The sequence below is a fragment of the Dermacentor albipictus genome, chromosome 1 (genome assembly GCF_038994185.2).
Source record: "Dermacentor albipictus isolate Rhodes 1998 colony chromosome 1, USDA_Dalb.pri_finalv2, whole genome shotgun sequence".
Taxonomy (NCBI): domain Eukaryota; kingdom Metazoa; phylum Arthropoda; class Arachnida; order Ixodida; family Ixodidae; genus Dermacentor; species Dermacentor albipictus.
The window spans coordinates 57,473,022-57,537,287 of record NC_091821.1 but is presented as its reverse complement, the minus strand read 5'-3'; the positions used below and the strand labels follow the sequence as shown (position 1 = coordinate 57,537,287).

At 44.9% G+C, this 64,266-nt stretch overlaps 1 protein-coding gene across 2 annotated transcripts; it reads right to left on the bottom strand.

The window, feature by feature from the left end:
• Positions 1-18,485: 18,485 nt before the first annotated feature.
• Positions 18,486-61,401, bottom strand: LOC135899364 (pancreatic lipase-related protein 2-like). Of its 2 annotated transcripts, none has more exons than XM_065428618.1 (7): positions 61,257-61,401; positions 42,484-42,566; positions 35,687-35,815; positions 30,189-30,488; positions 25,333-25,585; positions 21,485-21,679; positions 18,486-18,878 (listed from the first exon to the last, which is right to left on the bottom strand). In XM_065428618.1, the coding sequence occupies exons 1-7, from the start codon at positions 61,264-61,266 to the stop codon at positions 18,577-18,579; spliced, it is 1,272 nt and encodes a 423-aa protein (XP_065284690.1). In that variant the 5' UTR covers positions 61,267-61,401; the 3' UTR covers positions 18,486-18,576. The 2 variants fall into 2 exon arrangements, with proteins under 2 accessions (XP_065284690.1, XP_065284692.1); XM_065428620.1 differs by lacking the exon at positions 61,257-61,401 and adding an exon at positions 42,756-42,898.
• Positions 61,402-64,266: the final 2,865 nt, after the last annotated feature.

Sequence of the window (64,266 nt, the reverse complement as noted above, 5' to 3'; positions counted from 1 at the left end):
CCCGATATATTTACGACATAAAAAAATAAAGAAAATAATAAAGCATGTAGTTTTTGATAGTGAAGGAACTGGAGCGACATGTCTGAGAACCTGCGTGTCACTAAATGGCTGTTTCCGATACGTTCGGATTAAACTGGCCTGTCTGGAGCATGTTGTGTCTGATGAAACTTTTTTCATGACACCGCTAATGCAGCTGCCCGTCATCAGCCGAGCAGCAGCTTGTATTATTTTTTTTTCAAATTGTTTCATTTTTTTTTGCTGCGTGTAAGAGACATATCTCCGCTCTCCTTGCATTTGAAAAACGTTAGTCCCATTCATGTAGTAGTTTTGAAATGTGCTGCCGTGTACTCCTTGGAAAATTATTAATTGTAATTTTAATTTTAATTTTAATCAACTCGTGAAAAACTATGCATGTTACAAGCTTAGAAACGGGTATATGTAAACGAAAGCAAAGGGGAAAGAATAGGTGCTTGCTTTTCAATTTAAAAGCCGAACTATTAAGAGACACAGCGAGCGAACTGCACCCACTGATCAATAACCAAAATAAATCCCGCGTGATTGTGAGTTGTAGGAGCTTGGAGGGAGTAGCAAAATGGCGTTTCCGATATGTAGTGATAATACACACACAAAAGCGCGCTCACGCGGGTACCATGGTAAGAAAACTCTTTTGGGCATTATACCGAATGAGCTAATCTAAGCTGCATTGTGGATTGATCAATTTTGGTGGTACCACTTTCACTGAGATCTGAGCGACGGAATGCTGTTGCGTCACGTCATTTAGTAGTGTTCTGAAATTTTACCAAAAGTAGTTAGGCATCCATTGGCATTTTTTAGCGACTATTTTCATTTTCCATCCTACTTTCATGTCGTTCGCCATTGTTTCACACGGAGTGGCGGCACCGCAATCGGGAAGATGGGCCACTTGGAAGAACGGATGCTAAAAAGTGAGTGAAATCTGGGAAACAATAACCCTTGTAAAATACGGCCCCGTAGGTGCTACTACTGCGGGCAGCATTAAGGAAAGTTAATCGACAACTACGCAGGAAGGAACAATCATCAAAAGAGTTCTCACGAAATTCGCAAGGTGAAGGTGGACTCATGAAAAGGGAAGTTACCGTCCACCTGTATGATCGACAAGAAGTGGAAATTCAGAGGCTCAATTTGTGTTGGTCACAAATCATATGAAGCCAACAGAGAATTAAACCAAGAACTGCGTAGGGTAAAATACCTTGTTTTAATTGAAATATATAAATGATGAAGAGAAAGTAAGTGGAAGATAGGACCATTTACCGCAGATGGGAACGAAACGCACATCTTTGTACTACGCATGCGATGCCCTTACGAATTGAGCTACAGCGGCGGCGCCTTTTCCCATTTACTTCCTCGGGTCACTTGTGTATGTGTACTAGATCTAGCCCTGCGAGTGTTAGCCAGCGCCATCCATAATTTACAAGTAAGTTACCCTATAATTTTTTTGGTCTGTTTGGCTTCATATGATTGTGACTAGCAAAAATGGAAGCCCTTCACTTGCCCTTCTTGTCGTTAATTACATAGTGAGGGCTTCAACTTGGGCAGCTTTGATACCTTAAGGTAGCATATGAGGGCTTATTGTTCCGTTGCCTTTTACGCGCAAGCGTACATTCCCCGTCTGTGAAATAGGCGAGAATATATGTGTCGCCGCGAGGAAGAAGGTGCCTGGTGGTGGTGGAGAGAATCGCGCGTCGGGAAAGTACAGAGGAGCGCGCCGAGTGCGTGGCAAAGCAACGCCACGTAGAGGAAAGTCTAGGTGGCGTTGAGCCAAGCGGGCAAGGAGAAAGGAGGTGAAACGTCGCGGAGGAGGACGGTAGGCGGAGGCGCTCTGGGTTGACCTCCCCCGGCAGTTGCTACGTGTTCTGTGGTGTGCACCGTGGACGTACCGGTTTCGTCTCGTGATCGAGAGGTCGAGCGCCGAGCGAGAAGGGCGGAGCAGCGACGCAAGTGGCGGCAGGTCGAGCTCGAGTCGACCGACCCCGAAGTGGTCGCCAAGCGCCGGGCGCGAGCTGAACAAGTCCGACATCAGGCGCAGGTTTGGCGTGCCAAGGACTCTCCAGAAGAGGAAGACGGAGTAAGAGAAAATGAATAATGCGACTGACACATTACCAAATTGCTTGAAGTAATAAAGGCTGTGCATTTCCTTACAGATCCTTACCATCTTTCCTAATGGCACTTTACACTTTATAATAATCTTAAAGCGGTCGCAAAACATACAAAACAAGAAATGAGCCTTGAAAAATCCGCCACGCTTACACACAATCAAATCTTTTGTAAACCATTCTGCGCGCAGTGCACAACAAAGGGAATTGCACCCATACGCTTGAGTGTAACCCATATTCACGAAGTGAAACGTCACTACAGCACTTTTCCAAGTTCACATACTGCGTGTCATCCGACTGCGCTAGAGAGTTACTGTGGTCAGTAGCAACCTTTATTTCCTTTGCTTTTCCTCTATTTATCTAGGTATTTAAAATAGACAACCAATTATTATCACCACTACTACTGCGCCAGCGGTGGAAAGATCCTTTGAATCTGTGGCAATTTTCATGAGTGCTGGTGAGTCCAACTTTTTTATATCGAACCGTGGTATTTTCCAGTGATCCACCTGTTTCGATTGCGCCTTAAGGGAACCTTTTAAACGGAAAGCACGCTGCCAAAGTAAAGTGAACGACCACATTCGGCGCAATCATGCCCGTTGAAAGTACAGAACTACGCGAAGGTCGAACAAGGAGGCTAACTTGACAAGTATTTTATTGAATAACGCATGGTTAACGTTCTTAATTATAAAGAAAACTTCATTAATAACTTTCCACGGCAGGCCGCATTACCAGTCAGCACAATATATCATTTCCGGCTCCGCAATATCATCCACTGAATCTTATAAATATCTTGGCGTAACATTTTCAAGCAGTCTCTCCTGGTCAACCCACGTAACATAGCTAACTCCGCGAATCGCAATTTGGGCTTTCTTAATAGGCACTTAAGAGTCGCTCCCCCATCAGTGAAACTAATAGCTTATATTGTATTTGTTCTCCCAAAGTTAGAATACGCATGTGCTGTCTGGCACTCTCATCAATCTAACCTATCTAATATTCTCGAGTCAGTCCAAAATCGTGCAGCTCATTTTATTTACTCTGTGTATTCTTACCATTCCAGCATTTCCGAGCTTAAGGCTCGTGGTCACCTTACCAACCTTGAATTGCGACGTCACATATCTAGACTTTGCCTTTACCATACATTTTATAATGCTCCCTTCGAAGTTCCAGCTATCTTGCCAGTTCATCGCTTGTCCAACCACACAAACCATCCCGCAGCGGTTTACCGTCCCCCAGCACAAACTACCACTCATCTTCACTTCTTTTTTTTTGTGACGACAGCACGGGACAGGAACCATCTACCTGCAATTGCCGTGCACCACTCCGGTCCACATCAATTCAAGGCGGCACTGGAATCACACTTTCACTGTAATTAAAACCCATCCCTCATGCAATACCACAACTGGGGTCTTTGAGGTATAATAAATGAATAAATGAATAAATAATTTAATTGTGCACTTGCCACTCACCCTTCTTATCGCATCATGTAATGTGTATTTTTTTTTTTTTTTGCTGCTGACCGTATGCTGGGCTATCGCCACAAGTTGGGCTACCGCGCCTCCTATTTGTTCCGTGCGAGCGTGTGGACGGGAAAAGCATTGCCCTCCGGAAAGATCATACAAATTTATACTTAACTTTAAAAAGATGGAAAGGCAAAGCGTTCCAGATATTATTACGCCTATCCACGTTACAATTAACCGCTTTAATCTACAGAATTCCTAATTAAACTTTTTTTCAGAAAGGTAAGAACTTTCATGCCCAGCGCCTTCAGCGTACACATAAAATAAATTATTAATAATTGACACTTTCCGTCTTTGTCAGACAGAGGTAGCTGGCAAAGTAGTGTGGCTTGAAATGTGTGCGCCGGCTGATTCTCGCTGTTGCTTCATGGCATCCTCACTTGATGCGCCAGGACATAGTAAAGAACAGCGGAACGGTGATCTCTGACCACAGAATGTAGTGCTAGCTTTAATTTCATTGCAGCGCCGCGCACAAATGAATAAGGCGTTACAAAATTACTCAGAATGGTGCAAGAAAAGAAACTGGGAATGCTTTTTCATTACATATAATTTAACTAGTCATGACGCAGCTTTCGACCAAAAAAGCACTTTGCGAAGGTTTCCTTTGTTCGGCATGCGCAACTTAGGTTGATGAGTGAGATGTGAATAAGAAGCAAAATAACGAGCTGAAAAACAAAGACAACAGAAGCAAGGTCAGTTGTCAACGCAGAGATGCGAGCATGCATGCGTCGTGCTTTGGACCATTCCCTCTTTCATCTTTTCTATGTACTTGAAATGAACGAATGTGACGCTGACATAGCTTCGCCGCAAGTATACAAGGAGTTTCGGCAATTTCTCAGGTTGATCGTCCTCCATGCCACGTCACGTGTACCGAGAAATTTGGGACAGTGCCCATTTCAATTGAAGCTGTTGTATAAAGCATGCGCAGGCCGTTGTTTTCAAGGTTGGTTGTCAATTCACGAGTATAAATATTTCACAAGACAAAGAGGGACGGTGGTACGTTACGAGCTGTCGGTTCGTAGACGGTCGCAAGCGACTTGTCAATGTCGTTTTATTTATGTGTCGCACGGCATACGTTCGTTCTCTCATTTCTCTTGTTTCAACGTCATCTAAGAAGATAACTGGGTAAACTGGGCAAGTTGTTATTGGTTCATGGATATAATACTAATAGTCTACTGTTATTATTAACCGTATGCTGCAGCGTTATAACGGCATACCGCAACAAAAAGAAAAGTCATTGTTGAAGTTTGAGCCTCCTAAAGCCACGCCAATATCAAGCAGCAGTATTGAACTATTTCGAACTTGCGTTGGGGATTCAATGCGAGGCAGCATTTAAGGCCCTAGTGTCGTGTTTGCCGCAATGGTAGCTTTAAGAAAATGAGCAGTTTTACGGTCTAATTTACGAGCTTCTGCTTCCAAATCCGGACAGGAGCGGCGTCAAGTAGGCGAAGAGGAAAACAGTAAAATACCGGGAAAGCCACATGAACAGCCGACTATCTAAAAAGACTGATACATTAAGGCGAAAGCCTATGTAAATATATTCACTTGGGATGGATTCAGCAAGTGCGCGCCAGCATACGGTTCTAGAAATGATCGTTGCTTCGTCAAAAAAGTCGACGTTTGGTGAGGGCTTAGATCCCCTAATGATAAAAAGAAAAAAAAATTTAACACGAACATAACTACAATTTTAAAATAAATATATTGTGAGCTATAATACTGCGTGAACGTCAGAGAAGCGATAAGAAAATATAGCACGATGATCGCATGCTTTAAGAAACAGATGGAGTGATGGACCGAGTTTGTGCCTAGGCTTGACCTTGTAGGCTGGAGCAGCGATTGCTTCACCCTTCAAGATAACCAAATGCCTAATGAAGTTGAAAGTGAGAGGGTTGTCAATAATGCAAAAAGAAAACATGAAATAAATGAAACGAGGAAACCATTGAGGGCACCTATTACTTTTCAGACAGCGCAGCCTTTCATTGGAATGCCAATATATTCAGGTGGCGCACAGTAGTACGATAGACTCCTACCGTCCTTGCCTGCCACTCCGTGTGGAGCGGTGGGCAAGGACGACATCGAGGCACCCTAAAGGTGCGCAATATTCAAGAGCACGCTTGTCGTACTCGCGCCACTCTGTCGAGGCTGCCGGCTGGTGCGCCTAAGCTAAGCGCTTGGCAAGGCCGAACCGGTTGCCCGATTGTTTCTCAAAGAAGAGAAAGCGCCGTGTGTCTACTCGCTCCGATTTCATATGGCTTTAAATACCCGGATGAAGCGCGTTCTGTTCTTTTTTCAACTAAAAACGGGATAGCTTTTTCAGCAATAACGGGATATCTTCAGAAAAACTGAAGCGCGTGTAACAAATCCATACGTTTCCTTTTTTAAAGGTTACAAAGAGTAAATAATTGAGGTTAATTAGATCCCTTAGTTGATAATAACTATATACTTCTTGTCTTATATATATTAGCTATATATTCTTGTCTCACCAATAGAGAAAAGTGAACAGAGAAATTATAATCTGTCGGAGCCACTGCTGGAGGCTGCAGTACATTGAGTAAGAGGATACGCCTCTACATTCAGTCTTCTGTGCATTAAGGCATACATGTCAAAAAAGCAATGTCTTTCTCGATGTCTTAACACAGACGAACCGCGAATCACCCACCCACGCAGCGAACACATGCTGTCACTTGAAGCATGCCGCATCAGAATAACGATGACCATCGCTACCGCATGTATCGTAGGAGGTGCCTTACTGTTCATGTTTGAAATAAGGGTGACCCTAAAAAGGAATTATGTGGGAATCCTGAAGCTATTAAAGATATCATTATGAAAATTCAGCCTGGCATACAGACAAAGAAAGGCTCATGTCCACGCTAGTGCAGTTGCCCTTTCTTCGTTTTCGTCTCTAAGCCCCGATAAATTTTCGACGCCTACCAATCTCAATTCACTCAGGTTACCCAAGCTTTCAAGATTTCTTTATTCTTCCTGTGTTGAAGGAAATTCTCTTGTGTTCAATTCTTTCTTTTTCCTTTGGCTTTAACGTTGCAGTGTCGAGTCGACGTATGTACTTTGGTTGAAAACTGCTCTCTTGAGTGATCCGGCACGTCAGCGGCATTGGCGTTGCGCGCACGCACGCACGCACGCACGCACACACACACGCACACACACACACACACACACACACGTGCACGCACACACACGTGCACGCACACACACGTGCACGCACGCACACACGCACACATGCACACACACACACACACACGTGCACGCACGCACGCACACACGCACACACGCACACGCACACGTGCACGCACACACGCACACACACACACACAAACACGTGCACGCACGCACGCACGCACACACGCACACATGCACACACACACACACACACACATGCACACGCGCACACGCATACACACACACGCACACACACACACACACGCACACGCACACACACACACACACACACACAAACACACGTACACAGCCAGCGCGAAGGAAAGACGTGAAGACGTCCCACATTTGCCTGCTTGATTTTCCAGGCTTGCCCAGAGTAAACCGTCACAGTAGAATAGAAGACAAGAGCAGAGTTACCACTGCTCGAGTGTGTGCAGCCAGACCGTGCGGTTGTCAGCTGATCCTGCTGAACCTTGCTGGATGACGTGGAGCTTGTCGTCACCAGGCCCTGAAATAAAAGAACGCTGGCATCGACAAAACACCATTTCGCAACAGAGGCAGGGTGTAGGGAAGACGCCTAACATTTTCCTGCTTGATTTTCCAGGCTTGAGACTTTACGTTGTAGTGAAACTTATTTGTTAGCTTGCTGCCTCTGTTGCGAAACCACTGTTATCTTTGACTGCTTTTCATGATGTCAACGGAAGTGTCAAATTTAACGCGTGAACTGCGAGAGGAGATAAGGCAGCTTAAGTATAGTCTTGAGTTTATCAGCAAAGAGTTCGAAACACTTAAGGAGGACTGAGCTTAAGTGAAAGCGGAAAATGTAGCTCTCAAAGCATCGCAGCAGGCTTTTATGCAGGAAGTCGAAGCACTGAACAAACAATTGCATGAAACATCGCCCAAAGTCGCTGTTCCAGACCAATAATCTCGTAACAAAAACATCGAAATTAAGGGAATTCCGTATGAGAAAGCTGAAAACCTAGTTGATGTGCTAGGCAAAGTAGGCGATGCACTGGGTGAACCGATTAAGAAGGAAGACATTGAGATTTGCCATCGAGTCGCTTCACGAAGGGCGGACACGGAAAAGAGCGTTGTGGTTGTTTTCAACCACCGTGCAAAGCGTGAAAAAGTGCTTGAGAAAGCACGGAATGCTAGAACTAATTCAGTGATCTAGGATTTGACAAGCGGCAAGCAATATTTGCAAATGAGCATCTTTGTCCACAGCTAAAGAAGCTTCTTGGCATGGCCATTGCTAAGAAACGAGAACTAAACTGGCGTTTTGTTTGGGTGCAGGGCGGTAAAATCATTGCACGGAAAACGGAAACATCCAATGTGATTCTTCTTTAACTTCTTTAACTTTTGACTCAAAGTCTATCTCTCCCAGTCAATGCCCATCTTTCCTTGGGATTTCTCTTGACTGCAACTTTAAATATAAACATCACATTTCTCACACAAGAAGGAAAATAGCATATGGTATTCGCGTTCTAATTAAAACTCGTCCCTACTTTAGACATGGCACATTAATCTCGCTATACCACTCATTCATTCACTCTCATTAACTACGGCATAATATGCTGGGATAACACTTATAACACTCACTTGGCATCCGTCCTGGTAATCCAGAACAAATCCATAAGAATTATTACAAGCAGTTCACGCTTTGCAAATGGAAAATCCCTACTACATGAAAACAACATCCTAGCCATTTCAGAACTCACCAAATATTATCTAGAGATTTTATTCTACAAATATATGACTAAGGAACTACCATCGATCTGTTTCTGACCTTGTGACCTGATAGCTCATAGTCACATTAGATTTGCTGGCAATAATAATTTCCGTCTACCTAAAGTGCCTACTACCTATGGTAAACAGACTGCGGACTTTTCTTTAATATCGCTTTGGAATACTGTGCCACCTATAATCAAAAATGAAAAAAAAATATATTAATTAAATAGAGAACAAAAAGCATTCTTAATAAATACTTACTATGGTCCGTATTTTCTTTTCTAATTTTATTCTGTTTTTTTATACTGTCTTGCTGTTAACAAGTGTTCTTATTATTGATATGCTACAAACATGTTTTGATACTACTCTTAGCTTTCATCTGTATTACTGTTGGTTTAAACATTGTATATCATCATAAATGTCTTTAACAGGAGGTCCCGATGCAGCCTTCGAATATGGAACCTCTTTATGTATACTACGTACATGTAATTTTCTGTATTTTTACCAATAAATAAATCATGAAATTATGAAATTATGAAATTTGAATTGGTTGCGAGGCACATCTGCAAAAGATGTGCGAGTAGACACGTGTACACGAAGATTTCCTTGATCAGTTTTTTATCTTATTTGCGCCACGGGAATCGTTTCAGCAAGAGATGTCATAAAGCCGAATTCGTGCGATTACCTTTCATTTCTTCACTGTGACGCACAGTCGGTAAGGCACAAACATGACCAGTTGATCGCGCTTATCGGTTAGTTCCCGTTTCAATTTGACAATGTAATGATTACGGAAACATCGCATAGATCAGACTAACAAGTGTTTCGAATGCCTGCTTTCCAGTCCTTCTATTTGAAGCGTTCTGATAGGTGTGGCGGGGGTGTATTACAGCTTGTATCTGAGCAAATTTCATGTAGCATGCGTCCAGCTTAATCTGCATTGACAACAGGGGCGCTATTCTGGACATTCCGCCATTTTCTTTGATGCGTGACGTAGGCGCGACGCAAACAAAATGGCGCTGGTGGCCCAGTTTTGCTTACGTAACGTGACGCCAACTTGACGTTTCGCCTGAGAAACTGAAATGAAGGCACTGAATGTAGCGTTATCAGTAAAGCAAAACAGTTTTCCTCCGCAGTAAAAACAAAGCAGCTATCTCAAAGCATATGATTATTCGGTCGAAAACGCTTCTCGCTTCCGTCGTCTGCTGCGTACAAGACATCGTCTGCTTCAATAGCTAGGATGCGTGTCCCCGGAAAATGGAATGAGTCATCGCATGTTGGCGCCAACTCGCTTGTTTTCGTGCTTGAGACAACATACACGACCTACCAGTGGTGATGCGCGCACATTCTAGGCCACGTTATCGCTATCTTGTAAAACGCAAGTGACTCAACCCGACTCGGCTGGCTGAAAAACGGCTGAATTTCACCGATAGCGTTGCGCACGCCAGAGATATCCACTAGCGCGACGCATGCGCCGGCACTGCCATCTCCTGTTCATTTCGCTGGTTCTCGCACCGCGGGAGGAAACTTCAAGGCGCCGCCTTGCGTACATTTCTTTGTATAAATTGGAAAGAGCCCGTTGTCATAACTTTTGATTGTGCAAAAAGGCATTAATCTTGATTACAATACAAATGCAGCAGTGAAAAGTGGACAACATTGCCGAAATTTTGCGATGTTCAACCAATATTATTTCGTATAAACGCGTTCTTTTAAAAAACGATGACCCCAAACACAAATGCCAACACCACCCGAGAGCGATGCAAATACTATGAGCACGCGTTACGAACAAAAGATTTTCGTGGCGCAAAACGACGGGGAAAATGTGGCGATACACATTCCTCTCGGCTGCCATTGCATATGGCTGCTCATTAGCATAATTCGCGCGGCTCGTCGCAGCAAAAATTATGGCGGAAAATCTCAGCAATGGCGGCCCAGCGCAACGTCACGCATCGTCAAAATGACGATTACGAAACAGCCCTTCCTGTGACGCTCCTCGCGAGATATTCCTTCAGCCAATCAGCAAGCTGGCATGGCGCATATCTTGAATCGCCACCACATATTTGCGCAATTGCACATGCATTGCCCTGGTTGTGCATGCTACCGCTCACATTCTTTTTGAAGCGCTAACATCGCAATATAGCTGCAAAGGACCAAAAAAATGTATTAGTCCATAAAATTTGCAGCTCCACGTCACGTTTCGTCATCTTGATGAAAACGCAAAATTGAATTTTGCAATACTTCCGCTTCCCGGCACAAATTTTAAAGCACGTGACCTCTCGACAGCCAATCAGAGAGTAAACATGGCGGATAATGGCGGCCGTGCAGCCGCCATGCGTGTCCAGAATAGCACCCCAGATTACGAAATGTTCAGTATAGAATCACGCAACTGTGTTTTCATTGTTGTGTATCGTCCTCCTAGCGGCGAAGTTGAGAGTTTTTTTGCGTTTCTTGAAAGATTGTTGTGCTTCGTCAGCACAAATCACTTGCAACTTGTCATTGGCGGGGATTTCATTATTAGCCTTTTAGTAAATACACCGAAGTCGGGAAGATTGCAGATTATTCTTCATTCTTTCTGCTGCGGAAACGTAATTGCGGCACCCATGAATTTGTACCAACTCTGAAAGCTTGCTTGATTTGTTTATCACAAATAGCTCGGACGGCTATGTACAGTCTGGTGTAATTAAAAAAAAAAACATAGGAGATCACTCGTCCGTTTACATGATATATAAGCTGAATCGCGCATTTAGGAAGTCTCATCGTTCTTAGCCATTTCAGATTCAAGCACTTAATCAGAAAACTCTAGAAAACTTTCGCACGGAAACCAAAAAAAAAAAAAAATAAACTTCGGCCCTGTACTTGACTGCACAGACGCAGATGAAGCGAGTAATATATTTATGCATGCAGTTTTAAATGCTTATGAAGGTTGTTTCCCGTACAACAAATAATAAAAAAATCGAAAAGAATTAGGAAACCATGGCTTACTGATGAATGCCTCAGAATGATCTGCAAAAAAAAAATCTTTGTATGCAAAGTTTCTGAGGACTCGGGATCCCGCTGACTTCACTTCATTTAAAATGCAGAAACTGTTTAAGTAAATTTCTGAGAAATGCCAAGAACAGACATTTCGAAAACGTTTTTAATAGAGTGGGAACAAGGAGCGATGTCGTTTGGCGTGAAGTAAATAATCTTCTATACTGGAATCTCATAATGAGCCGGAATTAGAGCTGACAATTGATAATAAAGCAATTACTGGTGAAGAAGTAACTGATAAATGTAACAACCACTTTACGTCTGTAACCTTAAGGACGCATGATTTAAATGCAACTTCCTTTCTGAGAAGTTTCAATACTTACACAGCCTTTTCTGAACCTGCAACACCAGAATTATACTCTACATTTATGTCCTTAAAAAACGACACATCGTGCGATATGAATGGATTTTAAATTAAACCCATTAAATTTGCGCTTGACCTTTTGTTGCATGTGCTTATTCATACTTTTAACCTTTGCTTATTAAACTGCGTCTTCCCCGATGAAATGCAGCATGTGAATGTGTTTGTTATATCTAAGTCCGGAAACAAAACCGAGTTAACAAATTATAGGCCAATACCTATATTTCCTGTAGTTTCGAAGGGTCTCGAAAAGATAATTTGCAAGAGAATTACGTCATATTGTGATAAACAAAGCATGCTATCAGATATACAGTTTAGTTTCCGGTATCGAATGTCTAGAGAACTTGCCTTGCTAGCGCAAAAATAATTACTTTTAAATAACTTTGAGAACAAAATGTTAACTGTAGGTGTATTCGTTGATTTTCCAAGGCTTTCGATTCGTATAATTATAAAACCCTGTTTGCAAAACTAAACCATTATGACTTTCGCGGGATTCCCCTTAGACTTTTGAGATCATATCTTGAACACAGAAAGCAGGTGTCTCTATTGGATCAAAATTTTCATCAGCAAGGGAATTAAGATAAGGCGTTCCACAAGAAAGTGTACTTGGACCTATTTTATTTATAATTTATATTAATGACATAACCAATAATAGCGAACATGCACAGTTCATAGTCAATGCGGGTGATACTAACCTTTTTTTCAGATCACTTGACATTGCGCATCTTACAAATATGACAATCAAGACTTTACACCGGTTACAAAAGTGGAGTAACCTAAACTCATGAGCAATTAACGCGAATAAAATTAAAGCTGTATTGTTTACGCCACCACAAAAACAGTAAACTGCAATACTGTTCTTTATCTTGGCACAGAAAAGATAGAATTAGTTGAAAATGTAAAAAAAAAAACGTTAGGAGTATTTTTTAACAAACACTTAATTTGGGATGCACACGTTGAGCGTATTGTGTCCACTTTGGCGAAAACATGTGGAATAATCTGCCGATTACGACACATGCTGCCCTCTAAGGTAAAACTGACCTTATATAACAGTATCTTCCTTTAACATGTTAGCTATTGTAATCTAGTGTGGGGTACGACATCGCAAGCAAACATGCGAAGCTTAAAAATATTGCAAAGGAAAACTGTCCGACATATTTTATTTGTACCGTTTGATGCAAATACACTCGAGGTATTTCGCGCTCTTGATACGCTTCCTATTGAATATTTTTATGATTATAACACAGTCCTAAAAATTTTGGTTTAACAACAAGGCTTTCATAAATTTGTGCAACTTAGTCAAGTCAAAGGAAGTGTTATATGAATTCAGAAAACAGAGCCAGTGGGTGTTACCTTCCCAAGAAATAATTACGGTTTCAGGCGGTTGCAGTACCAGGTGCCGATAATATTAAACGTGATATATGCTTCCCATACCGAACTAAACGCTAATACAAGAAAGGCAATTAAATTTATTTTAATTAAAAAAGGTGAAATTTTCTAAATCACAAGGTTTGAAAATTTTACCATGTTACGAATCTTTCGCTTTTCCACCGTTCCGCATTTCTTTTTATGTTCCGCTGAACATTCTCGTTACATTCACAGTAAAATTGTTGGTATTACTTATAACCTGTTCTTTTACAGGCGCTGCTTATCATTTGTGTATGATCTTTCTTTTATTTTCTTTTTTTTCTGGATATATATGTATGTCTGCATGTATAGATGTATAGATGTTGGGCAGGTGTAGATACGTATGTGCACAGATGCGAATATATATAGAAGTTATATATGTTCTGACGTGAATATGGATGCGTGAATAATATAAGTTCGTTTTGTACATATGCAACACATACATTGTTTGGGATATCATCGGCCTTAGTGAGATTAAAGAACTGGTGAGGCTTATACATTGCTCAATAACGGCCACTACCTCTGCTATAGATGTCTGCCAGATAAAACGCAATACGGGGTAGGATTCCTAATCCGTAATAACATAGCGGGCAACATTGACAAATTCTACAATATTGTTGAGAGGGTAGCTGTAATCGTAATCATACTTAATAAGAGGTGTAGATTAGAGGTAGTACAAGCCTACGCTGCAACATACAGTCACGATGATGAAGAAGTAGGTCAGTTTTATGAAGATGTTGAATTAGCAATGAGAAAAGTGCAAACTAAGCATACTGTAGTAATGGGCGACTTACATGCAAAAGTGGGGAGAAAGCAGGCTGGTGAACAAGCAATTGGCAACTACGGCGTCGATTCTAGGAATGGTAAAGGAGAGATGTTGGTAGAATAAGCAGAAAGGAATAAGCTTCCAATAATGAACACCTTTTTCAGGAAGCGTAGCAACAGAAAGTGGACCTGGAATAGCCCTAATGGTGAAACAGCAAATGAAATTGACATCATACTTTCTGGTGATCCCAGCATAGTGCAGGATGTAGAAGGGATAGGTAGGGTAAAGTGCTGTGATCATAGGTTAGTGAGGCTAGGATTAAACTCAATTTGAAAAGAGAAAGGGCAAAATCGGTGAAGAAGAAACAGGTCAACCTAGAAGCAGTAAGGGTAAAAGCAAACATATTCAGGCTCGTGCTTGCAAACAAATATGCAGCCTTAGAACAGAGAGATGAAGATAACATAGACGTAATTAATGAAACCGTTAGTAGGCTGGCTTCAGAGGCAGCAATTGAAGTGGGAGGCAAGGCACCAAGGCAACAAGTAGGCAAGCTCTCCCAAGTAACAAAGGACCTAATAAAGAAATGGCAGAGAATGAAAGTGTCCAACTCAAGAGATAGGATAGAATTCGCGGAACTGTCAAAACTGATAAACAAGCTGAAAATAAGTGATATTCGAAACTTTAACGTGAGAAAGACTGAAGAAGCCGCAAAAAATGGACGCAGCCAGTAATCAGTGAGAAAAAAAAAACTTGGCATAGGACAAACCAAGATGTATGCACTGAAAGATCAGCAGAGTAATATCATCAGCAATCTCGAAGATGTAGTAAAGGAAGCGGAAGTATTCTACACTGACCTTTACAATGCCCAGAGGAGTCAGGATACCTCCATTAAAAACAGTAATGAACGGGATACAGAAACTCCTCCTATAACTAGCGATTAGGTCAGAAGGGCCTTGCAAGACATGAAATGAGGAACAGCGGCAGGAGAAGTTGGTATAACAGTCTATTTAATCAAAGATGGAGGAGACATAATACTTGGAAGACTGGTTGCTCTTTATACGAAGCGTCTATCAACTGGAAGGGTCCCAGAAAACTTGAAAAATGCCAAACATTATACTAATCCACAAAAAGGGCGACGTTAAAGAATTGAAAAATTATAGGCCCATTAGGTTACTCCAAGTATTATATAAAAAATGTACCAAAATAATCTCCAATAGAATAAGGGCAACACGGGACTTTAGTCAACCAAGGGTACAGGCCGGCTTTAGGAAGGAATACTCTGCAATGGATCACATCCATGTCATTAATCAGGTTATCGAGAAATCCGCAGAATACAACAAGCCTCTCTATATGGCTTTCATAGATTACGAAAAGGCATTTGATTCTGTACAGATACCAGCACTCATAGATGCATTATGTAATCAAAGAGTACAGACCGCTAACGTAAATACCTTGTAAAATATCTACAGAGGCCCTACAGCTATTTTAGTTCTACACAAGAAAAGCAGGAAGACTCCTATGAAGTAAAGGGTCAGACAGTCAGACACAATCTCTCCAATGCTATTCACTGCGTGTTTGGAAGAAGTGTTCAAGCTATTAAACTGGGAAGGCTTAAGAGTAAGGATCAACGGCGAATATCTCAGAAACCTTCGGTTTGCCGATGACATTGCTCTATTCAGCAACAATGCAGGCGAATTACAACAAATGATTGGGGACCTTAACAGAAAGAGTGTGAGAGTGGTGTTGAAGATTAATATGCAGAAGACAAAGAAAATGATGAATAGCCGGGCAAGGGAACAAGAGTTCAAGATAACCAGTCAGCCTCGAGTCTGTGAAGTAGTACAATTACCTAGGTCAATTAATCACTGGGAACCATGATCATGAGGAGGAAATTCATAGAAGAATAAAAATCGGTTGGATCGCGTACGGCAGATATTGTCAGGTCCTGACTGGAAGCTTACCATTATCACCGAAAAGGAAGGTGCACAATCAGTGCATTTTACCAGTGCTGACATATGGGGCAGAGACTTGGAGATTGACAAAGAAGCTTGAGAACAAGTTAAGGACCGCGCAAGGAGCGATGGAACGAAGATTGCTAGGCATAACGTTAAGAGACAGAAATAGAGCGGTTTTGGATCAGAGAGCAAACGGGTATCGACGATATTCTAATTGACATCAAGAGAAAAAAATGGAGCTGGGCAGCTCATGCAATGCGCCGGCTAGATAACCGTTGGATCATTAGGGTTACAGAATGGGTACCAAGAGAAGGGAAACGCAGTCGATGACGGCAGAAGACTAGGTGGAGCAATGAAATTAGGAATATTGCGGGCTCTAGTTGGGATAGGTTGGCGCAGGACAGGCGTAAATGGAGATCGCAGGGATAGGCCTTCGTCCTGCAGAGGACATAAAACAGGATGATGATAATGATGATGAACACATTCTATTTGTGAATATTCCGCATTTTTTGGTTGTCGAGAAAAGGGGAGAGGAAACTCGCCAAGCTGGGGTTGTGAAGCTTTTTGTTCCTGCCCGTGCATTTTCTTTTGCTGTAAAAAGGAAGGAAAATGCGAAATAAAATTGAAAGCTGAAAGTCTGTTAAATAAAACCACCTTGAGCCTTAATTATTGACTGAATTTGTCTTCGATACTACATATACGCTCGGATCAGATAGTATTGATGCTAGGCAGTGTTTCCACAATAGCAGGCTTTAGCAAGTTTTTATCATTGTGTGGCTGTTTGCTAGTCTTTCTCTCGCTGACGCCCGCCAAACATAGCACCGTACAGGTTTAAATACTCGGGACTAGGTCGCCATGTTGAGGTTGACGTGGTCGCTGAAATTCGCAACCAGATGTTCTTGGGTGCCGCAGGCACTTTTGGCTCAAGAAAACTCATAGCTTAGGCAAGGCACCTAATAGAATCATGCACAGGAAGCATTATTTTATATTATGCCGCCGGAGGCTCATCGTCAGAGGCCATAATCGGCTTTTCAGGGTTTTCACTCATCATGCCCTCCACGTGCTGCAGAAATAGTGAGCGCCGAGTAGCGACCACCGAGTTTTCAAGAGAGGACACGCGAACAAGCCAGATGAAGACTATTGTGGTCGGACAAGATAATCCCCAAAGGGTGTAAACGTATTTTAGAGTTCACTCTTAGACAAAGGTACACCCTTTGGGGTGTATATCTGCCAGACAACAATAATTGTCATCTGCCTTGCCTGTGTTTCCTTTCTTGAAAACGCTGCGCTCATTACTTTCTTGTCGATAAGGCTCTGTCATGCTGACAACACGCATGCCGTTCGTGACTTGTAAGTACCTGGCTCGCAGTGTTAATGAAAGGAAATGCGGGCAAGACAGATGACTAATATTGTTCTGTCGCAAATATACACTCCAAAGGGTGCAACTGTTTTTAGAGTCTAAACTGCAAACAACAGAGAGCTTAAGAATTGGGGCCCCAAGTGCTCTGTGGCCCCAAGAAGATACCGGGCCACAACTGAGCATGGGCAGAAAGCAAGGCGGCCTTGGGTCTTTGCGTTAGGTTAAACCCAAAGACGCTAAACTCGGAATATAACGTAGGTTCACAAGCCGCCTTGGCTGGCTCGCGCGGGCGACGAGCAGTCGCCTGATAGTCATGAGAGACGTACGAGCCGCAGCCATCCAGAGCTCGGATTGCATAGTCAAGTTACGGCGCCAAGCATGACTGGCCACAAAGCTTCGAATGGGTGGTCGCATTTCAATCCAACCTAAATCGGCACGCAACAGTTGCAGAGCAGACTTGCCATGTTCCGGGTGATTTTCGCATATTTAGACGCAAGAGACGCATAGCCCAACGCAAGGAGACGATAGCTGACGTCGGGTTGGCGTCCTGCGACCTAAAATATTAATTATTTTGTTGTTTTTTTCGCTTTCAAGCGTCTTCTGTTTTCACCACTGCAGCGTCCCTAGTGCGCAATCCATCGCTACTCTTGTCCCAGTTGTAAATCTCTGATGCTCCCTTGAATCCAAGAGCAGCCAACGCAACGCGGTATGGGGCCCAAGAGTCTTGGGGCGCTAAGATTCAAACTCTCTAATCACGCTGCGAGAGCTGGCCTCCCGCGCCCTTGTCAGTGATTCGGTGGCACTGGATCAACAATCGGGTCCATTTTGTGAATCCAGCTTAACTCACAAGCAGTAGCAAAATCACCGTTTTTCTTAGGGGAACTAGCTCAAGCACGTGACTTCGAATTCACAATCTACACACCATCGTTACATGTTAAGTTTCCGTGTGTGTTTACGCGGTCAGCTAATGGTAGTGAGGCGAGGTGCTTCAAGTGTACGGACGACGTTTGAATGCTGCTTGAAGCAGCAAACACGTCGCTGACCTTTTGCCCAGCTTGTTGATGTCGGAGAAAACCGAGATCTTGCGCGTTTATTCACTGAGAGAACCGAACAGTCTTCGGAGACGTCGCACAAGATTGCGAGTCTTCAATTTCTGGCCGGTCGCCTGTTGCGGTCGCGCCTTGGTGTGTCGTCCCGGGCCGGGTTCGTGGGCACGTGCCTCTCGCGGCAGTAAGGCGCCGCATTATTGGTCTCCAAAGTCTGGACGCCTCGGCCAGGAGCCCGGTCTGCGAAGTAGCCCATCTCCCCGCGGTCGCCTCTGCGTGTGCAGCGGTCCGCCAGCAGAGCGTCCAGGCCCCCGGCGCAGGGTTCCGATACGAAGCGGCATCGTTGGCTGCGTAGGGACTCCAGGAAGAAGTCCTTGGACAGCTTGTGGTCGCAGTACAGCTCTGCAATAAATGAAGTCGACACAGAAGTAGTTGCTTTTCATTTAAGTGCAAAGATATGTCATCTTTCGCAGAATATCAGAGACCAAATCGCTTTTGGCCTGAACGGAAATAAACCCATGAGGTGGTGCTACGGTCGCTGGCACTCGGTTGGGCTATTAGTGTATGGCTGCTAAGCACCTATGAATTTCTACGAGAAAAAATAATTAATAACAATAATATGCCACAGGCGGTAACAGCGCCGCAATGTGGCCGCAAGCGTTTCCATCTGAGAACATGTACAGTATCTTTTTTTTTATCTGCACCAAAATTTTAAATATTGCCTGTGGCATATAACACAATTCTAACACTTGCTCTACATTACTCGATGAGGCGGCCATTACTTCTCCGAGAAATCAAAATCATTAATTGAATAATTAACATTATTATGTTAACTAAATGTTGAATTAAAGATTTTACGGCGCATATTAATCTACGAATTGTAGCTAGTGAGTTGGCAAGTGTTATTCACTTGGAATGAATTCCCAGGGCTGCACCAGTTTCGAGATATTAATGTTGACTGTGCGACGAAATGCATTGTCGTTTTAGTTACTTTTGTAAAGACAACCCTGTTTTATGCATTGAAGCACGACGATGGTGTGATGATGATAACATGTCCAGAGTAGCATGACAAAAATGTAATCACGACGATGCAGTGACCAGGACGGCATCATCATCACGAGCACACGCGTAGTCTCCCAAGCTACTAGACAACTTGGGCTGCTGCATAGGCGCCGACTACGGGGAGGCTCCGGGGCCCGAGCCCCCTCCGAAGTTTTCCAGGAGAAGGGGGGGGGGGGCAGCCCCCCCCCCCGGCGATGTCGAAGCCTACCCTTCCCCCTTTAAGTTTTCATTACGAAAATGTTCTGTTACCGACATCATTTGAGGTTTCTTTTGAGTCTAATTGCGGCAAAAAGCTCATTGCATCATTGTTGGCGCGGACATGCACGGCTGTTAATTCAGGTTTTCGCTTTATTTCTGCAAATCCTGGCGATAGGAGGACAAGCGCATTAAAGCACCAGCGGTGGCTACCTCGTCCGTATTTTTATGCGTTGCATATCGCAATCACTCAGTTCAGCCCTTGGGTGCGGCCGGGCAGTCACCATTGAGGGTATGAGCCATTATGCGTTGCATATTGCAATCACTCAGTTCAGCCCTTGGGCGCGGCCGGGCAGCCACAATTGAGGGTATGAGCCATTTTTCATTGCTGCGCGTCTCATATGTGAGTCTATTCTCTTTTAAGTTTGCTATGTTTGTTATTAAGTTGCTTCTATTTGTATGCGTTGCATATTGCAATCACTCATTTCAGCCCTTGGACGGGGCCGAGCAGCCACCATTGACCTTTAGCGCAACCACGTGACGTGACGTCACGACAGCCGGAGGAAAAGGTGGGCCCCAACTCGCGCAATATGCAACGCATTCTTGGCTTAACCAAGCTAAGCCTGGCCATTTTTTTTTCACTTCAATTCTTTTTTTAGTTTCCACTGTGAACAAGCACCATGCACAGACATAATGTATGTAAACGTACAAGGTGTCCCAGCTAACTTTAGCCTCAGTTGAAAAATATGAGAATACCACACGCGTGCCACACCTACCCACCAGTCTACACGGACTGACCCTGCGTGAGGTCATCGGACCTTTTGTCTTTATTGAACCTTAGGCCACGCGTCGCGTTCCATCGCGTACGAACTTGCATTTTTAGTATCGGCAGCGTTGGATTGTGCTACGCTGATGTGTATTGTTCCTTTTTTTCTGTTCTTATTGCAAATACACTTCTTTGTGTTTCTTGGCATGAGTTGTATGCCTCTCTCCTGTGTCATTTCCTCGACGCACACCACGTCGGCCAGTGTGACAAACATCCACTGACTTTTACACGGCGAATAGAGCGGCGCTCACTGCCACTATTCTGTCGATCAGATTTTGTATCCTCCTGGATTGAACAGGATTGACATGGACCCTGGCTGAAGCCGGACTTGTACTTTGACGTACACCGTGCTTTGGCGGACAGCAGCGAGGGCTCTAATTTACATTTGCAAACTATCGACTTTTAGATATCCTTTCTTCCAAGAAGAATTTTCTTTCGCCAGCGTCCTCATTACACTACGCCAGTTTTTCCTGGTATGTGTTAAATATCCCTTCACTTCATCTGCTTAATCTTCTTAATGCAAGTCATGGCTGGTAATACTGCCACCAGCCGAGATGTTCGTGAATGACGTATTATTTTTCTTTCGCGCGGAGCGCACTAACTAGGAAGGAGAACCAAGAGCAAGCAGGACTTTTACCCATTAGCTTTATACTCCTCACAGCATGCGGGTGGTTCCTTCGAGCAAGGCGACAAATTTTCGCGCTTTTAGAAATCACTAGAGTGTCAAGATTATTAAGTGGACTTTATGATTACCTGAGGTACTGGAAATAGGCAACCAGAAAATTTTACACCTTTAATAGAATCCTTAAAGGAGGCGTCCTGCTTTTTTTGTGTTTTTTAGGAGACGCCGTACACGTTGCCTCAAAAGTTGTGCGGTTATCTATAGAGTACATGCACATAACACTCTCCATTACTCCCCACTGACCAAGCTTTGGACATCCGGGCTGCTTCTGGCCACCGTTTGGGTAGAAGTCCACGTGACCAAAGGGCTTCAGGATACCAAACTCGCCCTTGATAACTTTTCCACCGGCGCTAGTGTGGATGGCGTCCACAAACTGGGCGTCACGGCTGGAGAGGAACACGTCGGTGTCTTCAAACAGCGGAGCAGCGGCGTCCAGAGCTGCGAAGGCGTTACACGAAGCAAGCTTATCCATCTAGTAGCCCCTGGCGGCGGCGGTAACAATGCTTTATCTACTACTAAAGGACATGAATAGCTTGCTGAAAGATACGGAAGTGCACTCGGACTAATAAAAAAAGAAATAGTTGGCATACGATGAAAACTAGAGAGCAAGCGTGAATAGGCGCCATGAGGGAGCAGGGACAAACTGAGAGCGAAAAATACTTTCATTTCATTTATCTCCAAGCACCATATAGGCGTTGTTAATAGTTTTGGTAATCTAGCGTCTTGCTTATAATACACAGTAATCATTGTTGCTTGAGATGCGTCTTCATTTACATCGCCCTTGTGTGAGATAAGACCATGATGTGCAAGAAAGAAACAACGAACAACTACGTGATAGGCAATATTATTTTAACTAAAGACGCGGCAGTAAAGAACGTGTGTAGCGCTGCTATTGAGAACACAAAGGGCTACGAAATCATTACAATCGATGCTACAGCTTTATAATTCGCTGTTTAAGGACTTACCCTAACTTCTGCGCCATCTGGTCAACAGCAATAAAAGAGAGAAAGCTAACACTCATGAAAACCATGGAGGCTTGCCTGGTGGAACGCCTAGTGTTCTACTCCATGTGAATGAAATGATAAATGAAATACACATATAGGACATGCTAAACTTAACACACACATAACACCAGTTTAATATGTAACCGCCTTTCAGAAACAAATTTGGAGAGAAAGAAGTCTGAAAGTTACAATCTTAGTTGCTTTTTTGTAAAGCCAAGTTAATTAGGCGCTTTAAGATGGTTGAACTAGTTGAGCATCAAAAAGAAACTTTTTTAATGCATAGAAATGTGCCAAAATGTGGGTGTCATGCCAACAGTGATAACTACGAATTGAAAGGTACAAAACACGAACGGTTTGGCAGATATTTAGCAGTATAACTGAGTTGTACAATGAATAACATATATTTCTATATCTCTAGGCCGAAGCAGGTCTGCTACAAAAAAAAAAACGAACACACACACACATTTCTTTCAGTTTTTTTTCCAGCAGTTGCTGGTATTGTCATTCTTTACGGCATGTTTCGATCCAAACTGGTTGATTGTGACGATTTGTGCATAAAGAAACAGTATACAAAGTATCAAAAAAATGTTTGAGTGTGCGCGTAACAAGAGAATGTCGAAAATTAACTTTTGAGAAAAACAGTGTTGAAGTTTCCAATCCAAACCAATGTTCAACTACGAAAACAAGACCCGATATCTCTAAAGTTCACCAGGGTCATAGCATGAGTCCTGCTTAGAAGCTACAAGCTGCAGCTCGCCTTTATATTTCATCTGTTGTGTGTGTCACCTGTAGACTGTGTGTTGAAAGGGGCTGGTTGGTTCATCTTTGGAATAAAAAAAAAACAGAAACAGCGTGACACAGGCCGAGTGAGTAAAGGGCACAGGGCAGCGCTCTGTCCTATGCTCTTCACTCGCTCGGCCTGTGTCGCGCTGTTTAAATTTTTTATACCTGTAGACTAATGCGCCAAATTACTTTAATGTTGCTGGTTTAACAAAGAACTTGCGCGGTAATTTTATTTTTGCCAAAACGTTACCGTTAGTAAATCAGTACCGGAAGTACTTAAAATTTGTCTTAGACACGCTAAATTAACAAGCCCGAGCTCCAAATGACCAACAAACAAGCTGACGACTGGCAAAATGAAGCGTGTGAAATTGTGAGCTAACTCGAACAGCAGACGTCCTGCAGACCACTAGAGAAAATTTCAACAAATTCAAAAAAAAACAATTATGCCCGTAAGGCATTCTCATAACGGTCTCATATCTCTTAAGCCCAAACTGAATACAATAATACCGGAACGTAGCAACATTTTGGGTGAATTCGGGAACTTTTTGGAATGTAATGTTTTTGATTTCGGTTTGAAATGCATGAAAAATGGCGGCAAAAATGGTTATAACTTTTGAAACATATTTCTTCTGCTAAATAATCTCGAATAGACAGGATTTTTGGAAATGTAAGAAATAAAATAAAAGAAAAGCCAATTTAAAAAAATACGCGTTTTGAAAGGTGGTGACATACCTTAAGATGAATCTTCGCACCCATCAAGGCGTATACACGCCCAAACTTTATCGAACTTGTTCAGACTTGCCAAGTGTACATCCACAACAATCGCTACAAGGTACCCCTGCTAACATTAGCCAAGCTCTTGAAAGTTATGGGGTTTTACGTGCCAAAACGACTTTCTGATTATGAGGCACGCCGTAGTGGAAGACTCCGGAAATTTCGACCACCTGGGGTTCTTTAACGTGCACCTAAATCTAAGTACACGAGTGTTTTCGCATTTCGCCCCCATTGAAATGCGGCCGCCGTTGCCGGGATTCGATCTCGCGACGTAGTGCTCAGCAGCCTGACACCATAGCCACTAAGCAACCACGGCCGGTCAGCCAAGCTCTTCGTAATGAAATATAGCATATACGAGGACGCATCCAAGGGTATTCTGCCAGCAGTGACGTACCAGGAGGATTTTTCTTCTGCATAATTGAACTATCGATAATTAGACGAGATTAATTAACAAGCTTCTAATTACTGAATTGAGGGCGAATTTTGAGAGAAGAGGAATAATTGCGTTTTAAAACGCCCTGTTCAGTTGTTCTCAGTTTGCTATTTCTCGCATAATTATTTTTTCCCTTTATTAAGAAAACCCGCAAAATACGAAAGCAGCCGCATGATTACGCGATCGCGCGCCGCGACCCCAGCGGTCCCAGGCGTTACTCGTAAGAATGAGCTCTGCTCGATGCCTTAGCCTTCCTCCTCGATGCGGCTGTGCACTGCATTGGCTTCACGCGGAAAAGGCCGCTCGCAGTTCGCGCTGACCAATGCCAATTCGGATGCCTCGCCCCTTTCACGTGGCATCCGAGCCAGGCCTTAAGCCGGATTAGTTCTTTAACACATGCGTTAAACATGCGTTTCGATTTTTTTATGAAAGTAATTCCGCTCAATGGCTCGAATTTTGTTATCTGCAACAGGCGATTTTTAGAGATACCGTAAAATTTATAAATGACCTCCCCGTATTCTATTATGTACATGGGCGCTTTCGTGCAATGTGTGTGTTTATATTGCTACGACAGGTTTCGGTAAGGCGTGACCTTTCAAATAAAGCTCGAACTATATATACCGTATACTCAAAGGAGTACCTCGAGGACAGAATCTATTTTCGAAAATTCCACATGGACACGTGAGCGACCGACGGTTTTCGTGGCTGTGGCCAGATAGCGAAAAACGGACCTCCTGCATTCGTTTGCTTGCCTCTTTCATGGGCAGATGAGTTCTTTTTTTTATAACAAAAAAGAACGCTCAGAACGAATATCTGCCTATCTTCTAACAGCAGCTTAAGCGCCACTTCGCTCGTTCGTTTATCCACGGAAATTGACAGCAAATATTTCACTGAAAGTGTAAGTCTTTCAGACAAAAGAACTGGGATAAAGGAAGAAGAAAGAACGTTTCTCAAGACATCGTCATTTCACGTTGCGTCCTACGAGATCCCGAAAATTCCCTCAATACGGCAAAATTTCCACTGAAATAGCAGCTCCGGCGCGCACACCCGTTCCTTGTGCGTACACGTGTGTGTGCGCTTCAACGGTTAGGGCTCACCGGTGATCCTCCCTAAGCGCACGCCGGTCTGGTTGAGGAAGTGGCGACCAAGGAACCCAGTAGCCTGGCCGCCCAGGCTGTGGCCTATCACGTGCACGTCCTCGGGACTCAAGGTGCCGCGGTAGACGGACAACAGCTGCTGGAGCAAGAGCGAACCCTCGCGGCCGACGAGCGCTGTGTTTCCAGCCGACCGGATGTAGTTGGCCTGCTGTGAGCCGCCCCGCCAGTCCACCACGATCACGTTGCAGTCCTCCTGCGCACGTGGTTACAGTGTGGTGTCTGGCAAGAGTGCAATTTTCTGCCACTATTTAGCTGCTTATTGAGGATCGTAAGAACAGCTCCAAAGTGAAATGAGTTAGAGCCCGCACGCGGTTGACAATCCCGCACGAGAGAGACGAACGGAAAGATGATATAAAGAGAAAAAGAAGACTTGGCCACCAGGTAATGCGTGTGCTAGGAATAATGCCGAGCAGACAAGGGGCCTCACGAAAGCTAGACAACGTAAAAGAAAAATGATAATAGGAACACATTAAAGACCTTTATAGCGAAAATGACTTTGTTACAGCGTCTTTTTGTCGCATTATGGAGTGGTAAATCATGCTAATGCAATGGAGAGTGGCCGCCCGTACAGAGACAATATTGACTGCACTAGTGCCAGGGAGGGCTATCTATGGGCTTTTTTCGTAGTCGGAAACACCATTAGGCAATATCAGCATTGCGATAATAAAATATCCTATTCGTGTCTGATTGCTGCCGGGACGGACGCTGCGAAATGACTTTATTTTCTCACACAATTTCACTGGCTCAGAGGAGTACATTTGACTTTCCAAAGAATACACTGCAGTTACGAGTTGCACTTCGGCTACACTGACGCGAGACAACTCTCATCTGGTCGACACGTCACATTACTTTCATTATACAGGTCAAAAACGGGCCGTCGCCGCTGTACCCGGCTGTTGTATCTTGAGTCAAGAGCAGAATGTGAAGCGGTTTATTCAGTAATTTTATAATAATTTCAAGATACCTTACAGGACCCAAAAATGCATGGAGCGAGGGAACGGAAGAGGACATTATTTTAAGCAAATTTCAAAATATACAGGGCAATAAAATAGAAAGAGAAAGAATTGTACATGGCTAGGATTAAAAAAAAAAACGAGAAACAGACTTTAGTGCAAAGTACACAATATTATTATTGAAGAAGTATGTAAATGCAGCACAAATAACAGATACACAACTACAGAAAGAAAATGCAGCTGTTTCTAAAAGAAATGTGAATTATTGTGAAGGAACGAAAAAGCGATAAAGCTACGCAATTGCACAACCCCCCTCCCCCCGACAACAACAACAATAACAAAGAAACAAACGGACGTTTAATTGAAGGTTTATGTTCTTCCGTGTATGCGCTTCATGCTGTGGTGATTATGTAAGCGACGCGGAATGCTTGCGGCTGCTTAGAGAAGTAATGGAGATGGCCTGGTGCTGCGACGTTATTTATGAAGTAAGCATAAAAGGGCGATGCAACGGCGAATCTCTAATGGCTGGAGAGAAGTATCAAGTGTGATCTGTGTTATGCTCGAATGGGGCTGTACTGAATTTTAGAAGGTGCATTAAGTAGTTCTGATATGGGGACAATGTAAGTGATGCATGTTGAAGCTGCGGCTTGTTAGGATTGGGGGCTCAAACCCATCGCTCGTAATCAGTTGTCAAGATTGGAGTCGGGCATAAGGCTGTACGTCGTCCAACTTATCCACGCTGAGGACGTTGTTGAAGGGAAGGACTGCTTCTCATCGAGAACGAGGAATATGGGTTTATTTACAGTATCTAGATGCAGTTCATCAGTCTAGCATGACTGCGAGAGAAAAGTACATCAGTCTAACATGACTGCTTGAAAAAGAACACTGAGCAGCCGCACAACAGCGGTGTATAAACACTCGGTCCTCAATCGATCCCAAAGTGAGGGAAACGTTCGACTAGGCACCGTAGACAAGTTCACTGGGCACCGTAGGCGAGACGACCAGGCACCGTAGGCGAGACGACCAGGCACCATAGGCGTATTTTATTCCCCGAGCTGACCCCCGCAGCGCACCCGCCGGCTGCCCGTTATCTTGCGTCTTGATCGGCGCGTGGGAAGGGGTCTCCGTAGACGTTCCCGCGGCAACTCCCCCGCTCATAGCAGATCAGATCCGCGGTGGCGGGTACAGGCACAAAGCCTGCTCCGTCAAACTCGGCTCCAGCGACGAAGAGTCGAGGACGCGCGTATTGTCCACACACAGTCAACTTAGTGACGCCGTGGCTAGAGGTTTGTGGTGGCGTTCCAAGAAAACTTTGCCGCCGCTGTCGCAAACGGCTGGCGTTGACACCTCCGCAAGCCATTCTTAACAGCTGAAACTTGTATGTCAGCGGGCCGTTCTTAACAGGCTGTACTTTTGTTTGACTGGCCCATTTTCTCGTATTGCTAGGGGAATTCCGCAAATTATGTTCACGTACCCTAGTATCCTGGAAGCTTTGGCACAAATGGCGTTAATATACGCTGCCTATGAACGATTATGCGTGAGGTGAAGACTTAAATGTACGATAACACCTCAGACACTAGTGTGCTATCTATGGGGAATGACATGGCAGAATTGGCACGCTTACGGCCCCCCTCCCCCCCCCCCCCTGAAGAAGGTAACCTTACATTTAGTCGCGTTAGGTCCATTTTCCCTTTACTACACCAATTTAGATGAGTTTAAGGTTATCAGAAGAGTATAATTTTGGGGCAGTTGGGGAGTAATATTTGACTACGGTGAAGCGTGATAGCCTTACTTTGTCCCGTCTATGGCGCTTCACCACACTGAGAAAGCTTAAGGCCATTTTAGAAAGCGACATGGTCATCGATGGAATCAATTTAACTCAAAATGATGTTGTCGTCAGGAAAGATTCGTAGGTGACCATATATGTCGGAGGGCAAGTTGTTAATGAGTATTAGAAACAATAAACGGTCAAGAACACTGCCTTCAGGTGCACACCTCATGTTATGTCACACAGGGATGTATTAAAAAATTATTATTTGTATTATGTATTAAATTCAAAAAAGTATATTAAAATCGCTAACTCTTGTAAAATGCTGGCGAAAAAAAAAGAGAAAGAAAGCGACGAAGTCATGGCAGCGTAAGAGAATCTAGGCAAAGAGCAGATTTCGAAATCAAACGGGAATGTGCAACGCGGTCAGAAGCACTGATAAAGTATAAATATAGATGCAGTCTGCTCGCAAGATAGGATCTTTGTTGAAATGCAAGTAAGTCATGCATTCTTGCAGTTGAGTGCATCAAGAAATCCCAGTATCAAGAAGTAGAGAGGCAAGTGCTCGGTGAAGCAACTGGCAGGATACAACCGGCGTAGCGAAGGAGAAGCAGCGGAGTGGTGTTACAGAGTCTCGTCGAAGGAGGAGCGGCGGTGGGCGCGCTGGATTGCGCAATGCCCCCGCCCACCACAAAGCGCTATATGGAGGTGGCTGTAATAAAGTGAAAGCTGTGGTTCTCCTCGGTAAGTGTATGTCTGCGTGTTTGTACTATAGCGATAGGCATGGTCAATCCGTTGTGAGTTAATTCTATAACGATAGCTGTATGGTGTGTGAAAGTATACGCGGTGTCGCAGCTCACTTTAGAAAGAGTTTAAAGATATGCGAATGCCACGTAGCTGGACAGAACCGAGGTAGTGCTGTTTGCCGTCGCTTTGAGATGCTTAAATTATTTTTTCATTCTGCTTAATTAGATAATTATTCCAAATTATTTGATTAAGTTCTCGAAAATTATAATTCGATGAAAACTCTCAACGAGAAAACTGTAGAGCAACATGAAAAACTCCCGATAACGTTTTCTGTTGCTCAATACGTGCGACATAAAAGTGTTTTTTTCGAGCGTGAAAGAAGCCCGCGAATACATGCGAAGTGCCTCGAGTGGCCAGTCGCGTGGCAATTTTGCTTGCATTTTCGGGTTTCTTTCACGCTCGGAAAAGCACAAATTTTATGTAGCACGTATTGAGCAACAGAAAGTGGCATCAGGAGTTTTTCATTTCATTCTACAATTTTCTTATTGATACTTTTCATCTAATTATAATATTTGAGTAGTTAATATATACTTAGGACTAATTATCTAATTAGGCGGAATGAATAAAACAATTTGAGTATCTCCAAGCCACGGCAAACAACATTACCTTGGAAGCTGCGTGGTATTCGCATATTCTTAAACTCTGGCTAAAATGAGGTCGGCTACCATACATAATAAGCTCTGCTTTTTAGGCGGCCCACTATTTCGTAGAAGTCGGTCTTTGACGACCGCGAGGTAGAAGAGGTCATGCGGGTGAAAATAGGTAATCATGAAATGATAGTATCCCATAATGCTACCGCATTACATTCCGTCGAATGAAGCATGAGGACGCGCGAGCTCTTTCTTTTCTTTATTTTACGAGAGTGTTCCCGTAGTATATTAACGAATGTAATGCCTGCGGCGAATGAGGAGAACATAGACCACACATTGTGCCACTGTCCTCACTTTGACTTCGAAAGACAATCAATTTACGATGCGTTACGTCGACTAGATGATCTTCCATTATCCGTACGGACGCTACCGGAACACCGTCTCAACTGATCATCGGCCCATAAGGCAGTGGAGGCAATTTTGGGCTTTTCGAAAACGACAGCCTTGTGTGAGCGCCTTTGCCTGCATGACGCTGTCCGCGCCACCTGCACACATTCACCGCTGTCTAGCGGTTCGCGCTTGAGTTTATGCCGTTAGTACTTCCTCTCGCGTCGCACTACGCGCTCACTCCTCTGTTGAGATTTGCCAGCGGTGCCACGTGCATGCCCCGATGCTTACCAGTTTCAGGAGCGAATCTTTGGCTTCGAGTACCCACTCGCTGTCGCCAGTCTCGTGCCAGCCGTGGACGATCAGCTTCAGCGGCTTGCGCTCGCGGAAAAGGTTGAGCCGCTCGATGCTCGCCCGAGACCGGTAGTCGAGCCGCAGTGGCGAGTCGCGGTTCTGCCGCGAGTAGAGAAGGAAGCTCGTGTTCACTTTCTCCGGCGGATCGGGAAAGGAGAGCGGCACCGTCAGCGGGTCCCGAGTGCGGAAACAGCCCACGAACGGGTAGCAGGCGCTGTCGTTGCTAGTGTCTGTCACCTGCGGAGCAAGAGGGCCGTCAGTTACGCGAAACGAGACCCAGAAACACAGCAGCTGTATGTTTTCTTGTTCGTTTCTTTCTTGTTTTTTTGCGTGTGTTACGAAAACCGTACACTTTAAACATCTGCGGTACCAGCTGTATTGGTTTTCTGCTTATGAAATAAGGTTGTTATACTCCGCTTGCATGTAGTGTTTTATTTATGGATCTCGCATAACATTTCGCAAATATCTCCATTGTTTCGTGATCTCGAATGTAAAGCAAGAGCTGCCACCACCACCTGGCCGCTACAGATCGTTCTATACCAAATTTTATAATGAAAAAAAAACGAAAAGGAAGCAAACGAGATGAGATTGTGTGCCGATACGAGCGAATAGGAAGGCGCGCTGGAGTATACAGGGAGAGAGAAAATGAACGAACATTATATAAACTGGCGTAATTTCCCGTGGAGTTTCGACTGTCAATTCTTTTCTAGCTCATAAATGATCACGTATGTATTTAATTATTGCAAGTATATTGGCATGAGAAATATCTTCTACCGCATTTAAGTTAAAAAAGTAAGAAGAATGTGCCTTGTGCCTTCCCTATATATAGACAAGGCACATTCTTCCGGCTGAACCAGTGCTATGCTACTGAATGATGTGCATTTGAGAAACATGATGCTTTTTAGCGCAAGAACTCGAAAAAAAGAAAAAGAAAACAGAGAGAGGCAAAAGGAAAGTAAAGACGAGCGCTACTCGTGTTCATGACATGAAGTCATCCTCGTGTGTTTGAGAGCTCACAACGTTGCGGTCCGTTTTATAGAGTGGACGTGACAGAGCAAGCGACTGCATTAATCTCACTAAAACATTAAACCTAGGCATTCCTTGGTACCGTTTGCGCAATTCTGTTTTAAAGTGAATAGCTTTTCTTTAGCACGTTTTCAGCTCCAGTAGGGCACGGGAAAGAGAAGTTAGGGGTCCGGATGATACGTGGAACATATTTTATCTATGTGCGCGACAGCAAATCAGCAAGCAAAAAACAACTATATATACAAATGTTTTATATGTGATGTTCCAGCGAAGAAGAAGAAGACAGAAGAGACAAGAACAGGAGGGGAGGAGGAAGAAAAAGAGGTGATCAAGATGGATACCTGTAAATAAATGAGTGTATTTTAACTCGTACTTTATATTTGGTGCAGCCGACCATGTGGCTTGATGTGACGTTGGCAAGAAGAACAGATGGGCAGACGACCGTGAAGACCTACCAGCTTGATGGCGAAGATGCAGTGCTTCTTCGGGAATCAGCGACTTCATCGGAACTGCTTCGCATCATCACTGAGAAGAGTCAACTGAACGAAGCGGCCCTCGTTGAGAAAGGTGTGGTAAGAATCGATGCTTCCATGTCTGAATTTGAGGTTATGTTTCTGAGACATTCAAGCATAGATTCCAAGAACGAGACTGAGCACACGAATAACGCCTTATTGCAAGCGCTGTTTCAGCAGCAGACCACGCAGTATGAGCAACAGCGACTGATTTTCGAAGCAATTAGCGACTCACTACGAGCACAGAAACCACGTCAAGAAGAGTTCAAGCCCGATAGTTTCGATGGGGTGTCCAATGCCGCCAACTTGTGGCTCAGATTTTGTGAATACGCATGTGCGCAAAACCACTGAACGTCATTGGGCGACAAAGTGTGTAACATGCGCCGTTTTTTATCTGGCAATGCCAGAAAATGGTGGGACATGCGAATCGCAAGTCAATGACGAGATTCATGGCACAAGTGGAAAGATAGTTTTCTTTCTGCTTTTGAGCGAAATCCGGTTGACAGATGGGACGACGTAATAGCTTTCAGACACAGAGAAGGGACAGCCATGGATTATTTTTTCGAGAAGAGGCGTTTACTCTACATATCCGACCCTAATCTACCGGACTCTGCAATCCTTCCCCTGATAATTCAAGGCATGACTAGCGAATCGCAAAGAGAGCTTTGTGTACAAAGTCCAACCTCCACGGATGACTTACTTGCTTGCCTTAAGTATGTGTCCAGTGATTTTCTGATTGACGGTCCCATCCAAAGGCATAGTACTCTACCACTGAGCATTGACGCACATGGCGAAACGGTAGAATATTTTATTATCGAGTCCGACCAATGTGAAACGACGGAAAATGTATACCTTCTGAAGTCAAATCTCTTATTTGTTAAAATGATGGTAAATGGAAAAAGTCTGGACTCCCTGGTTGATACTGGAGCATCCGTAAGCCTGGTAAATCAGGAAATATTCCAACCGAGCAAAGTGTATGAAGGAAGAATAGTTAGTGTTCAAAGCTATGATGGAAAAACTAGAAGGTTGCAACACTGGGCAGAAGTAGAAGTTGAATTTGGTGGACATCACCTGAAAGTAGATGCCCTTGTCATGCAGGATGTTGACTTCCTGCTTATTTTATCTAGACCTGATATGAAGCGATTGAAGATGAATATTTCTTGGGAGAGACGAAGTGACTATTGAGGGATCATTTAAGCCTAATTTGTGTGGAATTGAAAATTCACATCGAAGAGTTAGAAATGCTGATGAGATACTGACAAATTTTCCCGAACTTATTTGTGTTGAGACGTACCCGCCAGCAGCAGATGTCTTCGAGGTACCGTTTAAGCTTCGTGACGTCACAGTAATGCGTAAAAAGCCGTACAGTCCCTCCTACGAGAAAAAGGCCTGGCTAAAGGCCGAGCTGCAGCAAATACTAAATGCTGGTGTTATAAGGCCTTCAACATCCACTTTCGCGTCACCAATCACCATAGTACCGAAAGACGATGGCTCATTTCGCCGTTGCACAGATTACCGGCAGATAAACGGCCAGACTGATTTGTTTCCTTTTCCCATGCTCCGAATAGACCAGATCATCAATGAAACTGGTGGATCAAATTTTTTCTCTCGGATCGACCTCTGTAAAGGATATTGGCAGGTGCCACTACAAGAAGATTACAAGCAGTACACTGCTTTTGTAACACCTTTCGATGTGTACGAGTACAACCGCTTACCATTCGCTTGGAAGAATTCTGGAGCTTGGTTTCAGAAAATGATGAATGGCATTCTTGATGAGTTCCTGGGAAAGTTTTGTAACGTATACATTGACGACATCATCATATACTCACGTACAAGAGAAGAACATGAAAAACACCTTTCATGCGTGTTAGAAGCCCTCAGCTAGTCAAAGTTAAAGATTAACAAGAACAAGAGTGAATTTTTTCAGACAAATGTTGTCTTTCTAGGAAGAGTTTTTGACGGCAAAACTAAAACAACCAAAGAGGAGTCTATACAAAGGATGAAGAAGCTCGTCAAGCCATATGACCTACACTCACTCCGTGTTTTCCTCGGACTCGCCGGTCATTTTCGTGCGTTCATTAAGGAATACGCCGCAAAGACACAATGCCTCTCCAAGCTGACGCAAAAGGATGTGCCATTTATCTGGAGTGAAGAGTGTGAGAAAGCGTACGAGTACCTTGTTGAAGCTATATCGTCGGATCCTGTGCTTGTGCTACCTGACTTCAACAAGCCTTTCGAGCTGTGCCCGGACGCTTCACAATATGGTACAGGGGCCGTTCTATATCAACGAGACGCAAAGGAACAGCAAGGACGCCAACTCAAGGTGATTGGCTATTATTCTTCTACGTTCTCAAAAGTTCAAGAAAATTATACGACCACAGAAAAAGAGGCTCTGGCTGTTGTGATGGCACTCCGGTATTTCAGAAGCTACATAGAGGGTCGTCATTTCCGGCTTTTCACTGAGAACCGAGCGTTAACCTACCTCTTGGGATTAACCCAGCCTAAGTGCAGGGTGGCGCGTTGGATAAGTGAAATACAACAGTTCACTTTCGATGTAAGCCACCGACCTGATGATAAGCTTCTTGACGCAGATGCTCTTTCCAGGCTTCACATCACAGAAGTGAGAACATCTGATCATGCACACGTTTACAGCTTGTGGGAAGGCACCGAAGACCTGACTTGCAATAATGGCAAATTTTGCGTGCCAGAAACTTTGGTGAAAAAGGTTTTGAAGCTGTACCATGACAGCCCAGAGTCAGGAGGGCATGATGGATTCTGGAAAACTTATTGGAAGATAAACAGTCGATTCATCTGGAAAAATATGAAGGAAGATATCAAGAACTACGTGCAAACCTGTCACCAGTGCCAAATTAACAAGACCAAGTATCGCCCAAGAGGGAATCAAATGGTCATCGCTAATCATTCCCAAGTACCATTTTAAGTAATTCATCTAGATTTTGCCGAAATAAAAAAGCGAGGAGAGGGAGTCAGTAAGACCCAAGCATTCCTTGTCGCAATAGATGAATGCACACGCATGGCAGCTGCAAAGCCAGGAAAGGAAGACGCCAGTTCTGTTTTGACGTTACTGGAGCGGAATATGTTCAAGAACACCAAGGTAGTGGTCTCCGACAACGGGCCAGCTTTCCGCAGTAAGAAGCTTCAAGAATGGGCCCGTGATAGAGGAATAGCCCTGAGATTTGCCACACCCTACCATCCAGAAGGAAACGGCCTAGCTGAGAGGCTCATTCAGGATTTGAAAGCATTCATCGCAATTTACCATGATTTCCGTGGAGGATGGAAGTGTGCCTTGGAAGCAGCAGTCAGGCACCACAATCATTCTCATACCATGGGATTAGGTGCACGCCTAACTTTGCTGCATTAGGTGAAGCAACTTGGCTACCGGCAGACTACGACCTTGGAATCGTTGGGAAAGTAGACCTGCAGGAAAGACGCAAGACAGAAGAGGAGCTTGCACGCTACAGATCAACCATGAAGAGACACTTCAATCTGCGACATAGCTCGAAGATGCCTGTAATAGAGCCTGGAGATACAGTTTTAGTCCGGAGGAGTTTAGATGGACCGAAGTCCAGATTTTCTGGGCCCTACACAGTGATAAAGACCATCAAGCAACAAGGAATTTTGAAATAGCTACACTATTTGGGACCGGAAGGAAAAACTGAAATAGCAACAGTGGGAAATGTCATATTCTATCATCCCAGGAGGGATGAAAACCGATGTCCGGGAGGATGTGATGTTCCGGCGAAGAAGAAGCAGACAGAAAAGACAAGAACAGGAGGGGAGGAGGAAGAAAAAGAAGTGATCAAGGTGGATACCTGTAAATAAATGAGTGTATTTTAACTCGTACTTTATATTATATATACGTATTTTCATTCTTACATTGATGGAATCCGCGAGATTTCCTGGCAATACGCTGTCCACGAGCTCAACTGAGGCGCCAATGAAGCGGGCTGCTTTTCCAGGCAACTTGATGCGGCCATCCACGTCACCGTCGGTGGTTTCTGGAGTCTGCAGATTGTGAAAAAGTGATAATTTTTGAAGACAATGGTATGTCCACGTAAAGCGGAGGCTTCAAGAGCGAACATCCCGCTATGCCTGTACAGGGTCTTGAACAAGGCATTCCCAAGCAAATTACGCTTATCAGAGCTCTCGAAGCCTTCACAGCATGGACTAGCCATACTGCGAAAAATGCAGGTTTCTTCCACGCACAGGTGACGGTGGCAGCTCACTTAAACTCGCATGCCTAACAATACTGATTTATATATTCGGACATCGTGTGAGGTCTCCTGCGCATATACTTTCCCCATATGCATTGTTGAAGGATATCTGGGCCTTTGGCTCACAGAACGGTCAAAGGATCAGAGAACCTTACACAAAAAAGCTATACGTGCACTAGTACAGAACTTGAAGTGCACCGGTTTGAGAAACCACTTATAGTTCTCCTGTGCGTCCTCCCGCGTGCTCTCAGAGCTAACTCTCTTCCTCGTTTTCTTTTTCTATTCAACGTTTTCCTTAACCGCAGTGTAGGGTAGCAAACCGGATGCTTGTCTAGCTGACTTACTTGCCTTTGCACTCTCTGCTTGTTATCTCTCTTCTCTAGCCTTGCCTTTGAATGGCGTCAATTCTTATTCTTTCTCTCTCTCTTTCTCTTTTCGTATCCACGCTGCACATACGGCTTTCCGGAGTCCTATATAGTGCAGTGGTTTCAGTATTGGTTTAGAAATCAAGACGGTTCTAGTTTGCCGCTGCCAGATAGAACTTTATTAATTTATTGCTTGCTTGTTAACGGCTATTACCGCTGCATCTGAAGATTCTCGGTAACGTGGAAAACGATGAAAGGGGATTCAACCTATTGTTGACGTCACTGAAAGGCAGTCTTTATGGGCGAGATAAGGGTGAGATAGAGGTGAGTCACTGCGCATCACACTCCATCACGTCACCCCTCGCGTGAGGGAAGCAGGGGGACCGTTGGATTCTTAAATTTTATGATTGTACTATCTACGTGATTAGCACACATTTTACAGCACTACTGTCAAAATTGGCCCACATTTTGAATTATGATAACGTGCTAATGAATTTTAAATAATTTGCGGGCTTTTACATGCGAAAACTACGATCTGGTTACAAGGCATGCTGTTGTGGGGGAAAACCGTCGGCGGCGTAATGGTTACAGTATCATCATCATCATCATCAGCCTGGTTGTGCCCACTGCAGGGCAAAGGCCTCTCCCATGCTTCTCCAACAACCCCGGTCATGTACTAATTGTGGCCATGCCGTGCCTGCAAACTTCTTAATCTCACCCGCCCACCTAACTTTCTGTCGCCCCCTGCTACGCTTCCCATCCCTTGGGATCCAGTCCGTAACCTTTAATGACCATCGGTTATCTTCCCTCCTCATTACATGTCCTGCCCATGTCCATTTCTTTTTCTTGATTTCAACTAAGATGTCATTAACTCGCGTTTGTTCCCTCAGCCAATCTGCTCTTTTCTTATCCCTTAACGTTACACCTATCATTCTTCTTTCCATAGCTCGTTGTGTCGTCCTCAATTTGAGTAGAACCCTTTTCGTAAGCCTCCAGGTTTCTGCCCCGTACGTGAGTACTGGTAAGACACAGCTATTATATACTTTTCTCTTGAGGGATAATGGCAACCTGCTGTTCATGATTTGGGAATGCCTGCCAAACGCACCCCAGCCCATTCTTATTCTTCTGATTATTTCCGTCTCATGATCCGGATCCGCCCTCACTACCTGCCTTAAGTAGATGTATTCCCTTACGACTTCCAGTGCCTCGCTGCCTATTGTAAATTGCTGTTCTCTCCCGAGACTGTTAAGCATTACTTTAGTTTTCTGCAGATTAATTTTTAGACCCACTCTTCTGCTTTGCCTCTCCGGGTCAGTGAGCATGCATTGCAATTGGTCCCCTGAGTTACTAAGCAAGGCAATATCATCAGCGAATCGCAAGTTACTAAGGTATTCTCCATTAACTTTTATCCCCAATTCTTCCCAATTCAGGTCTCTGAATACCTCCTGTAAACACGCTGTGAATAGCATTGGAGAGATCGTATCTCCCTGCCTGACGCCTTTCTTTATTGGGATTTTGTTGCTTGCTTTATGGAGGACTACGGTGGCTGTGGAGCCGCTATAGATATCTTCCAGTATTTTTACATATGGCTCATCTACACCCTGATTCCGTAATGCCTCCATGACTGCTGAGGTTTCGACTGAATCAAACGCTTTCTCGTAATCAATGAAAGCTATATATAAGGGTTGGTTATATTCTGCACATTTCTCTATCACCTGATTGATAGTGTGAATATGGTCTATTGTTGAGTAGCCTTTACGGAATCCTGCCTGGTCCTTTGGTTGACAGAAGTCTAAGGCGTTCCTGATTCTATTTGCAATTACCTTAGTAAATAGTTTGTAGGCAACGGACAGTAAGCTGATCGGTCTATAATTTTTCAAGTCTTTGGCGTCCCCTTTCTTATGGATTAGGATTATGTTAGCGTTCTTCCATGATTCCGGTACGCTCGAAGTCATGAGGCATTGCGTATACAGGGTGGCCAGTTTCTCTAGAACAATCTGTCCACCATCCTTCAACAAATCTGCTGTTACCTGATCCTCCCCAGCTGCCTTCCCCCTTTGCATATCTCCTAAGGCTTTCTCTACTTCTTCCGGCGTTACCTTCGGGATTTCGAATTCCTCTAGACTATTTCCTCTTCCATTATCGTCGTGGGTGCCACTGGTACTGTATAAATCTCTATAGAACTCCTCAGCCACTTGAACTATCTCATCCATATTAGTAATGATATTGCCGGCTTTGTCTCTTAACGCATGCATCTGATTCTTGCCAATTTCTAGTTTCTTCTTCACTGTTTTTAGGCTTCCTCCGTTCCTGAGAGCATGTTCAATTCTATCCATATTATACTTCCTTATGTCAGCTGTCTTACGCTTGTTGATTAACTTCGAAAGTTCTGCCAGTTCTATTCTAGCTGTAGGGTTAGATGCTGTCATACATTGGCGTTTCTTGATCAGATCTTTCGTCTCCTGCGATAGTTTGCTGGTATCCTGCCTAACGGAGTTACCACCGACTTCCATTGCACACTCCTTAATGATGCCCACAAGATTGTCGTTCATTGCTTCAACACTAAGGTCCTCTTCCTGAGTTAAGGCGGAATACCTGTTCTGTAGCTTGATCTGGAATTCCTCTATTTTCCCTCTTACCGCTAACTCATTAATCGACTTCTTATGTACCAGTTTCTTCCATTCCCTCCTCAAGTCTAGGCTAATTCGAGTTCTTACCATCCTGTGGTCACTGCAGCGCACCTTGCCGAGCACGTCCACATTTTGTATGATGCCAGGGTTAGCGCAGAGTATGAAGTCTATTTCATTTCTAGTCTCGCCGTTCGGGCTCCTCCACGTCCACTTTCGGCTATCCCGCTTGCGGAAGAAGGTATTCATTATCCTCATGTTATTCTGTTCCGCAAACTCTACTAATAACTCTCCCCTGCTATTCCTAGTGCCTATGCCATATTCGCCCACTGCCTTGTCTCCAGCCTGCTTCTTGCCTACCTTGGCATTAAAGTCGCCCATTAGTATTGTGTATTTAGTTTTCACTCTACCCATCGCCGATTCCACGTCTTCATAGAAGCTTTCGACTGCCTGGTCATCATGATTGGATGTAGGGGCGTAGACCTGTACAATTTTCATTTTGTACCTCTAATTAAGTTTCACAACAAGACCTGCCACCCTCTCGTTAATGCTATAGAATTCCTGTATGTTACCAGCTATATTCTTATTAACCAGGAATCCGACTCCCAGTTCTCTTCTCTCCGCTAAGCCCCGGTAGCACAGGACGTGCCCGCTATTTAGCACTGTATATGCTTCTTTTGGCCTCCTAACTTCACTGAGCCCTATTATATCCCATTTACTGCCCTCTAATTCCTCCAATAGCACTGCTAGACTCGCCTCACTAGATAGCGTTCTAGCGTTAAACGTTGCCAGGTTCATATTCCAATGGCGGCCTGTCCGGTTACATGGTTACCGGCCTGCGGTTAGTATGGTTACAGTATAGGGCTCTTCAAATCCGCCCGTCAGATCATTTTATTTATTTATTTATTTTAGAAATCACAGTTCTAGCATAAGGGCGAAGAAATGAATGCGATAGAAACATATTAAAGGAATTAAGAATCGTAGCTTTAGTGACGCTATGAGCTCACGCACCGTATCACGCATGTGCATGGACAGAGAGAACAAGATGATCGCGAAATGCACGAGTGAGTACCACAGGGTCTTGTCGGCGTTGTCGCCTTGCGTCAGCTTCGTGTTCCCGTGCTGTGACATGCTCACGGCTGGCACGATGCAGGCCCGCTTGGCGCTTGTGAACTGCAAATCTTTCTCGACGTTGCCGTTAAGCCTCGGCATCCTGTTTCCGCAGCGGTGTGTATAGGCGTTGAGCTGCAGCGTGCGCCGCGTACGCAGCGCCACGTTGTTCCTGCGTCTGGACCACGGAGTGGTCTTCGCGCGTTTGCGGGCCCTCCTTACTTCAGTGCGTTTTTCGTTCCGCTGCAACTTCTCGGCTAAAGCTCTGAGAGCCCGCGAGGTATGTTTGTGCGACGTGAGGAACGCTGTGCTTTGCTGCGGAAACCCCGCACGCGCAGGTACTACGATGGCTACTACGTGTGGGAAAACGGTGCCACAAGCTGGCAGGGCCTGCACAGTCTGTGTTGTAATTAATTTAAGTAAACTAAGCTGTCTAACGTGAGCTCTTACAATACAGCTTCTTCTGAGCACCAATGTACGCGATTGGAACACGAACATGCCTATAGACATCTTTCACTACCTGGCGTTCAAATTCAGACGCAAATGGAAATCGTACAGTTATTGCGAGTAATATTCTTCACAAAGTGTAATAAAACAAAAAAATCTACATTTTAACCATTAGAATTCTTAGGGTACTTCATGCACTTCTTGGAGGCTGGCTGGCTATCTATCTATCTATCTATCTATCTATCTATCTATCTATCTATCTATCTATCTATCTATCTATCTATCTATCTATCTATCTATCTATCTATCTATCTATCTATCTATCTATCTATCTATCTATCTATCTATCTATCTATCTATCTATCTATCTATCTATCTATCTATCTATCTATCTATCTATCTATCTAACTAACTAACTAACTAACTAACTAACTAACTAACTAACTAACTAACTAACTAACTAACTAACTAACTAAGTAACCATCTTCCCGTAAACCTGGGTGTCTGGGCAGTTCATGGTCGAATGAGGACCATGTCGGGTTGACGAGCATACTTCTGAGGGAACGGGATTCGAAACCAATCGTCGGACCAGCTTGAGACACTGGGCATGCGTCACTGTGTACCTACTGCCGCTCTTCAACGAACCTCCTTGACGCCGACATGGAGATGCGGGACTCGGTATATGGCATGGGTATTGCCGCTCCTCAATTAATTTCTTTCACGCGGACTTGGAGCATTGTGGATGTGCCCCTCCGTCTGCGCTGCTCTTCGACCAATCTCTTTGATACCAAACTTGGTCACGGGGCATGTGCTAATAAGTGTCTGCCATTCTTCAATGAACGCCTTTGACGCCAACTTCGCTAACTAGGTAACTTCTACCGGGACATGCCGCTCTATAATGACGCAAGCAATCTCTCTTTAGATTTCTTCGGTGCTGGGCGGAATCGAACCTGCGCCGTGCGAGGACTTTACGACGGCGCCGAAAGGCGGCGCAGCGTGTGCCGGGGAAATCAGCGTGCAGCACCACCAGCGCATACTATAGCGGGAGAGGAGCCCGGCTCATATTCACAGGGCGTTTCGACGGTGGCAATACATTGTGCCGCTATATTGCTTTTACGCTGGGCACATTAGCGTCGACACACAGCGTTAGATAGGTTCTGCCTATGTTTTTTATGTGTAATTATCAACGACGGCAAAAAAATCACGTGGAGCGTTCGTATAATTGATATTGCATTAAAACGGAGCCAAGCGTCTCAGCGCGCCGGCTTGCATGCGGGAGATTCTTAAGGATGACTCTTTCCGTCTGCTGAGGCATGTGCACGCGGCCTTATGGTTGGAGCATTGGGCTCCTTTGCTAGGGGTCCTCTATTCGAATCCTGCCATCGGACAATTTCAATTATGCGTATATATATATCATCATCAGCCTGGTTACGCCCACTGCAAGGCAAAGGCCTCTCCCATACTCCTTCGACAAGCCCGGTCATATATATATATATATATATATGGCCGCCGTGATGTTTCGGGTATATATATATGCCCGAAATATCCCGGCGGCCAGTGGTCTCAGGGGCGCATATACAGCAGCATGTATCCGCCCCCATTTGTAGGCAGCGCTATCTCCGGCAGCGGCCCGTGAAGGAATGACAGAAACATACACGATACGGGAGAGAGACGGTAACAGGCTAAGGAAGGTCTTTAAGACTACAATATGCAAACAACACACATATACACAAGCAAGAGCACCTATAAAACCGTAGAAATAATGAAATTGCTCCTTCCCTCCACAGGTAAGCTAATTGGCTAAAAGCCAGCTTCGACAAATGCTGTCCATGAATGCGTGTAACGCATGCATTGACATCACGTCGAGGTCAACGCGTGCAAACAATCGCTTGTAAGAAAAACTTACGTACCGTAAGGTCAGGGTGGTTGGCATTACGAACGCCTGCTCCATACGCGATGGCAGCGCACAGTAGCACCAGTAGAGTCATGGTAGCTGTGGGCAAATGGAAAGGAAGGAAGAGGGATAAAACATAAGCTTTACGCAGCTTGGCAAACAAGATTTGACCAAGAGTATTTTACAATATAAAGCCGAATAACTGCTGCTGCAGTGCCCTGCATTATTTCAAGAACGAAGCGCGGGTATCGAGGGACGTCGCCCCGACGCGCACTATAGATAGCTTACATTTAGGAGAAGTTCCTTGACGTCAGGTAAAAATCGGCGCATGGCTATCGTTGCATGTTGTCAGTCGCTCTTCGAACTACTGGCTTTTTGAGCTGAAAACACTCATTAAACGAGCGCTTTTGAGCTTGCAAGCAGCTCGGCATCGCCATTGCGGTGAGAAAATGGCCCCTTTTCTCAAACCGAGCTGCACGTGCACGAGCAGCATTGTATAAGCACAAAGGCGAAGTATTTTCATCTCCGAGAACAAATGGCGACGTCAGATTGTCACGTTGAGCAAAGAGCGTGGAGAAAATTCCCTGCTGTTCACAAACACCCCGTAAAAATGCCGGGGAAAGAAAAAAAAGGAGCTTGCAGTTTCGTTTCGTGTTGAAATGTACGAAACAGCACTGCCCCTTCACCATGCAACTGCGTCCTTATGACCGTGTCTGTATTAGATTATCACAATGCCTTTAACACTTGGAAGTTTCACCGCGTGAACCTCCCTTCATCTCAGCGCAGTAAGCGCGAGTACATTCGCACGCATCGGTAGCACACAGGGGAGCGATTATGGCTCAAATGGTAAGAGGCAACCACATAAAACGTATTTCCGGCGTATTCTTGGCGAGACGTCAACACACGCATTGAACGCTCGATGCGTGATCTCCACTTTGTAATCAGAGTTTAATCGCATTTTGTGCGCTTGCAGCTTAAGGCCACCACCACGTATATTATCCGTCTAACGCTCATTCAACATGGTCTGATCATCGCCACCACCACCACCAACACCACATAACCGGAGTAAGCGGTTTGCCTGCCTGCTTGTTCGCTTATAATATACGGATATTTGAATAACCGTATACATTGTTTCTTTCTGTATAGATATTGAAGTTGTTTGAATAGCTTTACTCCGTGGTACGAACGTCGAACAAGAAAGCGACGAATTACTTCCAGCGTATACGTCAACACTGCGCGTGGATTTGAGCAACCTGCATTGCAAGGCCACGTGCACAGCCGGAGCTGCCGGGATAAATTTGTTGCTGTTCTCATCTTCACATCGCCAGTTAGTATTCTTCACATCACCACTACCATCATCTGCAGCGATATGGTATTATTCGCCCGGTGATGAAGGCACCCGCGATGAAACTAGAGCCTGAGTGCACAGTTCATTTCATTGAAAGCGGTTCGTATAGATGTATATCTCAACGATTATCCGAACTGGGACACCCAGCAGAGCTCGGTGTCTGCTCGTTAGAGAGCATTATTTCTCGATTCCAGGACCAAAGGCCAGATGCCGAACCAGGTGACGGGCAGGCGATTCGTACCAATATTAGAGACACACTTAACAACATGACGCCTCTGGCTGATAAAAACGGAGTGAGCACCAGCCAGACTGAAGCAGCGACACTCCACATACTGTTCAATTCCCAGCTCCATGTACTTCAATCACCTGCCACTCGTATCTCTCTGAGACCCACTCGGGACATAATTTGGACGCACTGAGATCATGGAAGGCCCACGCGTCGAAGCTCCCCCCTATTACGCAACTTTCAAAAATATTTGTAATAATAACAATATAACGGCTTATTATAATTATTTTTCATTTTTAGGACCACTAGTGTTAGGGCGGGGGGGGGGGGGGCGAGGGCACGCAATCATGGGCGGCTTTTCGCATTTAGCTTGCCTCGAGAAAAAGCACGGAAAAATATATTTACGCATGACATAGTGCGATAAAAACGTCCATCTGTATGGGCCGTTTTAGAACGTAATAACAGCTTTCTGATCGGTCTCCATTTCTTGAATTCAAGAAGTTAAAACTTGTTTATTAATTTTTAACTTTCTAGAGAATTAGCACAAAAAGAATTACCCTGGTGGTGGGTCAGGTGACTGAATAGCGTAGGTCTCATAATCGTATGTTGTACCAGTTTGTTTAACAGCTTGGCTGACGTTAGGTGAGACACCTCTCATAAAAAGAGAAAAACAGCTGTGAGGGCGTTTATTCCGTAACAAATTAAGCAGGTTAAGGGAAAATATTGTTTACATAGTGAGCTCACACGCAGCCTGTGTCGCAAATGTGGCATAGTTTTGTAAATTTACACACATGATTTGCTCGTAGATTAATAAACATCCAGCTAAATTGTTGTGTTTATGATTTCACTGTCCATTTGCTTTGGCCTTTATATATTTTAATTGAACTAAAGCTGTCGCCACCTGTAAAGAAAAATCCTGAGAGTTACAGCCTGAAACGTGTCTGCCTTTGGCAACTGTGTGTTAGCGCCACGGATGAGAAATATTGCCCTACAGTGTGGTCGCAGGCCAATTAACTTTGATCAGTGACCCGTTGACGTGTTTTGGTGTTGTCGCAATGGTTCTCATAGTAAAGGAAGTCACCACTAAATTTAAGAACTTTGGGGTTCACTGGTCAACCGGAAACTTCCCGGATCCTTTAAGCGCTTCATTTTTTGATACGCTGTACTGACTATGCCCAAGCTTCATGGGCAAGCTCGCGGTTTTTTTTTTTGCTATTTTACAGCAGCGAATTATTGCTATGTGCATATGACATCGTAATACAAGGTGTGTTCAAAAAGAAACCGAACTTTTGCTATAACACCTTGACTGCTTATGGTACAACATTTTAAGTGTTGTCCCATTCAAAGTAGCCCCTCTAATGGCAATGCACTCTTCGCATCTTTTCTTCCATTTATAGAAAGCCTCGTGGAACGCACTTTCTGGAATGGTGCGCAGGTCTCTTCTCGCATTGTCCTGGATCTCCTCTACGGTTTGCAAACGACGTCCTTTCAAGGTGGTTTTCAGCTTGGGAAATAGAAAAAAGCCTGCTGGGGCTAGGTGCGGAGAATATGGTGGGTGGGGCATAACAGGAGTGTGGTGTTTCACTAAGTAGCTGAGGACAAGGAACGACGCGTGAGCCAGGGCATTGTCATAATGCAACATCCAAGCCTGATCTTCCCACAATTCAGGCCTCTTACTGCGCACAGAATCTCTCAAACGTGCTAGTATTCCCTGGCAAACTTCTTTATTTACCATCTGGCCATGGGGCACAAATTCCTGATGGACAATGCATTTGCAGTCAAAAGACACAACCAACATCACTTTCATTTTTGACCGACTCATGCGTGCTTTTTTTGGACGAGGAGAGCGTTTGGCCACCCACTGCGATGACTGCACTTTCGTTTCAACATCATAGCCATAAACCCATGTCTCATCACCTGTTGTGATGTTCTTAAGAAAGTTTTCATCGTCATTGGCAGCGACGAGCAGTTCCTGGCTGATTTCAACACGTGTCTGCTTCTGTTCGTCAGTCAAAAAACGCGGCACGAATTTTGCACTGACACAACACATCCCAAGTTTGTCACTCAAAATTTCATGACATGATCCTACACTGATACCCGCTTCGTCAGCGACTTCTCGAACAGTCAAACGACAATTTCCACGAATCACAGTTCGAATACTCTCCACGTAGTCATCATCTGTGAATGTGGAAGGGCGTCCAGGCCTGGGATTGTCACCGACCGACATTCTTCCGTGTTCAAAACGCTTGAACCAATCATAGCACTGCGTGTGACTCATACAGTCCTTCCCGTATGCTTGGCTAAGCAACTGAAATGTCTCTGTGAAATTTTTCCAATGTTTGTAGCAGAACTTCACACACACATACGCACACTGTTCTTCCAATTCCTTCATTGTTACTTTGGCACCAATCCGAAGAACAGCTTGTTGATGTGCTCACTTCAGCGGCTGTAGCTCGCCAACTAACGGTCACAGCGAAACGCGGCAAATGACAGCTTGTTGTCCAAACCTGCCGTTACATGCGCTCAGTAGCCGCAGCGCGCTCCCTCTGCCGGTTGGCGCGCTATTTCAAAAGTTCTATTTCTTTTTGAACACACCTCGTACATGCGAAGGAACCAAACATTCAACTCAAGCCTTGGTGGTGCCCCGTGTTCGTGCTCCGACTATCCGGCTAACCGGTTACTTAAAACCGGATTTCCTGTATACTTGCTCTAATAAATCCGAATAACCGGATAACCGGTTTTCAAGGCCGGATTCACTTCCCTCCGGTTAAACCAGATAGCAGGTTTGCCGGATACGTGCCAGCACCAGCCGGCTCTGTTCTGGCTCCCACTGCTTACATGGGCACTGTGCGCACGTGCTATCGTTCTTGCTGAGCAGCTGTGTGCGTACTCCACCATGGTATGTGTTGAACTAGGAGCAAGGGCACCGAGCTCCAAATGCACCGGAAATACGTCCCATTTCGTTGCCACATAGCACACTCGCGCAGCAGCTCCATTTGTGGCGCACATTAAATTGTTCGCTATAGGTGGTCCCAAGCACTTAGCGTCGATGCCGTAGACCATAGAAGTTCATGAAGACATTATTGCATATGCACTCGCTTCCAGAAAACTGGACACTATTTAAAAATAAAATTAATGAACTCGTAAACAAACATATACCAAGAATAACTATGCACACTAATCAAAGTAAGCCATGGTTAACCAGAGCATTAAAGAAGCTTGAAAACCAAAAGAAACGTCGCTTCCGGCTAGCCACGCGTCTTGGAAGCACCGAGGCCTGGTCAAAATACTACATGGCAGAGAACGCCTACCTGAGTGCCCTTCGCACTGCTAAAAAATCTTTTTATAACGTCGACCTACCCCAGCTACTTACTCAAAATCCTCGGCAGTTCTGGCGCATTTTAAATCCCCAAGAAGCTCGTATCATCAGCGTGACGAATGCAGCAGGCGACACCGCCGCGGATGCCGAGTGCGCTGATATATTCAACACAGCATTTTTTTTCCGTGTTTACAAAAGAAACTACCACTCCAGACTTTCATAACATAACATCGCATATGCCACCCATTGTATTTTCGATAGATGGTATACTATCAATCATTGAAAAAAAAAAGAACAAACAAATTATGTACTTCTTGTGGTTTAGACGAAATTAACTCAACGATCCTAATGAATACTGAGCACATAACCGCGGCATGTTTCACTCTGTTGTTCACGCAATCGTTGTCTACAGGTGCTCTACCGGGTGATTCGAAAGTGGGAAAGGTCGTTCCAGTATTCAAAGCAGGTAATAAAGACTCCCCCTTAAACTACCACCCCGTTTCGTTAACTAATGTTCCTTGCAAAATAATGGAATATGTCATATTTTCGCATATCATGAATTTTTAGACTCGGCAAACTTCTTTCATCCTTCTCAACATGGTTTTCGTAAAGGGCTTTCATGTGAAACACAATTAGCTATCTTCCTTAATGATCTCCACGTTAATCTTGATAACAACGTTCAAACGGATGCCATCTTTCTAGACTACTCTAAAGCTTTTTACACAGTGCCTCATAACCGCTTGCTAATAAAATTATCTACATTGAACTTGTATCCTCTTGTAGTACAATGGATAAAATAATTCCTTACTAATCGTTCCCAGTTCGTCCTTGTCAATAACGTCTCTTCCGAACCCCTCCCTGTCACTTCAGGTAACCCTCAAGGCTCAGCCGGACCGCTTCTTTTCCCAATATACATTAACGATCTTCCGCTGCATGTATCTTGTCCTATTCGTATGTTCGCTGACGACTGTGTGATTTATCGTACTGTGACTAACATCTCTGACCAAGCATCTCTCCAGAGAGAGAGAGAGAGAGAGAAAGGCAAAGGAAAGACAGGGAGGTTAACCAGAGATTATCTCCGGTTGACTACCCTGTACTGGAGGAGGGGCAAGGGGATGTAATAGGTGAGAAAGAAAGAAGAAAAAAAACGAAAAAAAACCTAAGCGCACACGCGCACGTACACACAAACTATTTCTGTGGGCACTGTCACGTAGCCCGCAAAGGTGTTCCTGGTCTTACGCAGTCACCGTACAGTCCTACGTCACACAGTGTAGTCACAATTTGTCAGAAAGTCCCGTGTCTTTAGAGTATAGCAGCAGCGCCTTCATAGCGGATCGCGCTGATGTTCCCGTAGGCCAAGTTCCAAGGATCTTGTTTTCACTCATTGGGTGCTTGTCCCGTTTGTCTAAGGTGGCTGAGAGGACTGCTCTTTGTGGGTTAAAAGCGAGAGCACTGACAAAGAAAATGCTCGATCGTTTCGTTGCACCCGCAGAAGTCACACAGTGGGCTGTTGGCCATTCCGATAAGGAAAGAGTAGGCATTTGAAAATGCTACTCCAAGCCATAGACGGACAAGAAGGGTGCAGTCACGTCGTGGAAGCTCGGGCAGAATATGGAGCTGTAAATTAGGGTCCAGGGTATGGAGGCGTGCACTTGTGAAATCGGATGAATTCCATTGGGCTAAAGTCAGGTCACGCGCAAGGGCGGCAAGTTTTTTCGCTGCGCCGGCTCTCGAAAGAGGAATGGCAACACAGTCTTCAGAATGACCTTAATAACGTGCAGGACCGGTGCAACCGTTGGCAAATGGCTTTGAACCCTAACAAGTGCAAAATTAATTCGATTTCCCGCCGTCGTAATCCTTATCTGTCTACTTACACAATTGAAAACGTCCCAGTAGAATCAGTTCTAGCCTATAAGTACTTTGGCATAACCCTGTCCCACGACCTTTCCTGGAATGCGCGTGCGACTAACGTCATTTCGTCAGCGAACAAGACCCTTGGGTTCATGAGGCGTCATCTTCGTCATGCTCCACAGCACGTTAAACTACTCCCATACAAATCATTTGTCAGACCACAACTGGAATATGCCGCCGCCATCTGGAACCCTCATCAAACATATATTATCAATGCACTCGAGTCAGTTCAGAATCGTGCGATTAGATTCATCCATTCTTCATATTCATATAACATCAGCATTTCACACTTAAAGGCACAATCTAGCTTGACATCTCTTGCTTTTCGTCGTCGCATCGCCACGCTCTCTCTTTATCAGAAATTTTTTTACAGCTCACTAAGCCGCCCGCCTTACGTCACGCCATCATCTTCACGCATGTCACAGCGCACTAGCCATCAACCCCAAGTTTCTCGTCCTCGAACACGAACTGTCACTTTTCAATCATCATTTTTTCCTCGAGCTGCGAAGGACTGGAACGACTTACCCTTTAATGTCGCTGCCGTCACATGTCATTCACAATTTCTAGAAACTGTTGAAACTTGTATTTCAATGTAACACCTGCCTTTTCTTGTGTCCACATGTTAACCACCCCTTATGTAATACCCCGAATGGGGTATTTAAGGCAATAAAATGAAATGAAATGAAGTAACGCGCCAGCGTCACCGACCGCCCACTGTAACGGCGTTTCTTTAGCTGTGATGAAAAATCGTGTACTGAAAAGAAAGATGGCGAGCAAGGAACGCCGAAAGTCACTGGTACTTCAATCTTGTAGTACATTTTTCTTCATTCCTTAGTGTGCGGGAAATACTCCACAATGTCGAGCTCTTAACTAGCCCAACTTTCTGCATTAACAGCCTTCGCGACATTTCCACTGTCAGTTTAATGTTTTGGTGACAGCAAACACTGTCACACTTAAGCCTGCCCTGTTGCCGTTGCGACAAGCCCATCCCTCTCGTGACGGTAGAATGAGTGGGCAGATGAACTCAGTGTTCTCTGCTCCGTTTTCGCTCTCTACTATCCTCATCGAATGAAAACTATTCGAAATTTGCACGCTAACAGGCTCTCTCTACTCGGCCATCTTCGCTTTCTTTGTTTCGCTAACTCTTTAACGTTTTATCAACAACAACAATCAACAATTGTTTCATGTATAGCTCGCTCCGATCAGTCAATCGCACTATCATGGGCCAACAGACACACGAAGGCGTTGCCCCATCTCCGTGCGTGCCCTGTCATTCATCGCTGCGGCCGTCACCTTTGCCGAGCTGACTCGTTTATTAGCGCCCTCGCAGAAACACAACTGCCCTGAAACAGTAGTGCTTGTGACATTAGGCGTTCCCACGCCCCAGACCACACCATTTCGACACTCTAGGCAAGAATGCTTAAGCTGCACAATAATTGCCTTTCGGTGAAACTCATGCGAATGTAGTTAGTCGCGATAATTTGATAATTTCGCGAGCAAGAGAGGGAAGCGTAATGAGGATTATATTCATATCTTCTGCACGCACAGTGGTAGCCGCGCCACCTTGGTTTTCTGTACTTAAGATGCTACCAGAAAGACGCCACACACTTGAGAAGTGGTTGGCGTGTCCTAACATCAGCTAACGTGGCCGCCCGTTAAGGGGGGCTTAGCACGTCTCTATAGGGCGCATTGCACCAGAAGAAGCAGACCATGCCCAATGAAGAGTCCACGCCATCAACGACGTACCATCAATCTCCCTAGCCGCCTCTCACGATCAACCCCACAGGGGGCCGAAACGAAATGTGTTTTTCTCTATCTTTCTCTCCCTCTCAAAACGTCACGTTCGGTAGCCTTGTATAGCTGACGATTAACTTTGCCTACCTCTTTCCTCCTCCTTTCCCCTTCCCCCAGTGTACGGTAGCCAACCGGGCTCAGTCCTGGTTAACCTCCCTGCCTTTCATTTATAATTTTGTCTCTCTCTCTCTCTTGCCTACCTCGGTACAAATGTGGGTAGATAAATATGTCATGTCGAAAGCCGAAAGATCTAAAACCTGCAACCAATGTAAGCGTCCGCTGAGACGAAGTAAGTAGCTGCCTGCAATATCTGCGCAAATCTGCGGGACTGCTTCTGACCAGCTGTCTTCCCGCGCAAGTAGCCCAGTGGGCGCGAGCCCTGTAAGCCATGATACAATGTCCTAATTTTCCTTTGGTTTTACTATAACTTTACTTCCGCAGTGTAGGGACGTCATAAAAGCAGTGAGCAAGCATAAAGTAGTCAATAAAAATCACCTGAACAAGATCCACGACCCATATTATACACACACACACACACACACACACACACACACACACACACACACACACACACACACACACACACACACACACACACACACACGCAAACACACAGCTCCAGATTAGTTTTGACCATCTGGGGTGACTTAACTTGCACACAAGGCACCGTATAAAAGCGTTTTTTTTTTTTGCAATCCGCCCCTATACTGGAACGCGGCCACCAGGGCCGAGATCGAACCTGCGACTTCGAGCTCAGCTGTGCAACGTCATAACCACTGCGCTACAGCAGGGGGGGCGTAATAATGACGAATGCAACCAGCCAATAACACATAGTTTTTCGAACGAGAACCTTTGTGAATTAGGCCCCTTATCTGCTTATTGGGTGCTCCACAGAAGAAAGAAAAACCGCCCTTGCAAATGCGCCTCGCGCGCAGCAACAAAACAATTAGCAAACGGGAAGTGCCGTATCAGAGCCAGATGGCTTCTCGCTTCGCGCAGGCCACTATCGCAGCCAATTTCAGAGGGGCGTTGTGGCGAACGCGCCCTTACAGGCTTCTGGTCCTAGTAGATAATGAGCGACGTGATAAGAGAAAAAGAAAAAGAGCCGCCTTGCCTTTCAAGCAAACGGCGAGCAGCACAGAAACGAATTCACCAGCGGAAGAACTGCAACGGAAGGAACTTATCAAAGGTCATATGTGAACTCTTCGTTAAAAACAACAATAAAATTAAAATGTCTAGAAAACTGAGGACATAGCCATCTTGGTAACGCGAGTGTGGTGGAGCGTTCCTCTGTGAATAAAAATTTGAAGGAAGAAATAAAGTCAGAATGAATACCGATAGATGACGTTTGTGCATCAAGAGCCAACCCCAAAATCTTAATTGCTTTCAAATAAAGCGAGTTTTCGCGTTACCGTGGTGACGTCAGAACGTCTGTTGCGTTCTGCTTAATATCATCGGTAGAAAAGCCAGGAATATAAGAGGCTTCGGGCAATAAGGAAACCATCTTCAGCTGCGGCCTTTTATAGAGAACCGATCATTAACATGAAACCCCACAAGCGAATGTCAGCCAACTCTGCCACACGGAGGCGCAAGGCAGTAGAGGTGTAGCCAAGCTCGGACGAGCCTTTCGGCACTAAACGACATTACAGCAATCCGAGTTAATCATATACATATGTTGCGCCACAGCGACAGTACGAGGAAAGAGGAACAACAATTTATGCACCTCGGTGTGTTATATATCTTGATGCAAACCGGACGTGCGTCTGGTTAACCTCCCTGCCTTTCCTCTCTTCTATTTCTCTCTCTCTCTCTCTCTGTACCTTCACACATAGCAACAGCCTCTGTCACTAGCTCGGTTATGAAATGAAGGACGCTTTTTCGCAAAGCCTTCAGGTCGACACTGCCGTGTTTTTTTAGTCCGTCTTAATTCTTGCATACCCTGATCAGACATACCAAATGTTGAGTCAGGCACGTACCCAGGGGGGGGGGGAGGGCCCGGGGGGGCCCGCCCCCCCCCCCGAAATCAAGTGGCATACCCCCCCCCCTCCCCACCCACGCCACCACTCCTCACACATTCCTAAAGCGCCACCAGATCAATGTTGAGACTTGACAGCTGTACATCGGTCCGCATTATGCTGCCTTTTTTTTTTCACTCCTTTCAGATGGCGGTAGTTATCGCCATCTCTTGTATAGTGAAGGACAGTTTTCTCGTAGATTCCGCACCCGCGCGATTAACTCGAGATGCGTTCAGTTGTCACCATCTATTCAACCATCACGCGCATAGCTGTTGCTGTTGTTAGTTCAACCTTCTTTGTTTAGGCTGATCCTGGGACAAGGAGAGGGATGCGGATGTTACTCAGCTGGTCTGTACTCTCATGGAACGAGTTGCGGCCGGAGAAAACGCCAATTGCGTTTAACCTATCCCTTTGCTTCATTTTTTCCTTGAGTTACGGCTCGCCGCGACGCTGGTAGATGCCCGGAACCATATACACGTGATATGGGTTAGATAAGGTGGGAAATGAAATAATGTGAAAGAGCGTCCATCATGGAACCCTGCAATAACCCTTAGACCCATAAGCAAGATGACTGTCGCCCGTTACCTCGTCTGTTTTTCCCTAACTATATAGCACTTTTCGTGCAAAATTGGCGACTGCAAACAAAAATCGCAAGGAGTTGAGAAATTAAGCGATCTACTAAGGGAGAAACCAAGGCAACAACCAAACTGCGAGCAAAAGAGAATAATAAAAAAGTTAACCGTTGTTTATGAGAATATTTATGGATCAACATCTTTTTATTTAAAAAGGAAGTATATAGAGAAAACGCCGCCGGAAGTGGAGAGCAATTACTTGTTTTGAATGACGCTTCTACAGTTATCGGTCGAACCGCCTCACGTAGCCACTTCTCTGCTGTGCTTATGTGGGTGTTTTTCTAACCTTTCGCAGTGAGCGCAGTAGGTCTAGAATCGCAGAGTCCTGCGCTCTACGCGGTTGTATGGGACTGGCGGCCGCACAGCGTTACGCAATTCGCGGAACTGTCAAAACTGATCAACAAGGCGAAAATAACTGATATTCGAAACTATAACATGAGAAAGACTGAAGAAGCCGCAAAAGATGAACGCAGCCTGAAATCAGTAAAAAAGAAACCTGGCATAGGACAAACCATGATGTATGCACTAAAAGATAAGAAGGATAATATAATCAGCTATCTCGAAGATATAGTAAAAGAAGCGGAAAAATTCTAAGCTGACCTGTATACAGTACCCAGAGGAGTCACGATAGTTCACTTAGAAACAGTAATGAACAGGATACAGAAACTCTCCTATCGCTAGCGATGAGGTCAGAAGGGCCCTGCAAGACATGAAACAATGAAGAGCGGGAGGATAAGGTGGAATAGCAGTCGATTTAATCAAAGATGGAGGAGACATAATGCTTGGAAAACTGGCGGCTCTTTATACGAAGTGTCTATCGACTGCAAGGGTCCCAGGAAACTGGAAGAATGCAGACATTATACTAACCCACAAAAAAAGGAGACGTTAAAGAATTGAACAATTATGTGACCATTAGCTTGCTCCCAGTATTATATAAAATATTTACCAAAATAATCTCCAATAGAATAAGGTTAACACTGGATTTCGTCAACCAAGGGAAAAGGCTGGCTTCAGGATGAGATACCTTACAATGGATCACATCCATGTCATCAATCAGGTTATCGCGAAATCTGCAGAATACAATAAGACTCTTTATATGGCTTTATAGATTACGAAAAAGGCATTTGATTCAGTAGAGATACCAGCAATCGTAGAGGCACTACGTAATCAAGGAGTACAGAACGCTTACGTATAAAGCTTGGAAAATATTGCTACATGCGTGAGGTATTTGTTTGTTTGAACGAGGCGCGTAGGCGCCATCACTCCAGAAAAGAGGAGGAAGAACGAACTAGGAGGAGGGAGGAGAAACATTTATTTAAAAAAAAATAAAAGAAAGGACAAGCAGGTGTCTTTCTGCTTGTGCGGGAGGCGCCCTTAGTCCAGGGCTCCTGCGGCTCTTGCTGTCTCCCGGGCCCGCCGCACCAGTTGCTGCTGGTTACGAGGGTCCGAACTAGTCAGCACGGCCTCCCACTGCTCGGGTGTGGGGTTGGGTATTTGCGGGGCCGCCTTCACGTTGGGGCACGCCCATGTGGTATGATAAAGGGAGGCGTAATCATTACAAAAAGGACATTTGTATGAATATAGTGTAGGGTGGATTGCATGTAGTCTGCTTAAATGTGGGTATGTATTGGTTTGTAGTTGTCTCCATGCTACGGCGTCTTCACGTGAGAGGGTCTTGTGTGTAGGTGGGTATTGTCGTCTGTTCAATCTGTGGTGTTGTAGTATGGCGTTGTATTGTAAAGGTACGGGCTCCATGGATTGCGTCCGTATCCCTCTCTTGTGGCGCCCGGGTGGCATGAGCTCGGGCTACAGCGTGCGCACGCTGATTTCCACGGAGGGACTCGTGTCCTGGAGTCCACACTATTTCAACGTCCGGGAATGAGGAGGCCTGTTTGAGGAGTCGGTGGGCGATGGAAGATATTCGACCTCTCGCGTAGCTACGGCAAGCTGCCTGGGAGTCTGTAATAATTGTGATGTACTCGTTGGTCAGACTAGAGGCGATGGCCAAGGCGATTGTTGTCTCCGCCGCTACGAGGGCGCTGGCAGTGCGGACCGTCATCGAGGCCACCTCTTGTAGGTTATAGTCGACAACGCTGGCCGTCATGGCTGCTTTTTGGGGGTACTGCGCGGCATCTGTGTATAGTGTGGTGGGGAGACTGCCATATCTTGTCTGTAGAGCTTTTGCGCGAGCTTGGCGACGATCGGCATGATGTTCCGGGTGCATGCTTCTGGGGATAGGGGCTACCTTGATGTGCTCTCGCAAGTTGGGGGCCAGATGGATTGCTTGTTCGTGGCCTTTGCTGTGTGTGGGGTAGCCTAGGCGCGCTAGGACTGTTCTTCCTGTTGGTGTGAGGGCTATTCGTTCTCGTTGGCTTGTGAGGTGGGCGTCTATAATTTCTCTTATAGTATTATGCACTCCTAGGGCTTCAAGCTTGAGTGTCGCTGTTCCCGGGTGTAGGCCGAGCGCTTGCTTGTAGGCTTTCCGAAGAAGTACGTCTAATTGATCTATCTCCTTGGGAGTGAGGGGCAAGTACGGGGCAGCGTAGGCAATGCGGCTGATTATCAGGGCCTGGACGAGCTGTATTAGGTCGTCTTCTTTCAGTCCGTATTGTTTGGTGGTGATACGGCTGACCATTCGCATGATCTGGAAGGTGGTCTGCTTGAGACGTTGGATGGTGTATGCGCCTCCGCCGTCCTGTTGTATGTGGAGTCCGAGAATGCGGACGCGGTTTACTGTGGGTATTTCTTTGTCGTCGAGGATGAGTGTGATGTTTGGTAGTTCATTGAGTTTTCTTCGGGATTTCTGTCGAACGACTAATAGTTCTGACTTCTCGGGGGAGCACCGGAGACCACTTGATTTTGCATATTGCTGGACGACGTCGGTCGCTTGTTGAAGGACGTCTTGTTTCTCTCCTTCGGAACCAGCGGTGGTCCAGATAGTGATGTCATCGGCGTATATTGCATGCCTGATTCCTGGTATTGCGTTGAGTTTGTCAGGTAATTTCATCATAGCAATATTGAAAAGGGTGGGTGATAGAACAGCACCTTGTGGGGTTCCTGTGTTGCGGGTAGGTAACGTCGGGGTCAGCGCATCAACCGTTGTTGTAAATATAATCTATAAATAGTTTCTTGTCTTACTGACTCGTCTTTCGCGTTAGAATATGCACAGAGGTTCTACAGCTACCTTAATTCTACACAAGAAAAGCAGGGAGATACCTGGAGAGAAAGGGGTCAGACAGGCAGACACAATTTCTCCAAAGCTATTTTCTGCGTGCTTAGAAGAATTCAAGCTATTAAACTGGGAAGGCTTAGGAGTAAAGATCGACGGCAAATATCTCAGTAACCTTCGGTTTGCCGATGACATTGTTCTATTCAACAACAATGCAGACGAGTTACAACAAATGATTGGAGACCTTAACAGAGAGAGTGTAAGAGTGGGGTTGAATATTATTATGCAGAAGATGAAGATAATGATTAATAACCGGGCAAAGAAACAAGAGATCAGGATGGCCAGTCGGCCACTAGAGAATGTGAAGGAGTACGTTTACCTAGGTCAATTAATCAGAGGGAACCCCGATCATGAGAAGGAAATTCACAGAAGAATAAAAATAGGCTGGATCGCATACGGCAGACATTGCCAGCTCCTGACTGGAAGCTTACCATTATTATTGAAAAGTAAGGTGTGCAATCAGTGCATTTTGCCAGTGAAATATGTCCAGTGCCAATGCATTTGCCAGTGCATTTCCCAGTGCATTTTGCCAGTGCATATGGGGCAGAGACTTGAAAGCAAGTTAAGGACCACGCAAAAAGCGATCGAACGAAGATTGCTAGGCATAACGTTAAGACAGAACGAGAGTGGTTTGGATCAGAGAGCGAACGGGTATAGACGATATTCTAATTGACATCAAGAGGAAAAAATGTAGCTGGGCAGGTCATGTAATGCGCCGGTTAGATAACCGTTGCACCATTAGGTTTACAGAATGGGTACCAAGAGAAGGGAAACGCAATCGAGGACGACAAAACACTAGGTGGAGCGATGAAATGAGGAAATTCGCGGGCGCTAGTTGGAATCGGTTGGCGCAGGACAGGGGTAATTGGAGGTCGCAGGGAGAGACCTTCGTCCTGCAGTGGACATAAAACAGGCTGATGATGATGATGATGATGGGGCTAAGGGTGGTGGGTCCCCCCTCCCTCCCCCCCGAAAAAAAATCCTGGGTACGTGCCTGTGTTGAGTCGAGCTACGTAAAATCGTCTGCGCAGACGTAGGTTCACATGGTCGGATCGGCTTTGCAAGGTGCCGTTAAATGCGGTCGCGTCTGACAGTTAAACTGCAGCCAGCAATCGTAAAATTGAAACACTGTTCGTGAACGTAAAGTAGCTTCGCCTGAACGCGACGTGGCGAGGTGACCTTGGACGTTAAAATAAATTCCGGGCACTTCCCAAAACCTCGATCTGATTATCACGATCAATCGGTTAATTTTGACTACCGGGGCTTCTTTAACGTGCACACAGTGCAGAATATACACAATCGTCTTTGCATCCTGTCGCCATTGGAATGCGGCCGCCGGGATCGAATTCGCGGCCTCAAGCTCAGCAGCGCAACGCAACAGCCTTTGGGCAACTGCGGCGAGTAATTTTGACGTCAAAAACGAAGCGGCGCATACTCGGGACTGCGTGCTCAATTCCCAAAGCGTTTGATTCGCAAGTTCTCGTCGCGATTGGCCAGTCAACTTCACTATTAATGATATGCCAGTCAATTAATGTCAACAAAGTCAATTGGTGGAATGCAGAAGAAATTTTAGTACATTGTGCTCTGGGTGGGAATCGAACCCGGGCCTCCGGGCCTCCGGGGTGCCAGACGAGCACGCTTCCCCGACGCCAAGGCGGCTGGCTCCATGGTTAGGGCTGACTAAAGTTGTGCCTAGTGCGTGCGTCCTTGCACACGTCACGTCAGTGCCTCCGCCATTGCCTCCCACGTGTCACTTGCTCTTCGTATTTCATCGGTGCTGTGTCTACTGCGATGCACTCTCGACGCCAAATCACGAGTATATAAAATAAGTTGTGCCTAATTCGTTGCATCGCACACATTGCACACGTCACATCGCCGCCTCCAGCGCGTCACCTGCTCTTCGGATTTTATCGGTGCCGTGTCTACTGGGACGCATTTCGAAGCGTCTACCTAGCGGCATCTGTTAAACGTGGTCGCCCACGGAAGCACGCCACAGAAGACGAGGCAAGGGAACACAAAAAGGAACGCCGTGCAAGTTTACAACGGGCATGACGACATACGGATGAATACTTAAGCGAAAACATTTCCCCAAAGCGACTACAGGGCTTTCGAATTACCACACCTAAGCAGTCTTAAGTGTCTCTGCCAAACTTTTTCACCACTATGACACAAAAAAGTCAAAGCACTGGGCATCCATTTTTGGTATATTTGAACATCGCAATCCGACATCAACCGCCCCGGCTGACGTCGCACTTCTTCGGAATTACCGGGCGGAAAACCATCGCTTTTATTTGATGTGTTTGTCTCGTTCATGGACTTTTGCGCTACAGGCGAGGACATAGACTTCCACGATCGCTTACATGCTTTTCTAAAATCACTTGCGGCGTTAGCTGAATGAATCGAGACTTGCGACGTTTAAGACTGCAAAGACGTCGTACTTCAGCATAGTGGCATATTCGCTAGGGGCTCCAACACCAAGGAATGAGACGGCTGATGTTTACCGATAAGACTTGTAGCCAGTAATAGAATGAACACTTGCTTAACCCTTTACTGCACCTTGTTGCATTTACGCAACATTCTGATGAACGGCGTTAAAAACCGAAGCAAAGTCAGTTTCGAGCTTCCTGTACATGTTGTTGCATATCCGCAACATTGGTCTGTAAAACGCGGCACCTTGTGCTGCAATCTGTGCTAATTCTTTGCATCTTCTACCAAAACAAACGTGGCGGAGGCTGCGCGCGCCCAGGAGCAGTGATATAGGTAAGTTTTACAAATTGTAAATGTATTTCTCCATAAGACAAAGCGCAAAAAAAATTGTTACGCTATGCTCCACATCCTTCTGACTCTGTAGGTTCAAAAAAATATTGTAATTTCGGAATAGTTTGTTCCTGGCGACAGAACGTTGCTATGTTGCACAAATGCAACAACGTGTACATGGTTTATTTTATTCGGAATAATGAAATGGCTTCGAAACGCTGGTATGGCCTAGAAATTCCTCCTGATAGTGAAGGCAGTGACTATTCAATTAGTCGCGACAGCCACGAGTGTAAGTCCGTTTCGATCCAATATGTGGACAAGATGTTCTCTGGTCAAATTTCCTTTTTTCTTTTCAAAAGTACGCTGTGCCTCCGCACATTGCCGTGTCACGTCGTCACGGGCACAGCTTTACGTCTGTGCTTCGATGTTCTACATTTTGTCAATAACCCGAAAACACTGCATTGTTTCCTGGCTGGACGGGAATCTGCATGACGTACTGCACGAAGTGTGGGAACCACCTGTGCTGCACAAACATGTACAAATGCTTCTTTTTGTTCCACACTAAATCATAGGTGCACCAATGATTGTCTTGTGCAAATAAGCATCTGAGTATGAATCGCACTAAATCTATCTTTTACTTTCAACTTCTTCTTTATTGGCACATTGTTGCAAATATGCAAGATACCCTTTTTCTGCTAATTGAAACCACAGACATTCGCTAAAGTAAGTTTCCATGGGAGTACAGGTACTATTATGCTTCCCTACAACGCCATGAATAATATTTTGGGGAAACAAAAAATTGTGCAGTAAAGGGTTAAGTGGACGAATGTCCTTCAATCTCCTGAAGTGTCTGATGTGTGGAAGCTTACGACGTAAGCCTTGCGCCCTGAGGTTGTTATATATTCCTGCCACGACGACAAGGCTGGAGGAGAAAGTCAAATGCAAATTTCGAAGGGCGCATCCTACGATGCCAAGTGTGAATTCCACAGCAGCGCTATACTGTTCGAGACAGCTACATAAAAAAACAAAAACAGCTAACGTCTACGAAAAAAAAAAAAATGAGAACTTGCTCGAGGGTACAACGTCGCGTTCCAATGCAGGTGTGCCGATTCGGCCAAAAGGCTGCATTGGAAAGGTGACACGGTCATGTCTGCCGATGATTTTCGAGTAATTCTTTTGGTTTTATTCGCCCCCTTCTGTCAGCACACTACCCATGCTTCCATTTTCCGGTGTTGTTTGGTATGGAGAACAATAATTTCAACCGGTTGTGAAAGATTTGCACCAAGTGGTTGAGATCTTCTCGACTTCTATGTACCCGGTGCTCCGACGGCGTCGACGCACCGCTCCGTAACTTCCCCCTTTCAATCCATTCCTTTCCCATTCATATATGAAATACGCTCGCTCGTCCACACGAAATCGCAAGGGCACGCGGCGTGGCGAAGTAATTTTGACCCTAATTTGTTTATCGTTTTTAGCGCCTGCGGATATGTTATCTTGGCATTCGCGTGCAAAGTGGCAAGCGGTACGCACGTGCGCGTACACCCAAATGAGCGCTTACCTTTTGGCATGTGTGCAGCCGCGGCGCGTCGTCAGGCGTCAGAACCGATCGCGAGAAAACTTATCGGCATGCTGCTGCCGCTGCTTCACGCGCCTCGAGCGGCCTTCTCAGTGGATACGTGAGGGGCGACTTCCTTTCGCAATATCTGGCCTTTCTTTCCTTCACTTCTTCCATCCAAGGACGTCCGCTTATTACGTCAGCCTGCGTTCATAATGGACGCGGCACTCACCCTTGGAGAACATGAGTGTTGTGCTAGAGAAGCTTCGGTGTGATTGTGGACGCGTTAGGATCGACACTTCAAGGATGAAAATTTTGCAGAACCGTTTATGATTGACAATCTCCGGCTTTCTAGATATGCACACCATATTATGACCGAAGCAACACCAACTTATTAAACGTAGAGACATGCATATTCTCCTTGACAACTTCACTGATACCCTTATGATTTGTGTTCATCTGCAACGTAGTATTTCCGAAACTGCGCCATTTCTTAATGTGCGCAAGCGCCTCTCCAATGCCCGTGATGATCTATTGATAAATAAATTTCATGTTATCTGCAACAGGTGATCTTTAAAAATTCCGTAAAACTTAAGAATGCTCACCCTGCATGCTAGCATATGTACATACTTCTCATAGGTAGTAGTTACATTCTGATCATTGAAACTGTTTCCTGTGACATTCTATTTCCTTTGACTGTCAAATGCGATTCACCATTTACACTTGTAGTGGCCTTATAACTAGAACTTACGAAGCTCGGAGGTCATGCACTTTTGTAAGCTCATGAGGGAGTGCCGGTAAGTAGTTTATCATTTTGAAGCGTATCGATGTCCACCAGGTCTTTAAGGAACTTCCCTTGCGTCAGTGGAGGTTGGCCAAGACACGCAGAAATTTTCACTGATTGATGTCTGCGAACATTTCCACAGCACCTAGACGGCCCATGCCATGAGTGTTCTGCAACATCGTGCATCTAGCATCCCTCTAATTCATCCCAATCATCCCCTCTTTTCACGCCCTTTTTCCCTTCTCCCTGTGCTCAGTAAATGGCTTTAGTGGAGGCCCACATCCTTGCCATTCTATGAATAAAATCTCTATCTTGTATTTGATTATGGTTGATTAATGTTGTCGTTATTAATATGAGAAAACTTGTATTTTCTTAGGAAGAGCCTTCGGACTCAAACACACTCCATTCTCCTTTCTGCTTTAACCTTCAATGCATGCGTCAACTGAGGAGAATTACTGTCTGCCTTTGAACAGCGTAATTGAGGAAAGTCAAAGAGCAGTCAAAGAGTACGTGAACAAGGATAAAAAAGTCGGGAGCACCTTCTTAGTCTGCGAGGCACGATAGGTGATGCTCCGTCCAAGTAGGTCAGCCGTATCATGATACGTGGGGTATATTTAATGCAGCCATTAGCGTAGGACAGCAGCATAATAATGGGCTGCATTGTAAATAACCGAAAACTTTTAATCTTTAAAATGGGGATTTACTTTCCTCGAAGCCAATGAAAAAAATCATCCACACCCGCCTAAGAAAAAAAAAGACACAGAATCAGCTCAATTTCCTTTCTTTTCTAAGAACAAATTTTACTATAGAGAAAGGTGTTGATCGCAGGTTCAGTCATCCTTGAAAATGTCTTCGAAAGCACCAAACGTTGTGCCTGGTTGCTTAGGTTTCGACACAACTTTTGAATACATGCACAAGAACAATACAATGGTTTTTTCAGTTTTTTTTTGCAATACTCCATACCACGGTGTACGAAGGAAGGTGCTCCGAAGGCGTGCCTCCGCAATGGGGGAAGGATGTAGAATAAATGTTCGGCACCGCTAGGGGGCGGGACCTGTCTTGGTGGCCTGTCGCTTTGTTGGTTTCGCTAGGGTATCAATGGGAAACAGTAGTTTTCATGAGTAGTTCCTAGAGCCACACTTTTGAATAAAAACGAAAACGATGCATAGGACGACAATGTTGCTATTGATGCCCCATCAAAAATGGCGGAACGCTAGGCCACCATAGGTTGCCTCGGTGCACGCGCCATCTCCTAGGATCGACACAACCGCGTCGTCTGCTACGGCGTCCGCCATATTTGGGCCCATTGCTCCCATCGCGTTTCGCTGGAACGTATTGGGGCTCAGTGCGCTGTTTCGCGAAAATAGTGTGTGCCTCATCAGCTGCAATAGATTAACAATGGCGAGAATGATAAGGATAATTAGTGAAATATTTTACGGCTGCGTAGTTGAATGGGCTCAATCTGTAGGCTCTTCAAGAGTTCTAGTGGTTAGTTCCTGGGCATCCGTCGTTTTAGGACACTGTCAATTTCGCACACGTAAAAGAAAAAAAGGAAACGTATTGCCGTGCGGCATTTTGTACTGTGTCTAACATCATATGGAGCAGTACAACTCGTGCAGCCTTTTTTCAAGTGAGGTGGCCACGTTAACTAAGTATGAGATGGTTTCAGCGCTTTCATGCCATCATTGAAAACGCTTACTGGACGCCCTACGTGAGTGTGAAAAGTATCTCGTGAAAATGCAAAAAAATGCATTGTCGACACAGCAGTCTTTGGCAAAATGCGCGTTTCTCATTGACTGAAAACATTTTTTGTCATATATAGTGTAAACAGGAAATGGGGAACGCAAATGAATAAAATCTGCGTACTTAAGAGTTGTAATAATGCACTTGAATTGACGGTGAAAAATATTTTTACTGCCAAAAATACAAGATAAGCGAACTTTGACATCGACATATATACACAATATTTACAAATCCCTTCATGGCAGGCTGACCCCAGCACACAGTGCCTCGACCGGCCAGCCGCGCGGCAATTTCGCGTGCATTTGCGGCCTTCTTTCCGCTGGTATTTAAAGAATAATTGTTGCACTGAAGAAATACGAAAAGGCTGGGGTGCTAAAGCTGTACTTAAGCCGGACAGGCACTGTTTTACAGCTCGAGTTTGAGGTAACACCCGCGACATCTAACGAAATTATTAATGTCTCCGATTGAGTGTACTACGAAAATAAA

Bases quoted from the DNA above. Each gene is read 5' to 3' on its own strand.
- LOC135899364 (XM_065428618.1), bottom strand. The intron at 35,816-42,483 runs GTACGTAAGTTT...CACAATCTGCAG, and splicing joins CCAACCACCCTGACCTTACG to ACTCCAGAAACCACCGACGG. The intron at 25,586-30,188 runs GTAAGCATCGGG...CCACGTGCGCAG, and splicing joins AAGATTCGCTCCTGAAACTG to GAGGACTGCAACGTGATCGT.